Raw genomic sequence first — 72,089 nt, 5'->3', positions numbered from 1 at the left:
TAACATTCCTTGACTCTTTAGAACCAAATTAGTGTAGCTGAAAAACAATCCACTTACAAAACAGTAGATAATGTTCACTGGTTGAACAGTATAGCCTTTACAGAACAGGATTTATCTGTGGAATTCAGTGGAATTTTCTTACTGGACTAAGCAGGGATAAATCCTTTTTTGAAAACTGAGTAGGCTTCCAGTGAAACCTTATTTCGGCTTTTCTAAAACTTTTCCTAAGCATGGAAATTAAAAATGATTACTGTCTGTCTGCTGGTACATTCCATTCATTCAAGCAGAATATTTGGGAGTACTTCCTAAACTGCCTTTTGTTATTTGCCTTGCCTGGTCTGTGTGAAGTGGTAGTTATTTCCCCTACTGGTGTGAAATAGTGGTTAAATGTTTCCGTATTAAACTCCTGTCATAGAAAGATCTCTCACTGCCTGCTGAGGGCTCTCAGTTCGCATTTATCAACTATAAAATAAAACATTAATTCACGTGGGATATCAACAGAAGCAGCTGTCACTGACTTCTCACTTTGCATCTTTTAATGACTAAGCTGATTCCTTTTCGGATGTCACCTTTCATGTATATAAAGCCCTGAAATCTCCAGTTTTTAAGTAGTCCTAGAGTTGAATAGCAAAGAATGTAATAGCTATGAACTGTCTGGGGCAGAGAGTTAAGGCGTTGTCCCCAGTTCTGTGAGGACTTTCTCTGCAGCCCAACTCTAGTTGGACAGTCCAGAGGGAGCTGGTGCAGAGTTTATTGCCTAGCTCTAGCATGTAGTTGGCAAAAATTCCCGTAAGAAAAGCAAACTCTCCAAGTTCCCAAAGTAATTTTCGGTAGAGAAGTTAAAAGCTGAATGAAAACGTATAATACATTTTTAGATGATTTTTTTTTTCCTGATTAATTACTGAAGCATGCTGTTGAGGTGACAAAGGGCAGATAGCAAGTAGGTATCTGGCACTTTGAAGCTACTGGTGTATGGATCTTGCACCTTTCAAAGCGCTCAAACTAACTGTGTAATGAATAGATGTGTTTCCAAAACGATGCAATTATAAATGAACTTGATGAGATTATCTCTAGGAGTGTTTCTGATAGAACCTGCAAGGAGAATGTTTGATAGTGAAGGGGTTATCCAGAGCTGTCAGGTATTTGTATATGTATATGCAACATGTGTGCTTGTGTATATATGCATCATTGCTCCAAAATACTTTTTACCTTTTTCTGGAGCCACAGTTCTCTAACACGTTCTGTATTTCAGTGTGTGTGTTAGCCCTTAAAACATCATTGGTTCCTACACGTGTTCATTGTTACTCTAACAATTAAGTTGCCACTGGCAATATTTTTGTGCACATTATTGAAGCTGCTCAAATTAAATAGCGTAGTTCAGTATAGTAGATGTGGCCAGTGTTACAGACGCACTGTAAAAGCGGCAGTCTTTAGCAGCAGCATCTTTATTGTTCTTGATGCATTGTATCTCCCTAACTGACACATCCAGTGTTCATTGATCCTTGGAATGGAGAAGCAAACACAACAGCTGTTAGATTTCCCATTTAAGTTGTTTCAGAAGGAAGTGGTTTATTTATAATGTAATTATTTAAGGCTTTTTTCTTCTGGCAGGGCTCTCGTGTTGTCAGAGGACTGCAGAAAGCTTTGTTCACAGGAACCTGCCCATTAGGCTGTCCTGAGCTGAACTGCAACTTTAGTGGGAAGAGAAAAGTGCATAGCTCTATATGTAGCCTTGTGGTTCGACATCTGTGCCTTAGGGCCATCAAAGAGCTACTGTAAACTGCTGCTGGGTGGCTGAAAAAAAATGTTTAGTTTCTCAGTGCTTATTAATGCTTTCAATATCCAAGATACAACAGTTCATTATTATTCAGCAGCGAAAATAACCTGTCTCACTTCTGTCTCCCAGATGAATTCTGTGTAATTTTCAAATTCAGAAATAGAATTTGTTGTCATATATGATCCAAATTATTCAGACTGTTTGGCAAAGAACCATTTCAGTATATGGTAAAGCTTTAATTATATAGTACCTTCCTATTTTTGAACCAATGTTTAACATGGCATTTTCTAGAAAATACATTTTTATGTAGAGACAGGCAGTTTCCTTTATTATCTCCAAGGCTTGAAGTGACACTTTTGGTCTACTATAGAAGCAGTTCAGCTGTTCTGCTGGTCAGTGGCCCAGAAATGTTAATATTGGACATTCGAGATGGAAATTGCATATGTGTTAGTTCTTTTTTTTTTTTTAATAGTCAAATTTGAAGAGACTTTTTTTCTGCTTTGTGGAAATTCCTTTGGAGTCTTCTCTCGTATTTCAAATATTGAAGTGGAATTTAACTTTGAAATAGCTGTTTGTTTTGAGGGAAAAATGTATTGGTTGAGCAAGTATGAGAAAACAACTTAGTAGCCCAATAGAAAGTGTACTGCTTTCTGTTTGAAGTTAGAGAATCCCATATGGTTAACCCATTTTTTTTGGTTGGAAAGGTTCCTAACTGCATATGTTTGTGTTGAATCTTGTCTAATGAGTCAGCTCCCTCTTGCAGAGAATGTCTTATACAGTGAAAGTTAGATTAGGCAGGCTATAAAAATTTTATATTAACAGTAATAAATATCAGAGCCAGTGCTGTGCTCAGTTTATTATATTAGAACTTTTAACGATATTGTATTTATTACTGCACTTCAGGAAGTATTACAAAGCTAATATAATCAATTGCCTATAAATGCTTTTACAGTACAGGAGAATATTAAAAACTAACAGATTTTCATGTTGCTTTTAAACATTTGAAGTTTGGGAGTTCTGTACAGCTTCCAGATTCCTTGTACACACATCTTGGCCTAGATCTATCTTTAGACATGCAGAATATGAATACCAGGATGTGAATTAAACATCTACGTTTTGAGCTAATCCTCATCAATGAACAAAAAGAGGCATTTCCTGAAGGCTGTTTATTTGACCAAAATGGGATGCATCAGAGCCCTGATGGGGTTTCCTCCTGTCACTTCCGAATAAATTTGCTGTTCTGAATAAAATTGCTGTTTAATACAAGTGGTTTATTTTGTATCCTCTAAGAAAGATTAAGTGGATGAGCACCAAAATCGAAGGCACCTTTCTACCTTTTCTTGGCTTTTATGTGCTGGGTTTTGAAGTCTGTGTGTGTGTCTGGGAAGATGGAGTATACATGCTGAAAGGAATCTTGCAGCTTGACTGGCAGATGCCTGAAACAAGCAAGGAGGGTGTGTGCAGTTGAGAACAGGACCCAAATCCAAGTCTGGGGAGAAGGGAAGTGTCCTTTCTAAGAACCAGAGCTCTTGGGTCAGGAAGGAAAAGCTGGAGAGAGAACCATATAGGTGCTTTGCCTCAACTTGGAATGGTTTAACAGGTTGATGGTTTCAAAAGAAAATCTGCTGCAGGAGGGCTGCACTGGAACCACACGTTGTGTTAAATGTGGTCTTTTGTTCAGTTCTGCCTTTCCCCTGAGCACAGGGGTTTTACTTCAGTTTCTTCTTGCGTTTCCTCAAAGTGTTGTACCAATGGGGGGTTTCCAGACACTTGTGGAGTGTGGTGGGTTTTTTGTTTTGTTTTCCTCCAGTATGGAACTACTTCAGCCTCAGGTTTGTGTTGGTTTGTGGTTTTCTTCCCTTCCCTAGGAAAAGAGATCTTGACTGGGTTAGTTCTTGGCCTTCAGCATATTATAGCAAACACACAAAATACCCACAGTTTTTTTTTTTCTGTTGAGCAGTAATTAACTCTTTTCCCCAGTATTTTTGTTAAAGATATCTATCTTCTATGTTAAGAATGAAGCAGAATACTTGAAATGGTCGTCTTTGATGTACAAATAGGTAGTTTCTAGTTCTGCACAATTTACATCTTATTTTCTAGTTTGCCTTTCCAACAGATAAGTTGTTTAAGCTGTGCAAAGCATGTAATCTATATTAGGTAACAAGCCATGCAACAACTCCGGAAGGTTATATGTAAGGATCATTTAATTTACTATTTCATTAGGCTGAGGTCATCCTGTCACCATATGAAATACATCTTAAAGGTTAATTTTCATTGAAGAACTCAAGATGCTACTGTTAAAGGTCTTGAAGATACTAGCCCTCCTCTCAACTCCAAACAGCGGGGAGTCTCTGATCTCGGCACTGAATGTGGATTCCTGTCTATCCAATTTTTCCTGTTCTTTGGAGGACAAATGAGTGTCTCTTTACTGAGAAGAACAACTTGATACCTGGCTCAATTTATGTTACAAATTTGGCCACCTGAGTCTTACACATGTGATTTCTTGAGGGCACAGAACAGCAGCATTATTCAAAGTCAGCTGCAGCTGACTTTTTCAGCCATTCTTCATATAACAGATCTGTCAGCTGGAAGCTCAGGAGCAGGGTTAACTGGAATAGTTAAAAGTTGATGTAGACAGCAGTGAACAGCTCCATCATCCTACCAAGTCCAGCATTGTATTTTTCTCCAAGCAGTAAATGAATAAAGTATACACCTGAAAACTGGCAGGATCTGTGAATGAAAAAAATAAAAAAGCCTGAACTGACTTCTCAGAATTTGAATGTTATATTTATATTAAAAACTAAGTTTAAGCCATTTAATTCAGGTGCCTGTGAAAGTTGTTGTAATGATCCAAGTGGAAATTCAGTTCTTCGGCATATGTTGTCCCTTGACTGACTATTCTCTTGGAGAAACTGTATTTTTGATAGTGATAATAATTGAATCTCTCTTCTGATTCAAAAGCTTTGTTTCTGATTAATGAGTCTTGTCAATAGTTTTATGATGCTACACCTATCGGTTGGGAGAGTTGTAGAAAAGCTCCTTATGGACTGTTCTTTTTCAAATATTTTATTTTTGCCAAAAAACACCTGTTTTGTGTGGGATTTTTTCTTGTTGTTTGTTAAACCAAGATGTATTCAGTTTTTAAATCACAATGTGAGATAAATGGTAGAAAGTATGGAGAACATTGCCTATGGAGTAGGCTGTTCTGAAACATTTTCATGTAGAATCAAAGAATTTAGTTTGAAAAGGACCTGTAGAAATCATCTGGTCCAGCTTTTTCCACTTAGATTTCCTGTGTTTATGAAATGTAAATGGTTGTACGGATATGAAATGGTTTCCTATACGTGAATTGTTGCGGCATTAATTTCTTGAGTCCATTCATTCTAACTATGTCAAAAACCTCCTTCTGATCTTCCGTGTCTCCAGTTAGCATGTCCTTCCCCAGTTGCAGTGGATAATACAGCCTTCTCAGCTCATGGACTAATACCCAGCTTGTCTCCTGGCTTCAGACTCGCTTTCTTCTGTTCTATTTCTCTAAAACAAATTTTCAGTGTGTACAGCATCTAGGATAAACGTCTTGACTTGACCCAGTGTCTTTTCTGTGTTGCAGTCATACAAATAAGGTACAGATTGTTTGCAGAGGTTATCTTGATCATGAATAAATGATCTGCAAGTATTCTGAATCTTCCTGAAACGTCATTTTTAAGATATATGTACTTCTATATTTGTTTTTTGTAACAGTTTGACTTGGGTGACAAATGTCATCTCTTTTGGCTTCTACTTACTCAGCAGATTGATCATGCAATTAGTAGCTTGCTAATAATCATACAAAATGGTACAGATAATCTTCGATGAGGGTATTTTTTCTTGTTCTCTGAAAGTAACCAGTGACCTCTCAAATATCAATACTGCAGCTGTTTCTACCTGCAGAAGAGACACAGGCTTGACTCCATGTCTGCAGGAACACCACTGGGAATTTCCATCTAACAAATTGGCAACAAAAGCATTGATGTAGAGTCCCAAATAGTTCCCAAGATGGTTGTTCTTGTAACAAAAAGAAAAAAAAAATTTTTTTTTTTTTTTTGCTCCCCTTCCCGTTACCATAGGGTTTTAAAATGCAAACAATTTTCCTTTGCTGTCAGCTTAGAGGTCCTAGAAAAGAAAATGGGAAAAAACTTTTTTCTTGTAAAAAAAATCTGTTTGCTTTCTTTGTTTTTATCCATATTTATAGCCATATGGAAATAGGAAAAAAATCAAATTTCTAAGTTAATTCAAGCATGAAATATGAAATATTTAAGGACTTGAAACACTTTGATCTTTTCCAGTGAAAATATCTATTTCATTATATAGAACTGATTGCTTATTTTCTGGCAATGTATTTTTTGTTTTAAAATACAGACTTGGAAAAGATGCATTTTGTCAAAAATTGACTATTTTTGACACAAGTCAAACTGTTTATTGGATTTAGGATAGATTGTAGCCTGAGAGACGAAGAAATGCTGGCATGCTCTGCAACTTTGATAATAACTTTCCCTTTTTGAGGTTAAAATGGGACACAGTCCTGGTGTTACGTCATCTGGAATATGCTTTTTTTCTTTCATTCTTGGTTACTCTAATGTTTTTATTTTTTTCTAAATGCAAACATGTATTAGTATAGAGATTCAAACCTTTATATCACAAATTCATGCATTTTGTGATGCCATCCCGGAAAGTCAAGTGAAAGTGAGCTGGGGAAGTCTGTTTTGTTTAAAGACAAAGGGAATGTTTTGTCTTTACCTCAGCGAGAAAAGGGAATCCCCTTTAAAATCTGTTTTGTTGGGGGAGATTCAGAGGTTCACGTTGTTTCACGTGTTTCACGTTGAGGTTTCAGATACAGTCTGAAAGTTGTTATACTTGAAGAATAATTCAGGAAATGCTGCATGGAAGAAAAAAAAAAAGGTGCATAAATCTCAAGAAGAACACACGGCTGCTGAAAGTAATTTTAGGTTTCTTAATTGAGAAAGACATTTAGTGTTACCTGTTGAAGATCTGGGTTAACATAACAAATAATGGTGCTTGAACATGAGGTGATGAATGGGCTATATCTGGAGTGGGCAGGGGGATGGCGCACAGTCTTTCTTTGGCTAGAGCTGACGAGTTGCTAAGATGGTCGTGATGGGGTGTGAAGACAGACTGTCTGTGTTTGCACACCAAGGCAACAGCCTAGCTCTGCTGCCTCAAGCTCTGCTGCTGGTTCCTTCCTAGCTCCATAGGTGTGTTAGCACCTGGCATTTAGAATGACCTTGTCTGTCATATTAGAACTGAGATCTCATGCCTAAATTGTTTCTTCGGTTGTATGATCAAGCTAAGCATAACTGCTTTCCTATGCAGTGACGCAACAAGAAATGGATCAGTAAGTAAGTAAGATTATCTGGGTAGCGTGAAGTTCACACTTGCTGGTGCAGGTACTGTAGAAGACGCAAACGTTGTTAGAGATGGATGAGTAAAATAAAATACAGGCCTGATGTGGCATACTAACGTGACTATTTTTTTTCTTTCTTTTTTCCACAGGGAGCGAAATACCTCCAGGGAATATTATAAACTCTTCTGGTCAAGGTCCCTGTCTTTATGGTGAGTGGTACGACATGATTTAAATAAAGGTGAATGAGTAGAAGAGACACCTGGTGGTCTCCCCAGAACACTTCAGTTTATCACTTAAGATTATTTCTTCACTTCCACTCATAAATAAAATATTTAAGAAATCCCAGCAACTTAGAATGGATATTGAACATATTATACTCTTAATTAAAAGAATTACAAGGAATACTACTGAAAACAAAAAACATTAATTGGAAAAAAGCACTGCATAGGAAAGTGTTCATATTTCAATATTGCTGTGTGGTAAGTGTGGACTAAGCAAAGATCCTCCTACTTAGGGAGGAGATGATAACAGATTCTTTAGGATTTTTAAATAAATCTTAGAAATGATATGGGTGGTCCCATTTGACATGGACTTGTCAGTATCATCCTTAAGGACTCCCCAGACAGAGCAGTATTGTATTTTTCATTGATAATTTTAAACGAACAAGATGACATAGTAAATGGATGTCAGAAAAAAAAAGGTTTTGAATTTAATGTTTATGATTAGAAAACTGGATTTTGTTAGTTACCTATTTTTCCAATTTCATGCATATGGCTACATGCCTTAGAGCTAGTGTGTAGGCACGGCAGCACTCAGTTTTCAGGCTCAAGGCTTCTACAATATTATGTCGGGTGGCTTGCTGCAATGTGTAGGGGAAGTGGATTTTTTAAGAAATACGTTGCTGAGGGGGAAAAAAAGTCAACTGGCATCCTCGTTTAAAGTATCAGTAACTTACCGCAGTTACATAAACTATTCAGATCAGGAGTCATGTCTACATATGGCTTAACATACTTGATGGTTCAGAAATGATTGTGGTAGAAGTACTCAGAATTCTCCCCCTTGAGTAGTCTTCCCCCTAAAACCTAAAATGTCTTGTAACCTTCCAAAAATACGTTCAGATCAATGAAAAAATCTTCAGACTTAAAGCAGAAACCTCGGTATAGCAGGCAGCGGTGGGGTTCCTCTTTTTGTCCTTCAGGCCAAAGCAGGCAAATTGTGATGCTTGGAAACATTGGTCTTTGGGTCAAGTCCTGGCATCACTGTGCAACACTATTTGGTCGTTATGTTCTGACAGACTGTAGTAATGGGTCATTGTAACATGTTCCTTTTTTTCTTTTTTTTAATTATCAGACATCATGAACTTTTCATACTAGAAAGTTTCTTGGTTGTAAAGGCAGGATCATACTGAGCATTGCTGTAAAAATATAATCTTAAATACAGAGGCTTAGTGCATGTGACTGTAACTGGTATGATAGACCCAGAATTCAGTTACACCCAGTGAAAATTGTGATATAAGATAGCATGAAATCTTCACTTGTACACATGAAAATCTGAAGACCCTAGTTAAATTGTTTTTCTCTATTACTCATCACTCAGAATAAAGTGCTCTTCAACTAAACAATTTCATTTAAGTGCACCTTTGTTTAAATACTGATTTGCAAAATTCTTTTTTCCTTCTGATATGCATAATATTTTCATGTTTGAACAAATAGTAGAATCATAGAATGATACCATAGGCTGGAAAAGACCTTCAGAGCCGTTAAGTCCAACCACCAACGTGACTTACCAAGTCCCACCACTAAACATCCTTCAATGCCACGTTCCAGTCATTCCTTAAACAGCTCTGGGGTGGGGACTCGACCATTTCTCCTGGTAGCCTGTTGCAATGCCTAACCACCCCTGCCATGAAGAAATTCTTCCTAACATCGAGTCTGAACCTTCACTGGCACAACTTGAGGATGTTTCCTCAAGTTTCTCTGGGCAACCTGTTCCAGTGCCTCACCACCACCTGAGTGAAGAAATATAAATCTTTTTCCATATAAAAAGATTTGCATTTCCTTTCAAAGAAAAGTGTGAATTCTTACTCTTGCCATCACGTTTTAATATTTTTAAAGTACCTTGATACTTACTTTTCCAAAGAGACCCAGGAGATGGGTTGGCTAGTTGAGCAATATTTATTACTGTATCGTGATCGGTGAGAGTTGAAAGGCTATCTATATATGCTAGTGAAGTAACTGCTCTGTCCCTTGTCCTTTGTAGCTTTTTTAGGGATCTGAAGAACCTCTTTTTCTTGCTACCTTGGAAATTCTGTTTTTAATGGTGGCTTATATCTGCCTCACAGTTTTGAAGTAAATGTATTGTGGCAGCCGACAAGCAGCCCTGACTGTTAAACAGGGGAGTGAGGTTTTGAAGAAGCACTCCTTGGCTAATGCTTCCTGCAGGGAAACTCCATTTTCTCTTCATAGGAAGGCTGCTGTCCCTCCACATTGGGACAGAGTGAAACTTGGTGGCTAGCCAGCTTTTAAGAGCAGGGTCAGTTTGGGACTACTGTGCAGTGCTTGTAAGGGAGCAAAAATAACCGCATGAGAGATTGGTAGCAGCATTTTGTAATGCTGGTTAGAGCTTAAATATAGAAAGGTAAGGCAGCCTTCATGAGAACGTGGGATGAGGTCAATAAGCAGGTCACAAAGAAGTCGAAGTTTCGAACATTCATTTATCCTGATGTCCAAAGGAGAAGCCTACACTCGTGCAAGCATTTTGAAGTAGAATTAAGAAATCTCACAGGACATCCATATTCTTTTCAGTTGGATAATTGTTTGGTGTGAGCTTTCTTTTATAAACTTAAAATGCAAGTCTTAACATTGGAGATTTTAACTTCAAAAAAAATCCATTTCTATATTTGATAGAATGGTTGTCTGTTTTTTACTACTTGTGAAAACAAAAGTAGAATTAATGCTCTCCAATACCTATAGGACTGTGTAGGTGTAGCATTGTGTAGTGATGATAATATCCAGAATTAGGGACTAGTATGCAGTATTTCTTATTCCTGTTAGAAAAATAGGAACATCTTGGGTTTTTGAGGTTCAACCAGCTCCTTAATCTAAATTTTTCCTTTCCAAGTAGAAGGGGTGATTGAAAAACTTTGTCAGAAGTGAGAGTTTCACACGTTTTTCTGGTACTCATGTCCTTTCAAGCCCTTTTTTCAAAATCATACAAATACTATTACCCTGTCAGCTCACAGACTATAATTCTGTGAAAAAAAATAAACTCCAAACATATGGAGGCTACAGAATGACAAAATGTTTACCTCTTGAAGAATGTGAATTAATAATATGTAAACTTTACAGAAACACCTAAAAATCACACTCTGGATCACACGGTTGCTAGTCTGAAGTATTAAAAATCATTACTGGCTTGAAGTGATGTGGGTTTTCTTTTTTAAACTAGCATCTGTTTTGTTTGCCATCTCTAGTTAGCCTTTAGAGTTCCTTCATCAAGTTTTACTTTATATAGCCTTGTTGAGTGGAAATTTCGCTACAGTGTCTATGCTACTTTTCAGTATTGATCACATGAATGAGGAATGGGAATTTCAAAAGAAAAGAAAATGAAATAGTGTGCAGTTGTGTGGTTATTGGCAGTGCCAAGATAACTGAAAGTCAAGAATGTAACATGCACAAGACAGAAGAGAGAACCTCAAGTGCATGTGCTGCTCTTTTGCGAAATATGGTGTTATTTCTGTAGCGAGGTATCACAGGATCCTGATCTCTGTATCGTTGCATCTTGCAAATAAAGTATTGTTTTTTTCATACAATGAAATGTCAATATCTGAATTCAGATTTACTGTGCAGCTTCACACTGCAGTTACTAAAGGACATAGGCTCAAGACAGTGAGAAAATTAGCTTGCGAAAGCTCAGTGTAAATTCATTTTTTTCAGTATCCTTGGAATAAATACTGCACAGAAAACACAAATGTATGTTTCCAGACATGACCTTACTTTTGTTTGCTTGGTTCTTGAAAGGAACCATTTTTGCCTCTGGTGAGACGAGCAGCAGTGGGATCCAGCCCCGTGTACTGGAGCCTTGGTATTTTAAGGGTGCTAAGAGGCATAGTTACCATAGATTCAAATCTGCTTTGAGGTGAATCTTTCCATGATAAATCCTGTGACTATGATTCTGTCCTCTCTTGAAAGTTTTAGTATCTCAGTGACATACACATTTTTAAACATACCTATTTGTTACTTCTTTAGATTGAGTAAGCATATTGTTGAATCCTGACTTGAGGAAATGTGATTTTTAAACATTGTTTTTATAATGACCTATTTTCATACCTTTATAATGACTCGCTATTTCTTTCCCACATGGCATCTTTTCTTTCAGAGCCAGGGATATTTTCAGTGTGGTGTACTGACATTTCTTCACAGTCCAAAAGAATTGCTTTGAGAGGCATTTTGATAAGATTCTTAAGTGAATGAAAAGATAGAACACAAGCAAAGAAATGTATTAAGCTCCTTACTTTAATCCTTACTAAGTCATTTAAATGTATGTATATTTGCATGTGAAAGCTGCTGTATTATCATTCCAGTAGAACTGTTGATATAAATAATGCCAGTCACTGTCTTAACTTCTATTTTATTTTTAGATGGAGAAGCCTCTCTGGAGAAACATCAATTCCTATTTAATTGCCTTAGAATTTTACGGATAGAGATGAACCCATTAATGAATCATGCATTGCTGTGAACTGATAGGATTGCTGAAATGCCATATCGTCTAAAATTGCCATCTTTGAAAACAAAAGATTAAAAAAAAACAAACTTGTCTGTCTTGAAGAAGCACCGCTATATATATGTAATACAAAACCTTGGTTGTTAATGTTGAAAAGCTTTATTTGTTGGGAATAACATTGACACTTCTGTGTTATTGTGTCTGTACGTGTGGTTACGTACCTTAGTAGAGCTTTTGGCAGTTACAGGGTGGAATGACAGAAAAGCTGATAATGTTTTCAGCTATGTTAAAGAAACAGTAGGACAGGCTTGCATAGGGAGATGAAGAGCTGCAGTTTCCCCACTTGGAGCAAAACTGGGGCATCCAAATGTTCTCAAGCAGGTATTAAGGACACACAGTGAAACTTCAGCTTCATCATAAGGGTTGGAGGTCTACGAAGGACAGATGCATGAGTTGTTCCCAGACATACCGTAGCTGAATGAGTTCTTAGAGATAGGTAGTAAGGGAGGGGCACGGGAACTGCGCCTGGCTGGAAGGGGAATGAGAAACAGTCTTTAAAGAACTATTTAAGGAAGGAGAAGTTGGGAAGAGAGAATTGAAAACTTGAGAGTATCCTATTCCCAAGTACAGGAAATTTAACCTCATCTTTCAGTTCTTGATTTATTTCTCCATTTGTGATGTGAAGACTAGAAAATCATAATCTCCTGTGTAACAGTTGTACTCTGCCTATCAGTCAGAAGATGTACAGAAGTATTACTCCTTTTGTACTGTTACAACTTCCAAAAATTAACAATGATAAGGAACTGGTTATAGTTACTTATCTCTTTTGTAATCCATCTTGATTTCTTAATTTGGACATGTTACTGAAGATAGAATTTACCACCTCAAGGTTAGATGGAACTGTAGATTTAGTGGCTTTTCTTTTTTTCCAAGAAAATGTCAAGAAGAGGACAGGAATTTGTAGGTAATCATAAAGTAGAACTAGGCCTTTAGTCAGTGTGCTCTCTTCACAGACACTAATGCCTTGAAAGCATCTCAGACTTCTATGCTGATGCCCTTAAGTACATCACAGAGGAGGAAATCAATGAGGCGGTGATTTTTGAGGAACTCACAGATGGAAATCTTACCCAGGTGGCCTGGTTGCCTCTTCAGAAGTGTCTCTAGAGCAGAGAAATCCATCAAAGACCTAACAGTAGGGAGGGGCAGCTGTACAGTGCAGGCTGTTCTACTGAGCATGCTACGTTTGATCTAAGCTTTTTGGAGTGAAGAGGGAAAGTCAAAGGGAGGGAGGGGAAATCTTTGGAACTGTTGTTCTGAAGCAGCTCTCCAAGAACATGGGGGAATGCTACTTGAAGACAAATAGTTTGGTTATCTTTGTGCTGAGCATTAATAGGGGGAGCCTTGGGTAAAGTTACTCATCTTATTTTCCTTTCCAAATGGAAAGTCCAAAATCGTTACAGTTAGCAGCTGCTCCCTTTAAAAGCAAAGGACTAAGAAAAACAGTTTCACCCAAACAGAAACAGAGTACATAGCAAGTGACAAAAAAGGAGTAAATAAGGTGTAAAATGAAAATATAACATTCCTTGTTTTGATTATATTAAATGATAGAGGGAGAAAGAAGGATTTTCCTTTGTCCAGGAAGAAATCATGGAGTGCTTTAACACAGAAGAGGCCTCTTAGCATGTTTGCTACCACCTTGAACTGACAAGGACAGAAAATCTTTGACTTTCACAGGTTATGAAAACCACAATTACTGTTTGATCTTTCTTAGTTGTTCTGTTTAGGCATAGCCAAGATGAGATTTCCCTGTCCTGATTTGCTATCACATCAGGTTACAGGAGAGAGTCTGTGCTGTAAAGAACAGCCTTTGGATAGAACCCCCATTTGGTTGGAGTTTGGTTGAAACTCCCAGGTTGCATTAATTCTGGACTTTGAAGGTTTTGTAATCAATGTAATGTATTGAGAGAGAAGGGCCACAGATATGATCTTGCAAGGTTTTACTGAAAGCATGTCCTCCCCTGCCCCCACCCCCCTCCAAGTATTCCTTATAAACAGATGAGTTTGTCCTGTATTATCTACTAGATGCTCAGACGTGCTCGAGAACTGAATTGCATTTCACGGAGGCTGAAATTTCTAGTGTTACAGTGATCTCTGAAAGCCTAGTAAAAGGCAAATGTTGCAAGTGTGTTAACTAGGCAATTAGATGTGGAGATATAATCCCTGAAAATACGACTCTGGTTCTAATGATAGATATACTTGAGACAAAACAGATGTTTTGTTTTGAGGATTTTTATCCACAGATACCTTACATTGAAGAAAGGATTTAAGACTCTACAGATGGTAAAGCTACGTCTTAAATGAACGTGGGCTACTTAAGGATATATTTATTTTTTGATTTGAATGAGTAAACCTTAGAACAGGTATTGAGAATAAAATACTACATTCATTTCCAGACTGTATGTATATGCTTAGATTCCTTCTTTTCTATTTCGTTATCTTTGGCTGTACGGGCTTTGGGCATTTCCTTTTTCATCTTGGAAGTTTTCTTTCGATCTTTTTGTATCTATCAAGGAAGTACATGGTAGCTACTGGTAAAGAAACCTTATTTAGAATGATGCTAGCATGCCAGCAAATACTTTTTAGTAGAAATCAGTACGAGGCCAAGAAGCCTCAAAACTGCACAAATAAATTATCATTTCTCTCACAAGTGTCTTACTTTCCTACTTTTAGTCAGTTCTAATGTGCTTTTAGAAAAAAATCAATATTCTTTTAATGTCCTATTTTGACTTGAAAACAAAGGGGTTTGTTTTTATAGTCTAAAATTGCTGTTTTAGGTCACGAACCATTTATGAAGGGAATTACTCTAATATATGATGTTTTTAATATCTTCATTTGCCTACTGATTGAAGGATTATTGCACATCCTTTCCATAGTTCTAAAATTATTTGCTGATTGTATGCCAGTTTCATCAGAGTAGTGTAAATGTAAAGAAAACTGCATGCTGATCAACAGATCTGCCTTGTACCTATTTCACTAATTCAGTCATTCAGAAACTCAGTGTGATGATGGCCAGTTATTGATGTCTTGAAATTTGTCTATTTTACCTAAAATATGTGGATACAATGTTGAGAGAATACTAATACGACTTGGCAAAAGAACTCTCAAACCATAAAGTACTGTGAGTTGTTACAGTAGTGCCCCATGGCACATCACTGTGATTTAATGCTGTTTTTCATTCTTTCAGGCCCACTTGTATTCAGTGAGGTTAAAGAAGTTCCGAGATCACACCCAAGAAAACGGTATGTTTTTCTTTTTTGTTTTTATAATCTTGATTTTTTTTTTCTTGGCTATTTGTGTTTTTCTAGATTGGGTGTTACCTAATGGTCTGCAGAGGGACTTGATTCTGTGCTTTAGCCATATGAATTTCAGTCAATACTATTAATTTAGCTGTGCAAGTTTTAATACTTTCTGCAATGAGAATGTGTCCGAGCCCACTGTAAGTTGTACATAAATTTTCCTGAAGTTAGTGCTGTGTTTTCTAGATCAGTCTTTCTAGATGGAACTAAATGATGGGGAACTTGAAGCACTTATGAATATTTGTAACCTAAGCATAATTTTTATTCCGATCTGTGTATGTCCCTCATTTCTTTGGTGATGGCTGAATTAATTTAGTAATTACTTCCCTCTCTATTGACTACTTGAGTAATTACTAGAATAATCATTAAAGTAATTACTTCTTTGTTGACCAAGAGCAGTCTTGTTGGTAAAAATCCATACATGTTAGCAAATCAAAATTTGAAAGCTTTTCTGGTACACAACTGGTTCACCAGAGAAAATTTAAGGAGTTACATGATGAAGTGCATCCAAGTGGGGAGTACACTTTCTCTGGTCCCCTGCACAGGCACTGTGCCCCTGCTTTCTTTTCTTCTCAGACTACTGCGTGTCTCAGGTCAGTTGGAAAGAAAAGGCAAATTCCCTGAGCTGGGTAGCATAGTAATTCACAATGATTAGAAGCTCTCACACCATAGGTATTGGATTGTTCTTTAGAATAAGACAGCCTGAGTGCTGAAAATGTTGATTTTGTGTGGACTGTCTCATGCAGAGTTAGCCCAATGGCCTTTTGTGAGAAAACTACTAATAAATTAGTAAATGAGAACTTGTAACAGTCAATACTTACACACTTGATTCAGTAGAGCTCTTCAGTAGAAACTGAAGTGATTCAGTGAATTGGGACTTCAGTTCTCCACAAAAGGCACACTGTGTTTTTAGTGGAGCAGGGCTTTCCCAATGACATGATGGTACCTTTTTGACCAAATACTTAGAATCATAGAATATCCCGAGTTGGAAGGGACCCATAAGGATCATCAAGTCCAACTCCTGGCACCGTACAGGTCTGCCCAAAAGTTTAGACCATGTGACTAAGTGCACAGTCCAATCGCTTCTTAAATTCAGACAGGCTTGGTGCAGTGACTACTTCACTGGGGAGCCCGTTCCAGTGTGCAACCACCCTCTCGGTGAAGAACCTCTTCCTGATGTCCAGCCTAAACTTCCCCTGCCTCAGCTTAACACCGTTCCCACGGGTCCTGTCACTGGTGATAACAGAGAGTAGGTCCCCTGCCTCTCCACTCCCCCTCGCGAGGAAGTTGTAGACTGCAATGAGGTCCCCCCTCAGCCTCCTCTTCTCCAGGCTGAACAGGCCCAGTGACCTCAGCCGCTCCTCATATGTCTTCCCCTCTAGGCCCTTCACCATCTTCCTCGCCCTCCTCTGGACACTCTCCAACAGTTTAATGTCCTTCTTGTACTGTGGTGCCCAGAACTGCACACAGTACTCGAGGTGAGGCCGCACCAGCACAGAGTAGAGCGGGACAATCACTGTCCTTGACCGTCTAGCGATGCCGTGCTTGATGCATCCCAGGATACGGTTGGCCCTCCTGGCTGCCAGGGCACACTGCTGGCTCGTATTCAACTTGCTGTCAACCACAACCCCCAGATCCCTCTCTGCGGGGCTGCTCTCCAGCGTCTCGTCGCCCAGTCTGTACGTATAGCCAGGGTTGCCCCATCCCAGGTGCAGGACCCGGCAGTTGCTTTTGTTAAACTTCATGTGGTTGGTGATCGCCCAGCTCTCCAATCTGTCCAGATCTCTCTGCAAGGCCTTTCCACCCTCATCCGAGTCCACAACTCCTCCGAGTTTGGTGTTGTTGGCAACTTTGCTCAGAACACGTTCTAGTCCTACATCCAAATCATTTATAAAAACATTGAAGAGGACTGGCCCTAAAACGGAGCCTTGAGGGACCCCACTAGTGACCATCCGCCAGCCAGATGTGGCCCCATTTACCACAACCCTTTGAAGCCTGCCCGTCAGCCAATTGCTCACCCATCGTACGATGTTTTTGTTAAGTTGTATGCTGGACATTTTGTCCAGTAGGATCCTATGGGAAACCATGTCAAAAGCTTTGCTGAAGTCCAAAAAGATCACATCAGCTGGTTTCCCTTGATCGGCTAGATGGGTGATCTTGTCATAAAAAGAAATCAAATTTGTTAGGCAGGACCTACCCCTCATGAATCCATGTTGGCTGGGACCAATGACTGCATTGTCCCCCAGGTGCGCTTCAATAACTTCAAGGATCATCCTCTCCATAATTTTACCAGGCACTGACGTGAGACTGACAGGCCTGTAATTGCTAGGTTCTTCTTTCTTGCCCTTCTTGAAAATTGGCACAACATTTGCCAGCTTCCAGTCCAATGGGACCTCTCCAGATTCCCAAGATCGTTGAAAAATAATTGAGAGAGGTCCTGCGATGATGTCAGCCATCTCTTTAAGCACCCTGGGATGAATTCCATCTGGACCCATGGGCGTGTATGGATCCAGGTGGAGCAGCAAATCCCGCACACGTTCAGGGTCGGTTGGGAGTTTGTCATTCCCACCGTCATGGTCCTCCAGCTCAGGGTACCCTGGGTCCTGAAGCCCATCACCAGTGTTGAAGACAGAGGCGAAGAAGGCATTAAAAGTCTCTGCTTTGCCTATGTCATTGTCTGTGAGGAGACCCTCCCCATCTAGTAGCGGACCTATGTTTTCTTTAGTTCTCCTTTTTCTGTTCACATATCTAAAAAAACCCTTTTTATTGTCTCCCACAGACATGGCCAGCTTCAACTCTAGTTGGGCTTTGGCCACACGAATTTTCTCCCTACAAACACGAACAGCATCCCTGTATTCCTTCCTCATCGCCTGACCCTCCTTCCAGCAGCCGTACACTTTCTTTGTTCGCCTAAGCTCCAGTAGAAGTTCCCTGGTCAGCCAGGCCGGCCTTCTGCCCCGCTTGCCTGACTTCCGATATTTTGGAATTGCCTGATCTTGTACTTTTAGGAGGCAGTGCTTAAAGATGGACGCCAATGTCTTCAAAAGCAGTTTCCCAGGGGACCTTGCTGACTAGTTCCCTGAGCAGCCTGAAGTCTGCTTTCCCCATATCCAGGGCTGAAGTTTTGGTGGCAGTTTTCCTTCTGTCACCATAAATTCTAAATTCAACCACTTCATGGTCACTATGACTGAGATGGCCGCCAATTGCCACGTCTCCCACAAGAAACTCTCTGTTCTCCAGCAACAGATCTAGGAGGGCACCTTTCCTAGTTGGCTCTCTTAGCACCTGCACCAAGAGGGTGAATGGTGATACTTGAATGGTGATAGTAGGAAAATCAAAGTCCTCCTTCTGCCTTTAAGTGAACCTGCAAAGCAGCAAAATTTAGCTACTAATGTGTTTTCTTCTTTTTTAAGCTTAATGTTTTAAATCAAATAAAGCTGTCCTTTGTTCATGATCTGAATGAGGACATGGTCCTCATTATTACACAGCAGCATATCTTTGCGAAGCCTTCAGCTTGGCATGTTAGTATATATGCTGTCTCTAGGTTTCCCTGCAGCTTTGAAGAAAACTTGAACTTACTCCACTAAACATTAGTGAAGTATCAGCCAACTTGCCATTTTAGGCATCCTGCCTAAGAAATTTGAAAGTGCAGTCATGGGTGGGCATTGAAAATGCTCTGGCTGACAGAGAGATCCTCGTGTCTCACATGACAGAGAGCATCACAGTAGCATAGTTGTGGTATTCTGAGGGGAATTTCCCAGCACTTAAATGTTTCTTTTGGGTAAAGGATTGGAAAGAGATCTCACCTAGTAAATGTTCCGTTGTGTTTAACTTTGAAAATCTGAGTCCTGACAGTCTTTCTGTTGACTCTGTCTTCCATTAGCTTATTCTTAGCTATAGAGTCCTCCAAGTTTATTTTTCAAAGAGGTAGTATATGTAAATAACACGTCATTCACAAGCACATATGTTTTGAGATTGCCATATATAATAAGGAGGACTACAACTTCTCTGATAATGATTTACACAGGAAATATAACCATTTTATCTTAGCAACTGACACACTCTGCTGTAAAGCATGCAGAAATCCTCCCAGATGATGGCTGGAGTTCTTTTTCTAGCTGTCAAAGACTTGTCAAGCGTTTGCATTTACAGTAAGGCTGGTTAATAAGATACTGTATCTGACTTACCTGTGGGTTGCCGATTAGTTTGGTGTTTATGTAAAGGCATTTGGAAAGGATTGTAGTGCTACAGAGGTTGTCTAATAAATGAATGTGGAAAAATCAGGTTACAGCAGTCAAAAGCCAATATCGCAAACTGTACTGGGCCGTTTTCAACCCTTTCAGGTTTCTGGAAAAAAAATAACTCCTCCGTTTCATTTCAGTGTTTTCCCTGAGTACAGCACTACTCTTATTTCAGTTTTACGGTTATCTGCAGTGCTTGGAGGTCAGCCAGTTTGACCAGAGAGGTACAGCCAGGCCATTTTGTAATCCTGAGGTACTTAGCACTGAAGATTCCCTGCAAAGATTACAGTACTGGATTGAAATTACTCTCCATATGTCAAAAATATGTTAAATGCCTTGTGCTTGAAAGGGGCAGCTGGTAGGGCAGAAAGTATTTTATCTACATTGAGTTAAGATTGGTCTAATTGTCCACATTAGCAGTCAGGGAAGGCATCATAGGAAAATGGAGAGTGAAGGAAATGGAAATAAAAATCCATCAGGAGTGTTGATTTCGAGGCTCCTAGCAGCTAGCCTTTCGAGGCAGCTGGCCTTACCTTTGAATTAGGGAAGGGGAGTGTCCTTTGTGGGTTTAGGAGGGAGGGAGAAAGGGGATCCGGTAACCAAAATACTATAACAATAGTTGGCTGTATAATTTTACAGGAGTATCATAGAATATTTGAATAAAAGGCTCACGATGATAGCTTAGCATTAAATTTGTAATGAAGTGTGGTCTTTAGTTGTAGCCCTTTCATAATATGAAGCTACTAAATACTACAGTTGTTGTTGACTTGATTTTCATTTTTAGAGAATACAGAAGCAATAAAAACCTTTAGTGGCTTTCTTTCTTTTTAATAAAGCTTTTCTGAATAAAGTGCATTTTTAATCTCCTATAGCAAATAAGATTGTATAATTCTTACGAGTTTCAAAATGCCCTAAAAGTTAGTTTCATAGGTGTTCCATCACTTTTCTCTAGCTGGTTACCTATATTGTAGCTTTTTATTGTAACTTTTGTTAGGTCAGTGTTTAAAAACAGTAATGACTTAGAAATGGCTTTAAAGATTAATAACCCCATTTGGGTGATGTACAGTGATTTATAATAATCGTGCTCTAATCACAGCACTTACTGATTTTTTGTGTTTGTGATGAACACATGTACAATTACAATAACAAAAAAGACAGGTTTTTAGTCTGAAATAAAGTTATATATATAAACTTAATTTCCTAAGGTCTATTACTACTGTCATGATAAAAGGGCCCCCACCCACAATATCAATTTTCTTCCTAACGTAATATTTTTTTTCTTGAACTTTGTGTTGGCCTAACAGAGAGCTAGTAGTAGTGCAGTAATTTGAACTGGGTTACCTTCTTGCCAGTGGCCGTAAGTGGTTATCTAGAAAAACCTAATAAAGTTGGTGATAACAGGGATATAGACAATAAAAATCCTAGTAAACCTTTCTTCTTTAAAATATGCCTTTCAGGAGGCATGGAAGCTGTGTAGAAAATGGCAGTTTAGTAACATGCAGCGGAGTGTATTCTACGAACTGATGTCATCTAGGGAGAGAGAGAAGGTAGATGTCTATGTGTGCCAGCCGTAACAGGCTGTTCTTGTTGACTTAAAAGTTCTTCCACTTACTTCATTGTGCACCAATTTCTAGAATAAAGGCAATACTAGCCCTCTGGAAATGAAACAAAATAAGGAAATGGGATTTCTGCGGGTTGCTGCATTCTGAGGTCAATTTTAATGCTTTCTGGGGTCTCAAATTACTGTTCTGATGCAGTCAGACTCAACTTACCTGTTATCTCTTATTCAGGACATCCAAGCTATCTTTTATTCACTACATACTGCATCAAAAATAAACTTGCTTCCGTTTGAGAAACAAATACTGTGTTCAAGGAAAAAATAATCTGTATCTGGTAAGCATGAAGTTTATTCATGGAATTTGAACAAACCTTTTCTTCTGGTCCCCGTTCTGCATTGAGTCAAGACATCAGCTAATTTCCTTAGGCTCTGTTGGGGAGGCCATTCTTTAATGTTTGAGCCTTTTCCTGTTCTCCCTATGCCTGTGGTAAGGTTGGCAGCCATTTGTTACTGTATCTTAGATATTTGTGGAAGTAACACTCCTAAACCATTCAACCAGGAAAATAAGCATGAAGTACATGTGAAAGTTTCTTAGGATACAGAAAATGAAGAGAAATGGGGAGATTGGTGGGAAAACTAGGTGTTTGATCAGAGCAGAGGCAAGATTGGCAACATTTGGTTTCTGGTTTGTTACATAGGCGCTGGAGTTAAGATAAACTCCAAATAATAAAACTGTAGAGGCTATAGAGCATGACCTGTTTGTATGTTCTTACAGGCCCTGTCAGCAACTACATGCTGCAGTCAATTCAAGACATACCATTAGAGGGTAGATTCAGATTAGATGTTAGGAAGAAATTATTCACTCAGAGGGTGCTGAGGCACTGGCACAGGCTGCCCGAAGAAGCTGTGGCTTCCCAATCCCTGGGGGTGTTCAAGGCCAGGCTGGATGGGGCTTTGGGCAGCCTGGGCTGGTGGGAGGTCTCCCTGCCCAAGGTAGGGGTTGGAACTGGATGAACTTTACAGACTCTTCCAACCCAAACTGTTCTATTAGTCCCATTCCAACATCAAAGGTTTTAAGAGTGAAGAAGTCTGCTTTGACTGTGCCTTCACATAGTCAGTTAAGCACAACAACAAGAAGCCATCTGATGGGATACAGTGATCACAGTGGCATAGAAAAATCAGAGAGAAATACATTGCTTATACTATTTGTCTACTTACGCTCTGATATCATTGTGTTCTCAAAATCTAGTTTTCTCAAACAAAAGAGATTCAAAAGTAAATCACTTACCATAGAATCATTCTATAAATCACTTTAAAAAATATGTTTTTTTAATACTCTAATACATTTATTTCAGATTATCCAAAGATGATGTGTCTTTGCTCAGATTTCATACCGCCATGGATGAGTGCTGTCTGTAACAGGTACCAGTCAGTCTGAGAGTCACTTTATTTGTTGCAGTGGAGTTGAAAATAATTCTAACCTTTTCAGGTCAAATTTTTATTCCAAAAGTTGGCGGAAGGATATTACTTGCATAGATAATTCAAAACAACCTGTTTGCATTTTCTTCACTTGAGACTTTGTGTAAGGAAAAAAGAAAAATATTAAAAAAATCCAAGTGAAAAAAATGCAAATAAATGTAGTTTTCAATTTGCTATTCAGTTTGTAATCCTAATTCAAATAAAGTCAGAATTTGCCTTTAGCAAATTTGGATTTAGCAGAGATGGAAACCTTCTTTAATGCTGCGCTGGGAAAGAAGAATGTATCTTGTTTAATATGATATATACGGCATCGCTATCTATCTATCTATCTATATATATACGGCATTGCTAGTCGGTCGAGGGAAGTGATTGTTCCGCTCTACTCTGCGCTGGTGCGGCCTCACCTCGAGTACTGTGTGCAGTTCTGGGCACCACAGTACAAAAAGGACATTAAACTGTTGGAGAGTGTCCAGAGGAGGGCGACGAAGATGGTGAAGGGCCTAGAGGGGAAGACATATGAGGAGCGGCTGAGGTCACTGGGCCTGTTCAGCCTGGAGAAGAGGAGGCTGAGGGGGGACCTCATTGCAGTCTACAACTTCCTCGCGAGGGGGAGTGGAGAGGCAGGGGACCTACTCTCTGTTATCACCAGTGACAGGACCCGTGGGAACGGTGTTAAGCTGAGGCAGGGGAAGTTTAGGCTGGACATCAGGAAGAGGTTCTTCACCGAGAGGGTGGTTGCACACTGGAACGGGCTCCCCAGTGAAGTAGTCACTGCACCAAGCCTGTCTGAATTTAAGAAGCAATTGGACTGTGCGCTTAGTCACATGGTCTAAACTTTTGGGCAGACCTGTGCGGTGCCAGGAGTTGGACTTGATGATCCTTATGGGTCCCTTCCAACTCGGGATATTCTATGATTCTATGATAGGACTTACCACTACAAGTAATGTTCTCTAATTAAGCTTTAGTACAGTGCAAATAAACTCAGATCTGACATGGTAGAACACATTATTTCAGGGAATAATTTGTGCTTTAATGCTACATGTAACGTTTTGTGGTGTTTTCTAAATGTGACCCTGAATTAAAGGGTTGGATTTAAGCTTTACCAGCCTTTGGAGATACATGTTATTTTGTATCTCTTAATTTCATGTCAATATTTTCTGGCTCAGGTTTATTTATCTTGAAAATATTTGTTAAATTTTGTTTTACCTGTTATATTTTTGTTTTACCTGTTTTACCTATTTGTTATATTTGTTTTACTATAATAGAAGTAATGTAGAAGATAAGCATGTCACACCTGAATTCCTTGTGTTCAATGGACTCTGCCTAATACAACCAGAGTTCTGACTGATCTGATGGCATTGCTACTGATAGTATAGCAGAGAGGGGTCACTTTCTGCTTTGAGTAGGGTTCAACATAATGTTTGAACTCAACCATTAAATTTGAGCTCAGTTTTATTGTGTGGCTTGCTGGTGATGGGTAGACTCTTACTTATTTTTTGCACAGCTCTGCAGAATCATGAAGGTGAGTAGGAGTATGAAACTGTATTGTATTATCTAACAGTTCACAGAAATCAAAGCCCAGGAATGATAGCTTTTTTAAGGCACCTATGTTATATGGGGCATTTCTGAAACTTCTATAGCCATATCACATATGTTGAGAGGAGCCAAATGAGTTTTGTGATAACGTTTGAATTCTGCAGACCTGTTCTCCCCACCCCTCTTCACCTGTCATTATTTGTTTTTCTAGTCTTGAGTTTGACCAGCTAGATGTTTTTTGTTTTTTATCCTCTGATAGTGCTGGAAAATTAACAAACTTCTACAGAGTTATTAGTCTACTGGAAAGGCTTTTAGTGATCTTTCTTGACATCATTCAGGCAGTAATTCAGTCCTCAAATTTAATGGAGTATAAGGTAACAAGCCTTCTGATGTAAGTAATGAGCTCCATATCCAACTTTTGTTTAGCTGTTCAGAAAAGGATTCATCTGTGCTTTACTAGGCAGACAGAGCCCTTGCGAAAATTGTCTACTGAAACATTTTCTGTAAGTTAAACAAAACTGTCAAAATATCAAAAATCTATTTTTGGGGGGTTGGGTATGGGAGGTGTCTGCTTTGTTTGTAGTTTTTTTGGTGTTTTTTTTTTAAACATTTCTTATGTTTATGTAATAAATAGCCTCTACCATGTGCCTGTTTACACTTACTAACAATTCCTAAATGTAATTGTTTGAAAGAAGTGTAGCAAGTTTTCCATTGTTAAAATCATAGCTAACCAAAGGAAGACAGCAGCCCTTGGAATAGTAGCATCTCTCTACTGGGGCATGCTGAAGTTCACGAACAGTAGTTACGAAAGTAGCCTCTTCCCCAGCACTGTGCATGAAACTTTAACTTACTGCTCTTCACACTTTGTGTGGCCCAAAGAGAACAGGAACAGAAGGATTGTGGGCAGAATAATAAAGAAAAAAAAAAACCACAATGAAGTATGCAGATTTTTTGCATCTTTTTATTTGCAAGGGAGCTTTTTTGTAGTTTTAAAATGCAGAGCTTTTACAGAAGTCTGTGTTACGTGTGTAGAAGCTTGTGACACTGTTTCACAATATTCAGGAGTGACAGCAAAGTTGCATTCTGAGCAGAACTGATCTTATGGGAGATTTCCCTTGTGAGCATTCAGCTGAGTCAACACAAGTCTCCATACATTCACCATGGTGACATGCTGTGTACTTACAAACTGCAGTCGGCATTCAGTTATCCACGTGTACATGATCTGGGTTTTGCACTTTCTGTGCTACAGGTACAGAATTCATCTAGCTCCATGCAGTGCTAAGTCACTTGTTGCAGGTAAGATGTGCTGCCACAGAAAAAGGGCTACCCTGCTCTCTGGTTGTCTCAAATACAAAACCAATTAACTTACGTTTGCATGTATTGCAGCGTTGAGCCTGCTCTTACAAATCTGTTAGAATTAAGTGAACTTCTGCAGAGTTAGCCAGTGTCACATGTCAGGAACTGGAAACATAAAGAACTATACCATGTTAATTAAATGTGTTTACCATTTCAGCTAAAGTCCAGGTGGGTTTGTTAGCTCTAGCTTAGCGTTGCTTCCATGGGAGGTTTAGGTATTTTTGCAGAGCTGCATGTGCCTTGGCACTAGGTCACCTTGTCCTCTGAGTGCTGGAGGTGTTGTGTGAGTGGGTGAAGGTACACCAATTTCTCATGGTAAACCTGACATAAAAATGCATACATAGTACAGGGTTTCCAAATATTTTGGAGTGAATCATATTTGTACTTGCTGACATCGGCACTCCCTATCCAGACCTGTGCTCTGCAGAATGCTCTGTAATTCTGTACCTCCAGGGTTCTGCTGTTTAAGCTATGCTTGTCCATACCGTCAATTAATGGAGCACTGACCGTATATGGAAATCAAGCATCTGGGACAAGCAGTTCCTCTTCTCACTAGAGTCAGGAGTAACTAGGAATGAGCAGGGCATGAAACAGAAACTGAAACGCTACTTCAGAGTCCTCTATGGAACAAACATACGGTCTGAGAACATGCTGTATCTCATCCAGCAAGCCTTTGGTTTGCAATGCTGCGTACCTCCATCAAGCTCTGAAAATCACTCTAAATTTGTTTGTTGGATGTGTTGCTGCACTGTGGTCAACCATCACATATGGTTATGTCTACTTGTATCCAAATACATCATCACATTCATCCCAAGGTACTGCCAATTGCCATATGGTAATCAGTTTTGTAATTTACATTCACCTGTTGGAATTAATCTCCTCATGTAGATAGGCCTAACCATTTTAATGATAGGCCACTAATGCATTCAAACACTGGTCAAGATAAAAAAAAATAGCCGTAAATGTAACTGATTCCTACAATGACTTGTGAAAATATGTCTATTTTATTGAAGGTTGACACTTCACCAAAACCATTTTTTTCTGGGAAAGGAGAGTAACCAGATCATCTACAGGATGAGTACATGTTTATAGATTCATCACACTGATGTTTGTTGCTAAGTGTTACTGGTTTTGTTTGTTTGCTTCCAGGGAGAAGAAAACTGTTGCGTCTAAGTAGAGAAAGAATGCTTAGGGTGAGAGATGTGCCTCTGGAGAGGTGCAGAGAAATGCAGCAGCAGACAGGGAGGGAGAGAGAGAACTGCAGCACAAGATAGGCCCTGCCTTGCACCTGTCATTACTGTCTGTCTGCTCCCAGCGTGCCTGAATTAACTGTCATAGGTAAGAAGTAATTTCTTCTCTCTATGATTCTCAGGTCCTCAGTTGAGTATTTTACTTTTTAATCTTAAGTCCAGCTGCATTAGTCAACTGAAATTCAGCCTTTTCCATAATCCAAGGTAAGTGTATCTACATGTAATTTTGCTATTGTAAATTGCTTTCAGGTGATGCAACATATTTTTAAAATATTTTCATATACCATTAGTTTTATGTATTTCTCTAGATCTGTACATGTGAGCTGAATAAACAAAATGGTCTGTATAACACAAAATAAAGGGTATTGAAAACTGTCAGTGGGAGTATAAAGATCATTGTGGGATGGTGCTAAATTATGTGATGTTTTAGAAAAGTCTCCCAGAATATTCATACAATGACATATCAATCACATACTGGTCTTAGCAAAAAAGAGGTAGTTGCTTCCTCATTTTAACCCTGCCACAGCCACCAGGCAGATTTACACACTTCAAGTTGGCAAATTCAGTGTAATTGTAGCTATCTAATACTCTGTAACATTTTTAGCAAAATGCGTAAACATGAACCTGGAGATTTTGTGATGTTAATAACACATGAAGAAACATGCTAGTGTTTGAAAAGCTATGAATTTTAAAAACAACTCACTAAACATAATAAATGGTAAGTTTCATAGACATTCTAAAGAAAAAGTCTTGAAATGCAGTCATTTCTTCAATTTCTGTGCTTTTTGTTTTGCTCTCTCTCCTAACTTTCCTTTTAGCTGTTCTGTAAAATAGAAGAAAAATCTCAACTTCTTCAAATGCAGAATAAACTGACAAAACATTTTTAACCTCTCTCTTTATGTAGTACTGCATGGTCGTTTAAATGTTTGGTGTTATGCCCTATGTTTAGAATTCATATTTTAGAAAGTTTTAATATTTGATAGATTTTAAATACTGTTTTGAGCATTTCCCTGTTCTCAACCTTTGTTTAGGGCTGCAGATTTTGGCCTTGTAGGTGTGTCTTGAGAGGCATCTATCCACTTCTCCGGAGATGGCTTCTGGCAACCCTCTGTGGAGTGGCGGTTGTATTTATTTTAAATGGGCATTCAAAGAATTAAGAAAAAGTTGAAGACTCAATATGCTTCATCCACTAAATAGCTGTATCAGAGGCTGAATACTGGTGACTTGACCATAGGAACATTCGTGCCAGGAGCTGGATTTTTGTGGCTTAAGATGCCCTAAAGAAAAGACTGACAAGATAAATGCAATTGTTTTGAATCTTCCTGTTTGGGGATTTCACTATAATCTAGTGGAAACTTCTGATAAAGATAAAATTCTGAATTGGCACCTCCTAGTCTGTACAGCAGTCTTCCTTATTAGGAAGGGAAGAATTTCAGTTCACTGATATGTTTTCAGTTAGTTGGAAAGTTTTCTCCTTTTGACAGAACAGCCAGAAGCAGAGGAGGGTTTGGCTGGTGTTCGTACTGTCAGGCAGCAATGTAGTTATGCCAGACTTGTTATGCTTGCCAGAACAAATGTTGTTTTGTATATCACTTTCCTCTTAGTGTACTCAGAGCTGTTTCTCCAGTCATTCTCTGGAAAAAGATGAATGGGCTGCCCTATTGTTGTGTTTTTCACAGAACATTGAGGTTGGAAGGAACCTCTGGAAATCTAGTCCACCCGTCCTGTTTAAGTCAGTATCAGCTGTACTTCAGGCTGTTGTTGCATTAAATATATCTAAGCATGGAGACTCTTCAGCCCTCTTTGGGCAACCTGTTGTAGCATTCAATCAACCTTGGATTAAACAGCTTTTTCCTATGTTTAAATGAAAATCTAAATAGAAGTTACTTCTTGACCTGTTGTTGCACACCACTGAGAAGAATCTAGTTTCTTTTCTCCCCCATCAGTCCTTTGCTGGACTCTCTGCAGTGTGTCCTTGTTTCTACAGAGCTGTTTTCTGGCCATTCAGACCCCAACCTGTAGTGGTGTAGGCGGTTACTCCTCCCCAGATGCAGGGCTTGGCCTTTCCATTTGAACTCACTGACGTTCCTGTTGTCCCGCTTCTCCAGCCTGTGTTTATGCAAGGCAGCACAACCAGCTGTTCCTCCCAGTTCTGTATCATCTGCAGGTTTGCTGAGGGTGTCCTTTGTCCCATCATCCACAGCACTGATGAAGATGTTAAACTGTATTGCTCTAGTGACTTACCTCCATCTGGACTTTCTGCTGCTGATCACAACCCTTTGGGCCTGGCTGTTCAGCCAGGCCTCAGTCCACCTCACCCTCCACTTATGTAGTCTGTACTTTAGCAATTTGTCGATGAGGATGTTACAGGAGACAGTGTTAAAAACCTTACTAACATAAAAATGAGCAACATTTGCTTTTCCTCATCTACTGAGCCACTGTTCTTCATCATTGAAGGTCACCATGTTCTTCCAACATGATTTCATCTTTGGAAACCCATGCTGACTACTCACAGTTGTGTTCTTGTCCTTCCTGTGTTTGGAAATGGCTTCCAGGTGTGTTTGTTCTATCACCTTCTCTGCAAGTGAGGTGAGAATAAACAGTCCATAGTTTCCTGGATCTTCGTCCTTGCCCTTCTTGAAGAAAGGTGTAACATCTGCTTTCTTCCAATCCTCTCAAAGTCACCGTGACCTTTCAAAAGTAATTGAAAGTAGCCTTGCAGTGAAATGATACTAGCTAGCTCCCTCAGCAATATTGAGCAAGAAAACAGAGGAAATGGTGGAAAAGCAAATGGTCTGGGTTTTCTCACAACAGCAGGGTAAATAAGTGTTCTGTGAATGAATTTAGTTTTTCAAGTACAGTAAATAGAATCTTACACGTGAAGATGTTCAAGGAAACAACCTGGTATCCAACTGGATGGATAAGAATTCCAATCTTTAGAGTATATGTAGCAAAAATATGTGTTTCTATATAATTTTTCTTCACAAAGAGAAGGGTTGAACATGTGCAAACTCATTAAGATGGATTATTCTTAAGGTTAATTGAGGTATATCAGTCTGCATTAGCACTCCATTTCACAGTTTTGTCTGATTACAAGTACAGCATTGACAAATACATTCACCTTTATTCAGTGCAGTTTCTCTGAAGAAACTAGGCTGAGATCACTAAGAGAACCCTGTAGAACAAGCTATTTGTAGGCTTATGGAAATCTAACTGTGGAGGGTCATTCACCATTGCTTTCTGAAGTCCTCATGCCTTGAATTATCCTTGGTATTCAGGTACTTCTGATGTTGGTTACTCCATTTACAAAACCCCAGTTTTTCTTTTGGAAGGATCTGGAATGTAAAGGCAGGAAAGTTAAGTTCGCAGTCTGAACTGTAGATTGCTTCCATCTGTGGCATCATGGTTTGGTCTTAGTAAAACAAATAATTATTTTTCCTGAGATTCATCCTGCAGCTGTTAGTTCTTAACATACTAACTACAGAAGGTTACTCTGCACATGGGAGCTGCATTTCAGTATTTACTAGGTTCTGTTTGTAAATTATCTAATTTCCGGATTAAGGGCTTGAACTTGATGAGCTAATCATCTTGTTCTCAATAAAAGTGTGTATCACACTTGAAATCAGTGGGAGTTTTGTTTTCATGGCAGCTTCAGACTTGATTGTTGCATATTTGGTGTGGACAAGAAACACTGGAGAGCATTAAAAAATATTTAAGGACCTTCTCAAAGAAGTGTGCCTGAGATTGGATATGTAACTATATTTATCATTCATTCAAAACCAATTTCAGATGACACACCTTAACTGCACTCTTTGCATTTGTACAGTTGACCCTAAAGGTTTCTGTGCTCTGTCTGTACTCTCATGGGGTTAACAGAATGGAAGATTTTCAAGTGAGTAGCAGATAACGACCAGTACATTTTTAGTACCAAATTACAATTTATTTGAACTTGCAGAAAGATCGGAGTTGGTATATTTCTACTGATCTGTGATAGAAATATTTACAAACAATTAGTATTAGGATTTTTATATATGACCATGGACCAAACTTGGCATTTTAGGTATGGAAATGTGACTGAATTATGGATAGTTGTTTGTTCAACCAGTTCTGTCAGTGAAGCAGAATGATGAAAAAACACATGGTAGTCTGGCAGAGAGACTCTGCTAGTAAATGAATGCTGAATTGAGCAATTAGGCAGGAAATCAGAATGAGGATTCACTCTAAGGCAACACATGGCAGATGATAACAGAGCAGGACTAGAGACAACTGTTGAAACTGGCAGAACATTGTCAGCACCTGGTAGTGTGATCTATGGCCAGTACAGCCAGCATCCTGAATCTGAGGACTTAAGCATGGCGTGAGCATTTTTCTTGTCTTTCCTGAAACATTTTGAGTGCACAAGCTTGTTCAGAAGAAGCAAAAAAGAAAAACAGTTCCTGCTGAGTGAAAGGAAAAGAGAGAGGTTTAGTTCCTTTGAGCTCAGTGTAGAAAAATGTTCCCTTTTGTTTCATTAAGTCTGCGTTATGGGAAATAATTGCTGTGTAGTGAATGAAATATCTGAAAATGAAATATTTTATTTGAAATTCTTTCATAAATATTATGGTGTTACAGGTCAGGGTAGTAAAACTTAGCACTGCAGTTATGAGCCCAATCGAGTTGGTGGATTCAGTAATAATCACAACCTGATATTTGTGACTTATTAAGTTTTACGTTTCTTAGTATTGGAAGGAAATGGAACACATGTATGCATACAATAAACTTCCAACCATTTTACTGCATAATCCTAAATCTGTTATTCTGTCCAAGCCCTACAGAGGCCTACCACTACTTCTGTTATGGGTGCTCTCTGCTCACTCTCATCCAGCTGATCCTTGCTTTGGCTTCACAGTAGAAATTCAGTGGCACAAGGAGCCTTGCTCCAGTCTTCCACAGTGTAATTTCCACAGATTGTCACTGTATAATTCCAAAGCCTAAAAAGCTCCTGCTTGCACTGTGTCATTAATACTCATCTAAAGTAGCAACATTCATTCAGATAACTTTTAAAAACATTAAAAAAAATCAGATCTCTCTGCTAGGATAAAGAATGACTTAAATCTTCCTTAAAGACTTTTCTGTATTATTTTGCAAATATTTTCTATGTCAGAAAAATCTATGTAGTAACTTCGAGTCAAAATTTAACTATCTTGAAAATGGCGTATTACAATTCCACACCAAATGACTGAATTTGATTATTTATAGCATGTGTAGTGAGGCGTGAACACCAGCATGCGTGGTAGGGGTGAAGCTAAGCTCGTACGGTATCCCAGTAAGACCTGAATGTGTGTTCTCTGTGAAACACAAGATAGCTCTGCTGTAAGCATGCTGTTGCTTCAGCTGTAGCCCAGATAGTTCTTGGGAGGTAGATGTGTATGGCTTAGTGTGAAAAGCAGAGTCTTAGCCTCCAGTTTCAGTGTTCCTTGATATTTCTTGAATTAGATGCATGCCCTGAGAGAGGGTGTTAAAAGCTGTCATTTTAGTGAAAAATAGCTTTCTGTATAATGTCATCAGTGTCACAGAATACGGAAAGTTCTAGAAATCCATAGTGGATAAATCCTCTTTATCCTTTCATATCATCTGCTTTCACTTCTCCTTTCTAGTACTCCAGTGCTGGGAAAAGCAAACTCCTTCCTTCAGGAGAACCCAGTCACAGCCTCATGGAAATTAAGTGTAGAGTGTTTACTGTGGGCTGTGAGAGTCGAGTGTTTTCTCACTTATGGTTGATCTAGCTTTCATAATCAAAATGAAGATTAAAAAGCATTTTCATGAAAATATATTCTGGCAGTGATTTGCATAGTATCTACTACTATACTGTTTGAATATAGAATGCTAAAGTGTGGCAAACTAGGTCAAATTCTCATTTGATAATCAAGCTCAGCTGTGCTGTCTGGTGAGCTGCTGGGTACCTAGTAACTGTTCTCATGCAGTTCAGCTGCAATTGGAGATGCTACCTAATCCTGTCACGGGAATGAGGTGGGGACTTAAACTGCAGTAAGCAGTTACATTCAGGGGAAAGGTTGATTTTTTTTTTCTTTGCTTTCCTCCCCATCTGCTTATTAAATAAAGTGCTAGAGAGGATTGCAAACGACCAGTACTGCCTAACAGATAGGAGAAAACAAATACCATTCAGAACATCATCATTCAGTGATTATTACCAGCTAATACTGCTTGAGCATCCCCATTGTTGAACATAACCTATTCACAGAATGTAAGTCAATAAATCTATGAAGTCACAGGCTGCATCTCAAAATGAATTAAGTGCCCTGTTATCAAAGCATGTGCTTTTACAGGGTAGGTTAATTAGCGTTAACTTCCTTTGTTCACATGTATAAGGGAAATTTTCATAAAAAGAATGAAGTTGTAATGTTTTAGATCAGCAGGAATAAATAGAAAACATAACCTGCATTAGCAGAACATAGCAAAGATTTTAACTACTACAAGATTGATCTCAGGTGTCTAAGTGGGAAGAGTTGTCCGTGCATTTTTCAGATTAACCAGGGTATCCAATTTCTGAAGGAGCTGATAAGAATCAGAGGTCTCAGCAAGCCAAAATGTCATTAAATCTCTAAAAATGTACGCTACCTCTTAGCTTTCAGTCTTGACTTCAGAAGGGAACAAACACTTCCCAAAAATACACTGATAGAGTTACTTCATGCAACCTGTAGGAAAGGTTCCCTGTCTCATTGCTTCCCAAATTAAGAAAACCCTTTTTTGGTCATCCCATCTACCTTCCAGTAGTGCCTCACCTTGGGATTCATTGCTTGCTTCTAAAGATGCTTCACCTCTTTGTCACTGCTATTGCAAGAAAATAAAGCTTATGTAGTGCCCTGTATCTCGTAGTTGCTTAAGCGCATGCTGTGTAGCTTAGTGTAGTTTGCAACATGTTCATGATGAGCTTTATAAATAATACTTTAGTATTTCATATTGATGACAAACTAAATTAGGATACAGTTTGTATAAGACAGTAATAATGACACCCTCCTAAATAAAGGGCAGAGCAGCTGAAAACAAATGGAGGCTTTAACTAGCACAGCCTAAACTAGTGCAATCAAAACTGAAAATTTCAGGAGGAGGTTTTCAGATAACAGCAAACCAACAGCAACCTCAAGAATACTTGTGTGAATGATCATTTACATTGTCCTCTTGGGTGTGGATTTGGGCTCATTTAAGAGGATCAAAGTCCAAGCCCCACAGTTTTTTCTCCACAAGTTGTACATTTCAGTGGCTAAAAGAATGACAGTTTTATTCAGTTACTTCATTTCTTTATTTTTCACATCTTTGAGGGTCATTTTACATATGATTAAAAAAAAAAAAGTGAAATTTTCTTGACCTTCCTCCCCTCCCCCTTTTTTTTTTAATGGTGCCAGGCTTTCTTATTATATTCTAGGCTCAATTATTCTACTAATATTAAGAGTATTCACTTGACTGTTCTTGACCTTCTTGCTGACATGGTCTCTGCTTTGTTATCTAAAGAAAGGAACCTGAAGAACATTCGGGAAAAAAATGACCTTTAAATGCCTGCTCATCTCAAATAAGGAATAATAAGGGTTCACTGGCTCCCAACAGATGGTAGGCTTTCCTTAGATGTCAGCACAGATGTGTTTAAATAAAAGAAGAGAAATGCCTACAAGGTATTTGTGCAGAATCCTGAACTTGGTAGCTAGATAGATACTGACTCAAATGACATCTCTTCAGTGGGTAGTAGTTGAAGCTACCTGCAGTCACATAAAAGGGTGATTTCAAAGGCACAGCTGGCTAAGCCTGGTTTAAATGCTCCAGATAAACTGTCATATCCTTCAGCCTTGTCTTATTTTTGAACATAAAATAGATGTAATTTATGAAAAGCTTGATATAGACTAGATTAAAAAGGATAGCATTGCTCAGTTCACATAAAAACAGTTGATTCAAGGGCTGATGAAAACCCATGAAGGTTATCAAGTGTCTTCCCTTCGATATTAATGTTCCTTATTTCAGTTCATCTGGCCTACAGGTGTCAGAACTTGCTGTAGACACAAGCAATTTGTTGGCACATTCCTCATTTATAGGCAGAGGATGAAAGTTCGATTGGAAATAGAATGGATCAAAGTATTTGTATGTTCAGTGTTTACGGTCCCTGCCAACCAACCAACCCGAAAAATGTACTATCTGGATAGCTTTTAGATAGATAAAGAAATTAATTAAAATTAAGCTAGATTAAAATCTTACAAACCACACAATCTGCAAACACTGATAAGATACGTTTTGCTCTTGCTCTTTATACAATAGCTTCAAGTCTTTCAGGGGTTTTGTGCTTGCCAGCCGGAACAAGTAGTAAAACTTTTCCTTGATTGACAAAGCATCTCAATGCCAGGAAAAACCAATGCAGCTGTTTTCTCAGTTTCAGAGACCAAACAAATCAAAGTCCAATGATGCATTGGTCATGTCTGACTGAAGGTGATAGTAGTTTTCCATATTTGTCCAACTTGGTGTGCCTGTCTTTGCCCAAGAGTATTGTGCAAAAGTGTGTCATGCCACTGCAGCACTTGTGGCAAGTGTGGTTTGTTCCTGCTTGATGCTTAAGATCAAGGAAACTGTATCAATACGTGATTCATCATTGATGACACAATATGCTTCTCCTTCAGAAAAGGCACGCTGCCAGAGGTTTTTTTAATTGCTTCCCACTTGGAAAAAAATAGCGTAGGAGGGCAATAAAGGTCAGTATCGACCTCCCAGGTTGCCTTGGGGTCACAGGAAGAATCGTTTGTTTTTCAGTTTGAAACCAATGCAAAGAATCATTCCATTTTTCTAGTGGAAACGAAAAAAAAAAAAGCAAGGCTCTAACTTCAAACTGTGTCTTAGCTTCTTACAGCAAAGTGTGAGGCTCTTTCTGAACAGGTGGTAGTAAAGGAGAATTCAGTGATGAAAGGCAGAGTCTGACGAAAGAGATTCTCATGATTGGCAAGGAGGGTGGCTTGGGGAGAAAAGTTGGCATCTAGGGGTAAGGTGTGCTGAGAAAGAATTAAAGTTACCTTTAAAGTGTCTGTCTTCCTTGTGACTGGCTTTGAATTTGCCTGGGTATAAATTAAATCCTATGATGCTGTGAAGATCATAATTTTTCTCCTATGCTTGTTTGAGAGAAAAAGTTGATGGCTCTTTGCAGCCTGTTTGAAATTTCCTTGTGTTAGCAACTGGGGTAATCCAGATGGATATGGAAAGAAGTGCCATTTAGGGAGGGAGCCAGAAGGAAATACCTGTGATCTTGAGCAAGGTTTTGTTTTAGGACACCTGGGTGATTGTGGCAGTCAGTTCAGAGCAATCAGGCTGACGCTGATGACAGGAATGGATACAATGGTAGCCTGTAAAGCATAGGAAGAATCAAGACACAGATGGTAGAAAAGTCTGCGGAAGACTTCAGTTTTCCACAACTTGAATGATTTCCCATAACTTGAGTTCTTTTGCTCCAAGCGTATGTTTTAATGCCGCTACTCTGCTTTGTCCATGCTTATATCCAAGGAGACTTGCTGTTGCTACAGTTTGGGTTCTTTTATTTCAGAGCCTGAAGGGGTTTTCCGCAAAGGTGGGGTTTCTTGTAACCTGAAACTAGAGGGAAAAAGCTGCCATTTAATTTTGATGAGACACCCTTGAAGCCAAGTTGTCAGTAGCTGAATGACCCATGCCGTGTCTGTAGAGACAACTGTAGCTTAAGTTCATAAAAGCTAGCAGAAGAAATGGAGGGCTCATTGCTCCTTCTACTCTGGTTTCTCATGTAGTAGTTTTCTGCAGTCTGCCTCAATTATGGCTTTGCCATCAATTCTCAGAACTGCTCCATGAGCACTGAGGATCGGCATGGAGCTTAGTCTCAGCAGCAAGTAACGAGAAGACTTGAACATTCATTTGCTGCTTGGAACTAGGAAACAGAAATAAGGTTTGATCTGAAGTCCCCAAAGAGTGTGCTGGCTTCCATTGCCTGCTAATGAGCTGTACTTCTGTTTCCAAGAAGGAAATGTTTATTTGCTCTTACTGTGTTTTGAAAGTTTTACTGTGGAAATGAGAGATTACAAAAAGGAGAGGGTAAATGCAGATAGCTTGTCACTGAACTGTGAATGGGCAGACAACGCTGTTTTCTAGTGGCTTGTTGGATTGTTATTAGCAGTGAGAACATAGCCACCTCTGGGTTATTCCTTTTAGTGTTTAACAGTAACAGTAGAAGCCTCCAGAAGACAAGGAAGTGGGCTGTTCATCCCTTTTGCACAAACGTATTAATGAAAGCAGCTGTGAAGTTGCTATGCAGATCAAATCTTTATTTCTCTTAATTTTCTTCTCCATCGGACAATGAAGGTAACTAGAAGCAGGTCCAAACTTGAAATTCTGCAGTCAAATTTGTATTCTTCTAAAACTATTTACTCTCAGGTCTTTACTTCTCTAAGGTGTGAGGAGTGACAGGGTAGAATCCTGGCTGTTTTCTATACCATGACAAAGACTTAATAGGCATGCAGGGATTTTCCTTTCACGGTTCCCCTGTAATAAATAAAAAAAAAATTCCATCAACTGTGCTTCATCTAACAGCCTGGTTGCTTTCTCAGGATTTCAGATTTTCAGAGGATATGTGTTACAAAAGTATTATTTTAGTGAACTAGAACATCTCCAAAATACCAGCTGCTTATCAAAGCCATAGGGTCCTTTGTTCAGTTTTTGCCCACAGTCAAACCTGTACAAGACAATTAATGACCAGTTTTCTCTAAGGGCAAAGTTGTCCTGCCTGACAGTACTTCTAAGTAGATGCTTGTGTGTAATCACCACTTAGTGTTTGAGCTAAAATAAAAACTGGGCTTCTCTCAAAAGGCAAGGTAATTTATAACATTCTGAAAGGACCTGCTGCAACGATTTTAAAATGTGTGATTGTGTTTGGGCAGTTCTGCCTTGCTCCGTATTAGCCAAAAGAAGAATAAACCAAACCAACAGATCTTAGGGATGAATGAGGTTTAGAAAGAAGGCTGTGCCTTGCTATGATTAGATGTGGGATGAAAAGGACTGAGGGAAACAACCCAAAAATCCATTTGCCTATCAGTAAAGACCAGGATTTCTAATTAATTTTCACTTACCATGTTGCTAACTGCTAAATATATCATGTTCACTGTAGTGAAGAAAGGAGTAATTTGATTGGCAGCTACTTCACATTATACATTACTCTTCATTGGGCTAAATGTTACTTTTAATTGGGCATAAGCATGTTACATATATGTATGCTTGTGTATCTTTATCAGAACTTTGTGTTTCATTTATGACTGCAGGACTTAATATGGATAAGCCCCATTTTTGAGAAATTTGAAGCTGAAACACAAAAACACAATTCATTTGTTTTAAATGTGTCTTTGCAAGATCGTTTTCTTCACTTAGTTTTGCAGGTGGAAGAGTTAAGATTTAGTCTAAATCTACAGTAGATTTATGATCGTTGCCGCAGGCAAAAATTAGCTTAGCAGCTTTGTTAGCAACTCCATGTTTTTCTTTCTGAACTCCACTTTAATCTAGCAGAACTGTAAATTGCGTCTCAACAGAGCAGGTAAACTGAAGGTCAAGGAGAAATTTAAAGTGCTGAATCACGTGACTTTGTTTTCATGAAGGTAAGAAGATTTCTGGAAGAGCAGGTCATAAGCTGAAAACTGTGGGGGTCAAAATGCTGTTGAAAAAGTAAATAACTTTTTCCGGGGGCCATTTTTATGGGGTGGTGGTGGTCCTTTTTTTTTTTTTTTTCTCTTTAGAAAAGTATTAGGCAAGAATAATATAATATCCTTAGTCAACCATGTGCCTTGCTGCAGCCAAATAACTACTTACAAAAACAGAGTTGTTGCCTAGTGTAGATTTTATCCACAGTGCATGTTTGTGGAACAGGCCTGGATGTTACCTTTGCCTTCATATAGGTACTGCTCTGAGGTCAATTTGAAAATGATAATTTCTGTTGTGCTACACAGAGATGTCTGTTCTTCAATTCTACATTGAGGGCTGTTGCAGTAAAAATATCAGTAAGGCTTGGACTTGGTGGCACTTGATAATGACGGTAACCTACACTGTGAATGTTGTTACGTGTCAACTGCTTCTGCAGTCCACAGTCACGGTGAGGAGGTCGCAAATGCTGCAGTACAAAATACCCTGGTGCTGGCCAGCCCTGGCTAGATTTCACTTCTTAACTCTTCACAGATACACATGCAAAGGGTTTAAAAGCTTGTACGTTAGATGGACAGTTAGTAATACAAGGCAAACGTGGGAGGACTAAAGACTTTAGGATCAGATTTATGTCTTCAGCTTTGCCATCTGCTCTGTCAGTGACCAGGAGCAGGACACTCAGTACCCCTCTCATTTGTCACAGGCTATTGCTAGTTTTGTATTCAAAGCAAATTTCTCAGTTTGTGCTTTCCAAGTCTGTTCTCTCCTGTCTGATGTGAAACAAACCTCTCCTTAAAAAAATTCCTTTCCTATTTGTGGGACTGTGGATGGATTAGGAAAAAAGAAAAAAAAAGTTGAGGCTCAATATTACTTATATATTCATAACTATGCACATATGTGTAGTTACCATGTAGAAGTGGTGGAATTACATAATTGAGAAAAGGTTGAAATGGCACTTGAGTTAACTTGTTCCTGTTGAACCCACACCAAAGAACAATGATATAAATCATTCCACTTTAGCATTCCTGAGAAAAAGCTCAAATATGAACGTAGCCAGCTCAGGTCCTGGGAGATAATCCAGTCACAGTTGTTGTTATATGTAAGTTTCTGAGACTTGTGGTGAAAAATGTGGGAGTGAAAAACTGCAGATGACCTGATGGAGAGTTCAGGGCTTATGGCAACATGTAGATTTGGGTGAAACAAAAGGTAAAACATTTGGGAACAGCTACAGACTTGTGTTAAGGACTGAGAGACTGAGTCTAAACTAGATGAATTACAGGAGAGCAGCTCTGAGAGGAAGAAACAGATGCTTGGCAGTTGCCTGAGGTGGATCTGCCAGCTGCATTCTGGATCAGGGCATAGGATGGTCTCTGCATCTCTAACCATGTTTGTTGTATTCTAGCAGCAGCAGAGAGACTCTTGCTTTGCTTGTGGTAGGAGAAATAGCTGCGAAAATTCTACTCAATTTGACAAAAACAGTAGCTTCATCTTTAAAAACAGAAATATTTTTGATTGTTTATATGTAGCACTTTAAAGATAGCCTTTCTTATGTAGCCATAAGACTCCTGTCTGGACTGTCATCATTTCATATCTTTGAGATGAATACACTTACCTGTAGCTTGTCAATTTGACTATGTAATATCTTTTTTTTACCCTTTCAACTTAATACCCCTTCTGAATTGCCTCACTCTCTGTCTTGGTCTTTCACAGTCTGTCTTGACACGTTTTGTCATTTCTTATCCACTATGGATGTGATACCCACTGCTTAACTGCTCATCACGGCACCTTGTCCTTCCATTTACTAGTTTTTCAAAACGTTGTTGTATTTCTTCCAGCATCACTCATACCAATGTGACCAGGTAGAGTTCCAAAAATCATCTCTAAAGCTTCCCTGTGTTCTTCCCGTCATTAGTGACAATGCTTCTCTGCCACGATGTGTATATACAGCTTGAGGGAAGTTAGGTGGCCATCATCACAATATTGCTGGTTTTCACTGTGATCTATAATGCACTCCCTCATCTGTCTGTCTTTATCTAGGACCTCTTCCTTTGTATTTAAGTTGCTGTCTTTTCAGGAGTAAGGCAAAGCTGAGTGAGTGCTTCTTTTCTGTTTTTACAGCGGTCGCAGGATCTATGTAACCTGTTTGTGCAGGTGCTGAAAGACTTGGGCAGCTGGTGGCAATGATAAAACTGGGGTGTTTTTTTGTAGGCATTCTGGGCTCTTTCAGCTTCAGAACAAGGCATGTAAATTTTGTCTCTAATTCAGATGTTTGTGGTTTTCTGTGCTATCAGAGGCTCACCATTGGTGTACCAGTTCTACTTTATTTGTACAGCATCATAGCAGAGGTTATGGGACTAGGACCATAGGTGGCTGTGAGAAAGCCACCAGATAATGCCAGGAATGCCAGCTGTTAGCATGATATCATTACTGGTGGGGCTTACTTCTCTGCAGTACCGTGCTGCTTGCTCTTCCTAGACGCGTAGACTCTGCCTAGTGCTAGGTGTGGGGATGGCTTGATGGTGGGCAAGGCACACGGCGCAGCGTCCCTCTTCTGCTGAAGGTGTGCTGGGGGCATGGCCATGTGTCTGGTGATGCTGGGGCCATCATCCAGTGGTTCCAGATCAGTCAGTTGTGTTTTGTCACCCTGTGAGTAAAATAACTGTACAGTTTGGGGTAGTTTTCTAGCTCAGGGTGGAACGTTGTCCATTTTAACCCTGTCAATTTCACTGTGTTCTGGCAAGGAGGGGAAAAAAAAAAAAAAAGAAAAGGTAATGTTGATTTTTCACTGGACCTGAAACAGTCTTTAACCTGGGCATGCAAAGTCTTGTTTGATGGAAGTGCTTTGTATATTCCGTTACTAAATTGAGGGGATTTATTTTGATGTGTTGAATGAGACGGCAAATATTAGCACTGCTCTTTGAATAGGTGTTTTCTTTGAGTGCCTCAGTATTTTGGATTTAGTTTAAAATTGAATTTTTGGTCGTTATGCCTTTCTCTCAGTCGGGCTACTTCATCATTTGCTGCTTACTCAGAGTGAAGTAGCATGATTGCTCGCTGATTTGAGCGCTGTTGTCAGTAGGAGCCTTGCAATTGATATTAGTGGGTTTTAGAAAGGGAGCATTATTCATAATCTAAATTCCTCGTGTTGGCTGCCTGTGAAACAGCTGATTGATTTAAATATCTTCACTGACTTTTAAGGGCCTTAATATTGTTGTTTCTGTTATTTAAATCCGATGTCTTGAACCTTGTTTTGATTAGTATTTGAACTCAAGTATTCAATTCTGTCAATAACCTATTCATTAAAAAAAAAGGTTGTCTCCGTAAAAATGCTATTAAAAGCACATTCTATTTGTTCTTAATCTCTGTATCTTGAAAAGGATTCTTAGAATACATGATGCTTATCAATTTTAATATTTTTTCTGACTGAAAGTTGACCCATTTCCTCCTGTTTTGTGAAGACAAAACATTTTCCAGGTTTTGTGTTGTTCTGTAATACCTAAGAATATTTGTAAGAGGAGAACTTTTTACTCATAATTTTCTAAACTTTGATTTATATTTTAAATAACACTGTGATCTACTGTATTGAAGTGCTCAAAGTATTTTTTGTAATGACTCTTCCTTACCTCTACTAAAATTATTTTACTGAAAGCTTGAACAGATAGTGTAATAAACATTTCATAGTAACGTGGATAGAATGGGAAATAGCATGTATTCCCATTAAAATTTGTGATTATTGTTGGAGTTTTTATTGAAATTAGAGGAAGATCATTTCACATTTTCCTGCAGCCTGTTTTATTTAGTAAAGTAGAGTTCTGGAGACTAAATGCAACCTTAGTCATTTTGCAGGCTTCCAGGAAGAAAGCTTGCTTTTGTCCATTAAATTTAATATGACTCAAATTACTGTATAAGTAATCAAAGTAAAATAGAATAAAGCGTAAAGTATTTCAACGCAAATTATGAAAATTCAGGGGAAAAAAATCTTAAATACTGTTGTTTCAGTAGTCCCTGTATAGTTTTAAAGCAGAGTCATAAATGTCCACTCACTGTTTGATAATAATATGAAATCTCTCCTTGGCCTGTATTGTGGTAGTCAGTTCTCCCCCTGGGTCAGTCAGTCCCTTTCCCTGTGTGCTGTTTCTCATGGAGATGTTAGAGGAGGTTTAGAGATTACAGGGGGCCTTTGGTTAGAGCTGTGGTTTATGACTGTCAGTTAGGTCAGGTAATGGCGGATAGTAGCGTTTTGCAGGAAATGGGGCTGGAAATGTTTTGGGGATAGAAGATGGGTTAAATTTCTCTGTAAGATGCTTCCGCTGAAGTTCAGGGAGGACTAGACTAACATTAGTTAGTTTGTTTATTTAATCAGCCACAGGATATTTCAGGGGAGAAGAAAAACAAATATGAACAGCAAAAAATACAAACACACCCATACAATGTTACAACCTCTTTTAATGTTTTGATTCTGTTGTATTGAAGTTGTATGTCATGTGCAGTTGTGTTAATGTGGTGTAGAATATTTATCTGCATATTTTAGTAAGCATTTTTGCTACCTTCTATTAATTTTGTTTTCTTCAGAATTAATCACTTTTGTGCTATTTATGCTCAGTTTAATGATTATTATAAGTATTCAAAAATTAATTTTATTTTCTATTTAAATGACAAATGGATTAAGAATCTTAGTTATGAAAAATAGTTGTCCAATTATCATCTGGTCATTAATGTTTGTAAATAATGGGACGCTAAGGAAGACATATTCCATTCCCAGCAGCTGCATCATCTTTCGGACTTCTTAAGTGGAAGTCTAGAAGTTCTCCCACAGAAAAAACTAATTTCTCATAATAGATTGCACTGATGTAGTGCATTTCATGTAAAAGCCTCATTGCTTTTATAAACATCATTATTATTCTTTGTCGATGTTACAGTAACATCTAGAATCCCCAGCTGAGATCATTTCCCTTCGGTGCTAAGCCCTGTGTGAAATACAGAGTGAGGCATGTTCTACCCAAACATGCTAATGTTGGAGCTTGCTTTGTGCGTGTGTGCTCTGTGCAGAGGAATTACACTGAACATGAAGCTCCCTGCTCCCAGCTGATGGGACAGGCTGGACAAAGAGCTGCCCTGTCCTGCGGGAGAGGTGTGCCTCCAGGGAGCATGGAACAGAAGGAGAAAGTGTAAGTTCTGAGTGTGGTTGCCATTCAGCAAGACGCTTCAAAAATACGGGTTTAGTATTTCTGGTACGTGCTCCAGGTAATTCCGAGTGAACCCTTATAGACAGACTTACTAAACTGAATTATCCTCATAAAAAAGCAAAATGTTTTGAAATAGAATATTTTAGTTAATTATTTTCCAAGTAAAATACCTGAAATTAATTAATACTTCACGTTACCTGAATCTACGGATACAGTATAATATACACCTAAGTATGTCAAGTTCAGTGAATTAAGGAAGGGATCCCATCATATCCCTTCCTGGATAAATCCTTAATATTCTTTCAGTAAAACCAAGGAATACTTTAATAACTAGATAAAGAAAGTAAGTCAATCTCCAAGCGCTGTTCTAGAGTCAGTGTTTTTGGTGAAAACATTTTCACCTACTTAATAAGGACTAGGAAGCATGCCTTCTCTGTGTTCGTGCATTTCATGCTTGCAGTGCCTGTTCCCCATCATCCCAGAGCAAAAAAAAAGCCCTGGACTCATTCTCTTCTTTGGCAGCCACTGAAGGGTTTCATTGTGGACATGCTGAAAGCTTTTTGAGGCCCTTAATTTATAATAAGGAGATCAGAGGCACTTCTTTTTTTCAATTCATGAAAGCTTTGTTTGGATAATTGTGGAAGTAGTGAGAATATGATTTTTGTGTCTCTAAACAGGCAGAATGGACACAAGCAGCCCTCAGCAGAGAAGACCAAAAATAACAAAACTCTCTTTGTATCTTCCTGAGCTACAGCTCTTTGGCCCAGGTGAACTAAAAAGCTGGAATCTGTCTGTAGGCTTTTTGTGTGCAGGAAAATTTGCCTGCGTTAGAGTACTGATATAATTATCTCTTTGCAACTTCCAGGAGAACACTATAAATGTCTCTTCTTTCCTGTTTACTGTAAGTCACTCTGGAAATGACCGAGAGGCTATTTTGCTTCAGAATGAAAGCTTTTGCCTAGTGAGTTATAATAGTATAATGATATCATTATAGACAAGCTGCAGGTTATGCCAGGATCTGTTCTCTGCCAGATGGCTGCAGAGCTGCTAGCATCTCTGCTAGTGCTGCTCTGTCCCCAGCACAGCTCCCTCTCAAGGCCTTTCTTTGAGGCTTCCAGAGGTTCTCTGAAGGGTCCTGGGTGAGGGCAATGGACATATCCTCTCATAAATTCTGAGGCAGATTTTATACCTTGACTCCCATTGACAAAGGAGAGGTTTCAGCTCCTGCTGGTGGGGTTTTACACAAGTAGGGAGATGTTGTCATACCCTCACAGCCTTTGGCCCTGTATCTGTGTGAAGCAGGCCCAAAGTGTTCAGGTCTATGCTGAAGCAGCAGGCCAAGGGATTTTAGAAAAAATTGCTCATGACAATTTTTAAATAAATGATGTAATTTTTTTAAAAAATCACAGCAGTGAAATACTAGTTTTTAAGTGTTGATTTGTCACTCTATTTTGCTGTAAGTTTTGTAAATGGTATTTTTAAAGTTTAGCTTTTATTTGCATTCTCCCAAGACTAATTCATAAAGTTTTCTCCCATTTTCCCATTAGTGAGACCAAAAGAAGAAGGAATATAAGTTGAACTACAAGGGAGAAAAAACATCAGAAATGACTTTGAGTGTAATGCTGTTCAGCTGATCGGTTGTGAGGGTGGGTGTGAATGGGGAAACATCTGACCTCTTTCATTTGGGGACTGGGTGATGTTGTAGTTCCCCATGTCAAAGGTGGCTCTAGTATCTCAGCTTTACTTCTCCAAGGTTTGCTCTTTCTCTCTACTAGAACTGTGTTGGTGATTGTAGAGATTACATGGGTCAGTGTACTCAGTCTTGGTAAGACATTCTTTTCCTGCTGCAAGCATAAGGTGCATAGCCGTACCCAGCCTTGTCTTGAGCAAGCCAGCTCAAGTACTGCTGGCTGTGTAGCTATGACAGCCCGTACCTTGTGGTGGCTTCTTGGTCTCAGGCTCCTGGTGTCTTTCTCTTACTAAGAGTATTGCCTTGTTTTCTTGAACAGGTTTTATGCTTTGTGGTTAACTTAGGTAACAGCGTCCAAGCTGATTACTTTGAAGCGAGCTTGACTTTCCTTGCAGGTGCTGAGTAGCTTATTGATACTTCTACAGCGGTCAGAATGTTGTTCTTGCTAGATGTTGGTAGCGAGTGGCTGGAATGTTTGAGCATTGAATACAATATATGATTGATTTTCCTCATGTTTTTGAAGCAGATGCACTCTTTATTCAAATATTTGAAGAAAGTGACAAGCAGAGAGAGAACCATCTGTGTTGTTTTCCTTAAGGTATCTATGTGAGTTCTAAAATTATTAACTAGAATATTAACATTATATGTTCATAATGTGGTTTCTCTGTTGTACATTGACTACTGAAATGACTACTTCACACACTTACCAAACGTTAGTGATGGGCATACTGGAAAGAGACCTTCTATGTCCTAAGGAACTTCAGTTAGTTTCTTAGCTGTAGGGCAAACGTAAAATAGAGTTGAGCCAGACTGATATGAGTGAGGTGTTTAAAGGAGACATCCACCTCCAACTCCTTTGAAAATTTTCTCCTGCTTCCTCCCACACACACAGTCATTCACCAAATGTATCCTTTGGTGAAGCTGGCTGTGCATTTCTTCCTTTACCCTTTGTGCTGGCCACAACCCTTACTTGACTCCTTCACTGAGCCAATTCAGCCTGGCAAGAGAAAATGTGAATAGATTTCTGTGAACTTAGCAGGCAGAATTGGCTCAGTGCAGGCTTCAGCAAGCATCACTGAAATGCTAGGATGCAAGAAGAGATTGTGTGCATGGGAGCAGGGCCCAGGGGAACTTCCCTGCTGCTGGCAGGTGGCCTCCAGATCACTGCAAGATGTAATGGGTGGCTTGGGCGGCCAAGCCTTGGGGCTTGCGGTATTGTCTGTGGCACAAAGCAGATGAAGGGCTGAAATGTGGCTCTGGTGGTACTGCAGAAAGCAGACAAAGCAGACCAAAGTCAGCAGTGTTGGTGCATCAATTCCTTTCTTGAAATGACTTCTGTTTCTTCTTAAAACTTGGTACTATACAGTTTTTGCTCTGCAGCTGAACAGAAAAAGATAATAACAGTGGAAAGGAGAAAACAGGAAAAGGTAGCATTGTAGCACCACAAACTTATTTTCAGCATTTATCATCTAACATGTGCAGCTGATTTTGCTAACACTGTAAGCAAGATACTGCTTTTCATATTTTTCTATAGTATGTTTGGGCATCGAGTATCTCATTTTATTATAGAAGTTAAGATCTGTTATAAGCAATGATGTCCTTGTTTTCTTATATAAGTCAGATGCATATATGGTGATTACGGCCAGTTAGTTGTTGGTTTTCTTGAGACAGGAGGTTTACAAGGAAAATATCCTCTATACTCCAGGTTTTTTGCCCTAAGGACTTGGCTTTCCTTGGCTTTTGTACCTTCACAGTATGAACCCCATCACCATGTTTCCTGAGTTTTTCCAAATACTGCATTCTCAGATTCTTATTTTTCAACCTGTAGGTTTGTTATTTTTCCTTAAAAAAAATAAAAAAATAAAACATTGCTCGATTTACGTAGAGTTTTGCTTCTTTATGTTGTTGAGGGTGTGCATCTGAGACAATTACTGAGGGTTGTTAAAAAATCACAGTTATTTTGATCAAAGAGTAGAGCAGCTCTCATCTGTTAAAAGATTGCCATGACTGTAGTTTAATGAACTTTTTAAACAGATCCTAAAATAAGAAAAAGGGTGGTTGAAAATTATTCAGACTGTGGGTTACAAATATGAAATCTCTCTGATTATGGTTCTGCTGACACTCAAAACAGTAATTTTTTATGGTAGCTTTTTATTTCTAGCATGGTATTAAGAGATGTTAACGGTTATGTGGAAGCAGCTCTTGACACAATGAGAACTAAACTTAAACAGGTACTCACAGAAACAAAAGGCTTATTTTTTAATCCTGTTTTATTTGATAGCAGTGACTTTGCCATTGCAAATCCCAGTGTGGAGTCCTAAACATGTATCTAGAAAATACAACAGCAGTGACTTCTCAAACAGGTAGTAATAGTGGTGATACTGATAATGATACCTGGGTCTGAGGTGGGCACATGCAGTTTAGAACAGAGTGCTGTTGAGAAACATGGCTTAAAGGATGGTTTTGGTCCTGCCACTCTGGTGGACTCTCCTGCATGTGATTGAAGTTTGGTAAAGACAGAATCTGTGACTTGGTTCCCGGCGTACTAAACAGGGCTCTAACACTTCCTTCTGCCTGGTCTATGTGTGTTCTATTTGTAAAGCAAGCTGCCAAAGGCAGGGGGTGTCTTGCATCTTACTCTATGCTTATCAAATATCAAGCATGATGAGACTTCATATCAGATGGCTCAAATGGATGCTACTGTAATAAATAATAAAGTCCTGTCTAGTTTCATGAAATCTGCTTCTCATACCTGCTTCTGGAATATGAGAGCTTTAAAATCATTCACCTCAAGAAATAGAACATAGTGCTAATCACATCAAAACAGTCGGAAATCCAGTGTTGCTTTCATTATCCTAAAGTCAGCAATATGCCATCCTCATTGCGCTTTTGTCTAATGGAATTTATTGAGGCTCTTTATCCTTCACACACACTGCGAAGGTACGCTTTGTAAAGCTGAGAAAGCTATAGAGGTAATAGTGTAATAACTCAGCAAGAAAAACTGATTTGCAAGTGACCCATGTCTCAGACTGTCAATGGTCCTTAAAGGTAGTGCATAAATTCTTGACAAAGAATGGTGTGGGCTTGGGGTCCACCCCTTTTCATAAATAAAACGGCCTTGTAAGAGTCGGTCACAGAGCTTAATGCAGAATGTTATTTTGCATGTTAAAACCAGAATTTGTTGAGATGGAAGTTATCTATAAGTGCTTATGTTGCAGTGCAGTCTCTAGGCTTTTACTCTAAAGTAGGTTATGCTGTAGTGCTCGGCTTCCTGGATGAGAAATAAAGATTTTATTCTTATCAGCCAGTCTTTGAGTGGGAAAAGGATTGTTCTGCCTTCTTGCCTATGCTTCTTGAAGGGTTTGGCAACAACTGCTTATGTTCCCCTGATTGTGCAGGCTTTGAGCATGTCTTTTGTGTGTGCCGAGGAGGTCCGAAATGACACTGCTCTGCTGTCATGGCGCGGCTCTGCCATGCTCGGGACAGAAACCAACTGCTTGTTGTTACACAGAAATGAATCTTGCTAAAAACTTAAGGTATTGCTTACCCTGAAAGGATGAAGAACATTAATTTTGCACCAGCTGTATATGTGCAGCCAGGAGCATCTTATTAAAAGCAATTCTTGCTGTTTCTCTAGTAATTTACGGCACGGAGAGGTTCAAACATAGAAGGATTATTTGACAAAACCATGTTTCTAGGGGGTTTATACTCCTCTTACATATAGAATGGACACAGCTCAGTTGCTGGAGCTACTGATAACTCTGGTAGTCCACTACTGCAGAATGTCCTGTCAGTCAATGTCAATCAGTGATTTCAGACAAAAAATACATTTACAGGTTTCTGCAGTTTTGCAGATGCAAAACGTGTAGATGGAAGCTTTTTTATTAATAATTTAGAGGTTGATTTCTATATAATGAAAATACGAATAGGTTATCTGCACTCAAGCAATTTATTCAGATTACTCAACTGAATTCGTGTGGAGCATTGAATGATTACAAAATATATTTCAGACTGCTTCATACTAGGCTTATTATAGAAATGAGCTAATGATCCGGGTATAAGTGTATGGATTAGACCTAGGAGGCATCCCCAGGAAAACTATTGATGGACTTGGTGAAGAAAGTTTCACTTCATAACACACCCAGTTCAATCCCATCAGATGTCAACTGCAGTCAAACAGGAGTCCAGGAAATTGATTCTTCTTTTAAAGGATTTTTATAGTTGTCCTTTGAAAATGAGTATAATGACTGTACATAAAATGTCTATTTAAAACAAACAGAAGGCAAGAGAAGAGCTCTTGTTTTACCATCTATTATCTCCTCATGCTCCATGCATTGGGAAGTTCAGATTCAAAAGCAATGATCCACAGGGTGATCTCTAGTTTACAGTACAATATTAGCCACCAAAGCTGCCCTCTGGGTACTTTGAAGGGTGTCAGTTCAGCACTGTGCCGTGTTTAAAAGGTGACATTAAAGCACTGAAACAGCCAAGCTCATTAAGTAGTGTAACAGAAAGTGGTTGTGGCTGTTTGATGTATTTGAGAAGCAGCTGAAATTTGTATTAACCCCGTTAATAAATGTTAAAATTCTGTTTCACTTTGTTTTTTCACTAGGCATATAAGGAAGAAAGACCTTTATTCTCACTACTGACCTTCTAAGTTGCTGAAAAAAATAATAGGGATTCGGTGAATATTAAAGTTTATTGTATTAATGGGAAGTCAGAATAATAGGTCTTTTTCAAGTAAATTTACTTTAAAGCATGGAATATCTTTTGTCTTTATAAAAAGTTGAATAGAAGTTGAATATAGATCACAAGTTAAAGAAGAAAGCAATCATTAATGGGGTTACATTTATAGTATCTGTACCTCAGATTACAAGTGTTATTCTTCAGTAGTTCTCATTCAGTTTAGACCTTCAGTAAATCCGGGAGCAATTTATTAAGTTGAGGGGCAGATGGGGAAGTTATTGTTCTTGACATTTAGAGAAGTCAAATTACAGCACATGAAGTTTTGCTCAGCAAAATATGCCTGCAAGGGAAAAAGGAATGTAATTTCCTTGATTTGTTAAAGGGCGTTTTCTGCAGGGTGTAGTGTTAACATGCGTGTGATCTTGTATTTCCCAGTGCAGACACACTCTTCCTCTTAGTGGAAAAATTAATCTGTGCATATATATAAAAGCACATCAAACAACCAGTAGTTCTTCCATTTCTGTATTTGGTGACCTGCTGGTCTTCACTTGTTGTTCTTTAGAAGAGAGTTCTGTAATGCTGAAGGAAATTAACTAAAATGAGATTGAGTTACTGATTTAACTTCATTGTTAGACCAGTGGTCTCCAAAACTATTTATGATTGCATACAGCTATTAGAGAGGAGGGGAGGGGGGGAAACAAGCTTGAGCAAGCAACCCCAATATATGTCTTTCTAAATAATTATATACACATGTGCTACTGTACATGGGTATTATGTACATTATAAACCATGCACATACAGAAATTGGAAGGATGAGATAATATGGAAAGAAATGTTTGCTTTGTCTGTGTTTTATGTATTAATAATCCTAAAAATAATCCTTCCCCACACCCCAGTGGATTGTCTTGTGCCCCCCACCAGGGTGTGCGCCCCCAGAATTGGAGACCACAGAGATGAGGCCCTGTCCAGAGAATCCTGCTCCCAACTCCATGGGCTTCCTTCCCACTGTGTCCTTAAAAACCCCTGCGTCTTCCTATCTTTGGAATTAGCCATGCATCTTTTGTGATCACCTAGTAATGAAGGAAGGGCAGACCAGGAAACATTTGAGGATCTCTTTCCTAATAGATGTACAGGGAATTACTATTTTTACATTTTTGATTATAAGACTAAAATGCATAATTTTACACTCCAAAATATATATTTACTGTTTATTTAGTTGGGGCTTTCCCCCAAAAGAAATGTTTTTCCATTTTAAAGTATCCATTTCGAAAGTGATGAAAATCTATTGGAAGTTGTTTGAAAGATTTCGTAATCCTCAAACTAAGTGAAAGAACATGTTGCAGGCCAACTTACCTACTCTGTATGGAAATATATGTTATGTTTTGCTTAGAAAATTAGTGAAATACTTTTCCAGTTGAAATGAAATACTCTGTGGGTTATAGAGCAGTTTAACAATTGAGTTGAAAAACTACTTCTTAACAGCCCCACAAAACTAGAATGCTTTTTGATAGTAACCTTGAGCAAAATGATTTTCCAAGAGAAGATCGCAAAAAGGAGCGTGGCTCATTCGGCAGGGAGCAGGTGGGCAGGAGAGCTGTGAGCTGAGTGAGGCTGGCCCTGCCTGCGGCACTGGCTTGGTCTGTTGGCAGGTGCTCCACAAGCAGGGAGGCTGCGGGATTGGCGCTGCTCTTGTTCCCTTTTCTTCGTATCTGGGGTTCTGAGATGGATGGTTGTATAGAAACATGTTTTTCCATTAGCATTATTGTAAATGGATTTTAGTGTTTCTTGTGAGAGCAAGAAGAAAGCAGCACCAAAGCTTGGGGCTTTGATGAAGGGCTTCTGTCACATTGCTCCTCCTGGCACAGGACCCTGCTGATACTTATGGGGGGGAGAAGGGGCTTGTCCCTCCTGCATGGGGGAGATGTCTTTACTGTCTTGTTTTGCATGTATGTTTTGAAATATATGGCTACGTGGGTGCTAGTATATAAACATACATACATGTATATCTGTATATTTCTGTGTGTGAGCTCCATTACACCTTGTAGATTTACTTGGCTGTGGAGTGTGACCTTTGTGGCACAGCTGAGCTCCGTGTGGACAGCTTACTGTCTCGCTAAATGCTTGCCTGAGCATCTTGGGATCGCCTCTTGGCTTGTTTGATGGTTTCCTGCCCATCCCAAGGACCTGGTTTGTAGGAGAGGTCCATGCTTTTCTGCAGCCACCCCTGGGCAAACAGAGGCTGGGTCTCCACCGTGCAAGGAGGCTGACCCTGGCAGCAGGCTGGTAGTGCTGTGCGCGGCACCAGGGGCTGGTGGGAGAGGGGGCAGAGGCATGGAGAGATTTGGTCTGAACTGCTGGCTCCATGCTGGTTATCGTATTTGAGATAAGACTCATCTGACTTGCACGTTGCCTTCTTTGTGAAGACGTGATCTTTTCTATCGTTTGCTCCCCAGTTGCTATGTGCCTGCTGTGCTGCACAGGTCGGGGTTAACCAGGAAGCTTAGAGCACCCACCTGGAGGGGAATGTGCTGGGGAAGTGGAAGGAAAGGAAAGCTGAGAGGATGTCATGGTATCTAAAATGGGCATCAGTGCTGTAGTAAGATTAAAGTTACAGTATCTTGTGAATTGTAGCCTTATGGCCTATGCAATTCTAACAGAGTTGTGGGGCATACTCAGCAAACGCCAGCTAAAATCAACACCATGGAAGATGTCAAATGAGTTATTGCAGGGATGCGGGCCACAAGCCTGGAGCTGCGTCTGCTTACACCACTGAAGTCAATAGAGTCCATACCAGGCACTTCTCTGGGCAAATGCAGTATCAGAGTAAAGGTTTCCAAGAGGTTGGGAGTTCTGTTGTTGCTTGTTTTGAGAGGTAGTGTCATGTTGTAACACCCACAAATACAGAATTAATCGGAGAAGTTCCCTTTCTTTCCCTAGAAACATTACCAACAGAAATACATATCTAAGGGGCAAAGAATGCATTTCTACAAAAGGAAATTATGTATAATAAAACAGTTTGCTGTTTGGCTGAATGAAACAAAACACACAGTTTGTGAGCTTTGAGACGATTCATACTGCTGCCTCAAAGTAAAATCCCTGAATGAAATTAAATTGCATTTGGTTTGCTGGTTGGTACTCTCTAATTTCTTTAAAAATATAATTGATTAAGAATGATTGAATGGAAAAGCAGTGACTTGGGTGGAATTCTTTCTCAAGCTGGGTGAATAATGGATATTTTATTTCATTGAAAACCTAAATGTTTGGTGGGGGGGGGAGAGATTGAGAATGAGGAAAGAGGTATGACTGAAATAAAGTCAACATACCATAATAGTTCTGCTGCTAGAATAGGACAAAGAGGAGTGTTAATTTGGTGTCACTTTGTAGTAAGTTCTGCTTTTTTTCAAACTCTTTTCTCACAACAAAACAGGTTAGCACTTCTGAAAGTAACATTTACTTTCTATACGATCAAAATGTTCTCACTATTCCACATTTCTTTTCTCCTCATTTCTGATGTACCCAAATACCTACTTGATTTAGCAAACAATAGGGTTGGAAACTAATTTTTATTGAAAAAAAAAAAAGGAATTTCATTCAGAACTAGTCCTTGTGCCTACTCCAGCCTCACTGTAGCCTTTAAAATACGTGGAGCTCTGTGTGGAGGCACTAAAAGGACTCCATAATCTTCCCAAGGACGACTTCCTGTGGTTTGGTGCCATTGCAGGTGATAACAGAGCATTTCCTAAGGAGCTTTGTGCAGGTCCCAGGAACGGTGATATGGTGAAGGCAGTCCAGGTGCCCCAACACAAGGGTACGAGGCAGGGAATGGCAGGCATTTGCCATAAGCTCGATGTGCTGCACCTGGCTTTTTGCATTTCCCATATCGTGCTGTACTGGGGGGGAACAGAGGCACCATTATTCACATTGCTCCTGGGTGGGGCTATGAACTTGTACGCTGTGCATTTTCCAAGTGCAGCACAGAAAAATCCATGGTGTTAGCTGCAAACCATTCAGCAGCTGTAGTCATAGTTGCATTGAAAGCCTTCCTTGATGGTGTGGAACATATTGAAATACGTAAAAGAGATGAGGAACAAGGGAAATCATATAATACTGTGAAATTTTTGCATAAAAGTTGGTCACAGTAGTTAAATGAAAAATTCTGTCTGCAGCCATTATTTAATCAGCAGCTCAAACCATTTAAAGACAAACATCATTGCTTGCACCAGAGATAATTTTATTTATCTGCCTCTCGAGTTGCTAGGGATTTTTCCATTTACTCAGCTGGGAGCTGTTACAAAAGCCTGTAATGTGGAGTCTGCATGAGAAGAAAGCATGCGAGTTCTTCATAATGCTATAGTATAAGGAAATGTGTATACGAACCAGCTACCTACTGATGAAGGTTGTGCAATGCATGTTGGATGCTATTCTTTACCAAAAAAAAATCATAATAATTTGCAAATAGGGTATGGATGATACATGCTCAAGTCCTTACTCACCAAGGCAGTTATCATGAAACTGAGATTTTAATGCAGGCATTAATAGGGGCATTGCCACAGCCCGCACCCAAATACGATAAAAACTGACTTAAAATGTTACAGCTTCTTATAAAAACTAGGCATCAATATCCCAAAGTACTAGAGGTTTCTCTTATATTCATTTCAGGGATTTACTCCATTCCTCTATCTATTGAGAACAGTATTGCTTGAGATGAGACAAATTCTAAGCTGACCAGAGAATACAGCCACCCTCCAAGAAAAGAGTTACTTTTTCAATAACACATTGACTTGAAAATTGACTACAAATTTAGAAGAAATTACATAGTTATGAACTTGAGTTAAAGCAGATGCAGTGTAGTTTGGCTTTAAATGTGTGGCAGTTTGTATCCATTACTCTGTTCAATATGCTAATGGAAAACAAGGTCAGAATAGTAAAGCATCAAATGAAATTAAAAAAAAAAGCACAAAAAAACACAAGAAACAGAATCTGATCTATGTTTAGCTTTTGTAATTATGGGATAGCAGTAGCGAAACACAGGCTGTAACCAGATAATATTTCTTTTAATAGAAAACTGAGAACTGGAACACCTGTAGCGCTAGAAATTTATGCCACAGTTCTGCAGAAGAAAAAAGAAAAGGCTGTATAAAAGAAAACACTGCATGTGAGACTTAAGGTAACACAAATTATGTTGTCCACCTATATTGGTAACATGATGCTCCAAAATGCAAAAAAAGCCCCATAGACTGCACTGCAGTTTTGCAAGGTTGACTTAGCAGACGAACAGGCAGTAATGAAGAGTAATGATAGGACCGTTTTCCAAAAGGGAGGGAGAACAGAGGTGTAGTGTGTGGTGTTCTACCAGGAAAATCACAGAAGTGACTGCAGTGGATTGAGACAGACAAACCCCCATAACGTGAAGCTGGGGGAATGAGCTGATGCACGATGTATGTTGTCTTGTGTAGGCACCGTGTGGGTGCCTCCGAGAAAATACCTATCAACGGTAGTTCGGGGAAAATCTAAAGAAGGTCAGCCTAGCCGAGTGTTGATACAAGAGGATATTAGAAAGAAATAAGGCAATATCCTTCAAAAAATTCAAAGTAACGGTAAATAAAAAAAAAGGAAAGGAGGATGATAAATTAACGTAACTTAGGCCCTGCTTTGAGAGAGCATTGAACGGGGTGATCTGCAGCGGTCCCTTGCAATGTAGGTCTTTGTTCAATTCTGTGAAATACAAGTATGGTGTAGCAGACAAAAACAAAAAATGAGAAATGAGGCTGTGGTTTTTTAATGCATCGGGAATATAATCCCTAAAGCAGAGAAAATTGTTTTACTTATCCTGTGCTGATACTTCTTGGGATCATGTCAGTTTGTAGTCCTCAAACCTAAATTTGCTCAGGGTGATGTACACACAAAAACGGATGGAAAGAGGGGAATACCCTGTTCAGTATTTTGGCAAAATGTTGTTCTAGGCTGAGGGGAGGTAGAGAAGAAGTATTAGAAGTGAGAGAGTAGTAGCGATAGAGTGATTGGATGAATGAAAAATTTTCCAGATTTCTGTGACCAATTTCTTACCTTGTTGTAAATGATCAGCAGAATGTGTGTCACATCTGTATGCCTGGAGCACTTGCAAAATGTACTCATCTTTAGAAAAGAGTAAAAGATGAAATGAGTTTCCCTTGGATTCTCAGAGTTAGTCCTTCCTGATTGCTCCTGCCACCTCGTGTGAGCACTACAGGGTGCCAGGTAACTGTATGGGTTTAAGGAAGTGGCAGCCTGGGGCAGTTGTGCGTGTTCTTTTCAAAATAAACAGGTTCAGGAATTATAATTACAGGGTTCTGAAGATATATTAAATTTGATTTCCATGAGCAAAGCCTCATCTGTTTCCCCAAGAGTATCTGTGATTGCATGCACTGTGACATTCCTGCAAAATCAATCTTGTTCTGAAATCCATGTAGTGGAGAGAGGCAGATTTTCTTTCTGGAGCATGAGCATCATTGCCTCTCTGATTCTGCTACTTGCTTTCTTAGTGGAAGGAAAGATTCAATCCAGTACCAGCTGAGCTAGGTCAGTTGTGCTGTACTTTCCTGTGCCTGTTATGGCTGCAATGGAGCTTAGGGACAAAAAATACTAATTTCCCTATCTTGGCGCAAAGGTTACTTTTCTTGCTCAATGGTGGTGCAAGCCTGCTTTCCCTTCTCACTTAAAACAAGCAGTGACCTTGTTGTGCTTTGGGGTGCGGTGAGTACTGCTTGTGTTGTTTGATACCTCCTTGAGTAGGAGCGGTGAAGAACATGGCTGCAGCTGAGATGTGCCGAACCCATGAGTCTGGGATCCCATCACGGGAAGGAAACTGTTGTTGTTCTTTGTGTCCTTGAACCAAAGCACAATTTTAGGACACAAATGATAGCTGTGCAGTGTATATAGACACAGAGGTTTTGCAGCTGAACTCCCACTACTGTAGGGGAAAGGATTTCTTAAGCTTTCTGTAAGTCTGTAACAAATCGGGGGTTGTCCAGCACTCAGGCGGGAGACTGCTGCTTAACTCAGTTTTCTGTTGCAGTGTTTGGTTGAGACACATCTCTTGGTGTTTTCACTGTGTTGGTTACATTTTTAGCCTAATTAATATGGTACCAATCTCCTGTATGCAAAATGATGATTCCTAGATGAGATGAACCCTGTATGCCAACCCCTGCCTCCATGTTGTCTTTGTCCATTCAGCCCTGCTACTCCTCACTGTCAGGAGGAGCTCCTGATGCTGCCCTCCTTGATGATGGCCATAAAGCAACTTGACCATGCTGATGCTGCTGAAGCTCTGGGTGTGCTGTCTGCAGTGCTGAGCAGCAGTACAGTGATGTGTTGTACTTCTGTTTGACTTTCTCTTTGTTGCCTCATGCCATCTAAGCTTTCCAGAGCAAATACAGTGCTTTAAAGGGAGTTTGAGTCTTGGCTTTTATAGCACCTAGTGCTACAGTGCAGAGTGCTAATGAAAATGCTACTGGAATGGTAGAAGTACGGCCTAAATCCACTGGGCTTCACTGGCAATATTGCCTGGAGATGTAGCCTTGTAACTGATAGGGCTTTCCTAGATTTTCCTACTGTGTTTGGTTAAATGTAACTTGTTAAGTGAGGTAATTTGGTAAGTGAGTAATGAGGTAAATGCTTAAATGAGATTGAAATGAGTAATAAACTGTCCTTGGGAATAAACTTGAAAAGGCTTGAGGACAAATGGCCCTTCAGGCAGTGTGCAAGACTGCATCAGGCAGTCTGACATACAGTAAGCACCAACATTGATCCGTTTCTGAATATGAATGCCCCCGCAAGCATCTAATAGCAAATAGTGACGTGACATGCAAGTGAAGCATAGTTACACTGGGAAGCTTTTTGGATCAGGAATGTTTATTTCTTGCCATGTATGTCATTGTATAAAAAAGGCATCTGCCACTGGGCAAACTGTAGCTGTAGTTTTTTGGCTACTGAGATGCTGTGAAAATGCCATCTGGGAAGCGTGAAATAGAAGTCTTTGCCAAGTTATTATTAGAGTAACGGTACTAAAAAATAGTTTAATTTTTTGCCTGTTGGTGCTGTTTACATTGAACTGGCCTCATTACCTGAATAAATCATGTTAAACTTCTGTCAAGAGCACAGAAAATGCCAGAATGTTTGGGTATGGTCTATATTATTTATCAAGACATTTATTTTTAAAATCTGGTGTTCGGTATAATGATCCAGGGTATATTCTGATTCAGGCCCACGTCAGTCTGGACATCCTTCTAAGGTTTTCAGTTGCCCATTGCCAGTTCTGCAGTGAGCTAGAAAGGTTTGTTTTCAAAATTGTTGAATGGCAGGAATAATTGTGAAAGGAAAACCAAGCCAATTGCTATTTTTTTTTTTTATAAAATCAACTAGATTTAATTCTCTAAGTTGTTAATCAACTAGTTAATTCAGAGAAATAAGTATCTCAAATTTCAATACATTTTAAAACAAAAATTCATTTAGATTTAGAAATTCAAAATATTAAATTATTATAGAGAATTATAGAACTTGTCCAGAGGAGTGTTGTGGCTGTCACTGCTGTGCATGTAGGAGGTTACGGCATCAAAACTTAGAAATAAAGTTTTTATTAGTAGTAAATAAGGACTGTATTTATTAGTACTAAACAAGGGATGAAATATGTTAATATTTAAAAGAACATTGCATTGATGCGCCAGGGCTTATAAAACTGTAACATGGTTAGATTAAATACGTTGATGGGACATGTATCATGGTAGATTTCCCACGGTGAATAAAAACCAAGATCAGCAATTTAAAATTCTAGGAAGTACAAGAGTGATTGTGTTGAACTGAAGTAGGTTAATAATTAAGATCATTAACAACATCTAGTAATCATATTTAGGGAAACAGTGTTGTGTAATAATAATGCAAATTCAGTGTAAATAGCTTGCTTACTAACATTACAATTCAACTTTATGTGGAGATTATGAAGAAAATAATCACAGTAAAAACTAGTAACAAATATAGATGTTATACTCAAAATTAGTTAAATGCTATTAAGAAAAAAACACGTCCTCAAAGTTCCTTTTCATAATACTTGATAGAAACAGAGATAGACATTTGTGTCAAAAGCTATTTCAAGATTAAATGATAGTTAAAGGTCCAGTGCCTAGCTGAGGGTTGTTGCACAAACTACACGAACAAAAATGGAGGTTACAGTAATCACATTAGGATTTTCAAAATACCATTGTGTAATCTGATTTGATAGAAAACAGTTTATCAGAGTAGTGCATATGATTTTTAGACTGAAAGAACTTCACAGAAACAGTCAGAACTTCACTGAAAGAAGCTTCATTAGGGAATGCTGAAGCATTTATGTTATTTATTGAATTAATGTCTGTCTCTGTGGATAATTTTAATTTCCATTCTGGTTAAACTGAAGGTTACCCTCAGGCAAGCTGATATAGGAGAGGAACAATCCTTTCCTCTTTTTATAGCAACACTTAACTGATACTGAAGTTATTCATATCTTGTGAAACCAAGCACTTACACAGATTGCTCTGTTTACTGCTTGACCTATCTTTTAGGGATTGTCTGGAGGAATGCGGGAGGTAGAAAAATATGTATTGCAAGAAGAGTCCTAGGGTGTGGGGTGAGAGGACATAAGATGGGAAGAGTAGATTTTTTTTTCCCAACTGTAAGTTCAGCATGTTTCCATGCTTAGATTGACCTTTGAATCCTCTCTGAAAGGATTTGCAGGGGGATGGTTGGCCTTCTGGGGCTTGAAGTTGACTTCAGAGCTAACCATCTTTTTATCACTCCAGATGAAGATCACGGAAGGGGTTGTCAGTGGTAAATTGCATGTAACAATCTGTTTTTAATGATCTGGGCAAAGAAAACATCCAAGCAAATAAAATGCCCTTAGCACAGTTTTAGGACTAATAATCATTTTTACTAGTTTACTATGACTTTTGCTAAGTTACCACTCTAAAGTAAAAAAATAAAAATAAAATAAGTGTGGTACTTGAAAGTATGTGTCATTAACTCATAGTTGGTATATTTCTCTAAGTAAAAATACACAGCATATTCAAAGTTAGAGAGGCAATGCATTTTGAAATTTATGGGAAACATATATAGAACAGGAAAGAACAAATCAATGCAAGGAATTACTATGCATTTCAATGCTCGTCTGTGAGTGGAGAACATGTTCATAAAAGTCTTGAAGTGTCTTTTCCCTTCCCTGAGATGAACACAAATACTCAGAAGTATATGCTGATACAGTTGGTATTTGTAGCTTTAATACACTGTGCTCAGCAAGACAGTTATGATCTCTGTTAATTTTTGTTCAGACCAAATGCAATATAAAGTATTCATTATTCAGCAGTGGGCCTCTTGGTGGATGCCTAAATTAGCTGGTGTCTGCAAAGCTAACTGGAGTCTAGGGTAGTGAGTCATGAAGGCAGCCCTCACAGTCACCTGGGGATGTTGGTTTCTTCCAAGAAGAGCACGATCCCCCTAAATGACAACTGAGAAAAGCATGGGTAGGTTTCCAGGTACTGCAGATGCCATTAAAATTGCTGCCTTGTGAATGATGGCCTAGAGCCAGGCTCTTATTGCCACAGAAAGCACCACGTCGACCGCTAATCTGCCCGACGAGTTCTACCATTCAGTATGTGTTTGGGGAAGAATTTTAAAAATCGGAAGGCTGTTTTGTGTGGCCAACTCCTACATTAATGAACCCTGATATTACTAGGAATTGGCATCTCAGTGATATTTGCAACAGGTTAAGTTCACCAGTTTGTCTATTTCCAATGATTAAATGCTGTTGGCACAGAAGTTTGAATTTATATGACAAGATCTTAATTTTCTCAGTGTTTCAGCAAACCCACATCTTCAAGACCAAATTAAGAAACATTTTAAGTAGGAAAATTTTCTGTGGAATAATTCAGTACTGATTTTTTCCTTTTCACTAGGTGCTGGTTTGGATTTAATAACAAGTGTCTTTTCCAGCAGGTGGTTGCAGGCACTCATTTCTTGCTTTTGTTGACGTATTCTTGCTCTCTTTGAGGTGTAACTTCTGCATTAGCTTTCCTAAATTGTCGTAGAGTTGGTACTCTATCCTGAAGGTTTCACATTAAGAATTTTTTGTCTATAAAAGGCTCTGAGTTGGAGTAATTCTCTTAGAAGATGACTGATGAAATAACTCACTTCTAAGAAGTAAGTAGGCATATCTGAATCAATGAAGAAAGACAAATGTGTTCATTAGCTGCTAATATTTCGATGAAACCCGAAATCTAGATGTACCACAGATCTGAGCAAGTAGGGAATTTCTTACCATCTTTAACAGTTCAATCTTTAGGCCCAGGTGTTCCTTATAGTACATTATTTTTACAGGGAACTGCACCAATGAGGTACTCCAGTCCCAGAAGTAATCAATATCTTTACAGACCCTTTTATTGGGCAATGCAGTCTGTGACTGCTGCTGATGACTTTAATAATTGCATGATTCATTTGTCTCTGCCCATTTTCTGCCTGTCAGGTAAGCTGCATTCACCTTTAGAGAGGTTTCCGTTTTCTCTCATGTAATCCTTGCTCTTTATTGCAGTTGGTTCAATAAGACAGATAAGAAGAGGTGTCAAAATAGGAACTTGTAAGTAGCAAAAAAGGAGAGGAAGAGATTAATTTCTTATCATCATAAAACAATAAGAATTTTATAGGGCAACAGGAAGATCGCTCCTTGTTCTTCTTCCAAATAGCACATAGTTTTGGTTTTTTTTTTTGAAAGTAATAAAGATGATTCATATAGTTGATAAAAATCTGTCGCTCGGTGCAGGAAAACTTTTACTAAATTTGGATTATAACATTCAGAGCACACTTCATTTGAGATCACCGTTAAATTACAAAAAGTGTATGTAACTTAAGTATTTTAAAATACCTAATTATATTATCTGTATTCAAATACTCATGTCTAGCAAATGAAATTTTAAATATAGTAAAGTGAGGTGCAGTAGTGAGACTTTAATAAAGAAGTTCTATTTCAAAACAAATACCGCTGTGTTCCGTATCCATCTTGGAACAAAACAGTTTGAATTCTTCCCATCTCTGGTATTTTGTGCTTTTCTAGACATCCTGTGTCTACCTGCCCCCTTGTCTTCAGCTCATTCATAGTTGCTTGATGTAATTTTCCAGCAAAGGAATTCCAAGTGAAAGAAAAATAATACTTTTGCCTGTATTATGATATAGGCTGACCTCACTCAGTACTCTCTAGTCTAGCTTTACTTTTGAAAAAGGTACAGACAGGTTTATCATTAGGTTACAAGCCTGTTGAACACCTACACAACTGATTGAAGTTTTGTTAATTTTTTGACTAATTTTGTACTTGCATTTTAGAAAAATGAAATTAGAGAAACTAAGGCTGCATGTTTTTGACGTTAGGCTAAATGTCCTGGAAGGGTGCTAAAGGGATGTTGTCAAAAATTGTCATCAGTTTTTTCAGGTCAGACTTACAGGTTTTTGTTTAAATCCACAAAATCTGATGCAGTAATAAATTATTTTTAAATATATATATATATTTATTTATCAAACTCAAGGTTAAGTATATCCTTAAATGGTGTTAATTATTTTTCTGAAACTCTTTGCTGATTTATGATGTATAACATCATTTAGCTACATTTCATATAGGTAAAATAGCTTTAAATTTCTAATTAAAAAAAAGATTGTAAACATTAGGCATAATAAATTTATGTCCTTCTGTTCAGTCTCTGATTTGGCAGAGTTGAGAGTAATATGTTTAAAAAAAAAACAAAACACCACCAAGTGACTAATGATGAGCAGTTATTGACAGATCTTCACTAGAGTAGAAGAAAATTCAAATTAGGACCAAAATGTGTCCATGTGAACACAAAGCTATTGCTGCAATAGGCTCCAGTGCTGTCATTGCTACACAGTCAGAATCTCTCAAGCCATAGTCACTCTTGAGCAAGAAACTGCTTTCCTAACCCTGCAGGAAGCCCTTCAGATAATCATAAAGCTGTAAGTGATAGTAATGGAGTATTTGACCATAATTTGAGTCTTCTGCTTTAAACATTTGAATACCTTGCAATTAAAGACGCATTGTTTAGACCACAGGTTTTATTTCTGGCTGGCTATTGGAAGTGGGATAGAAATCGGAGTTACGGTTTGTCTAGAGTTGGTACAAAGCATTCATGTTGTCTTTTAAGTTTCTCCCCTTTAAAAAATTTAATTTTGATTCTCCTTTTGAACATAAGCGAGCATGATTTTTAGTAGACAGTTTAGCTTGACTACATAAATTCATTATGGGTAGTTATCGCACCCCAATAGGGTGCAGTTGCTTTTCAGCAATTTCCTGATTCAAATGATTATTTATATTTATACAAATCAACACTGACTTTTTTTAACTAAAAATGCTTATTTTCCCTTTTGTAATATTTTCCTCCAGTCATAAATGCTAGAAAATAGATATAAAAGTTAGAAAAAAAATGTCAAGCTTATATCACAGTTTCATAACTTACCAGGAAATTATTGAAGGACTTCAGATGACTGTATTAGTTATTTTAAGATCACGTTGATTGCCATACACTTAAATTTTCCATGACACCTGTTAGATGTGACTGTCAATTTACTGTCTCCTTTCCCACAAGCACTAACAAAGATATGTTAGCAGTACTCTTTATTTGTCAGATGAAAAGGCAGGATTCTATTTTTTCCAGCACCCCAAAAAAAAAACACATAAGAGCTTTTTTTCCCCACCACATCACCACATAAAGTATTTTATGTTTTTATTCTTTTTTTTTCCCCTTCTTTCTTATGTAACTTTGACAAACCCAAAGAGACTTGGACCAAACTTTCAAATAATTTTGCTACACAGGACATGTCAGCCCAGAGAGAGCAAGATTCAGATGTGAAAGCTGTGTGACGTTAAGTCTCTCTTGGCACCCAGTAACATAAAAAAAGAATAGAAGGAAAGAGAGTTTGGTGAGAATAGCTTTCTTCTTGTAAATACTGTAAAAACTTTAAGGAGAGGGAATGATAACAGATGAAGAGTGGAGAATGGAGAGTTGTACAGTATGAAAGGATTAGGTAAAAGAATATTACTGTGGTCTAGGAGAAGGAGTTTCCATTTTATGTGCTGAACTTGCACTGTGTGACTCAGACTTCCTACAGTGGATGTAAATTAAGACACAAGATGGTAACTGGTAGATGACAGACGTTTGTGCAATGGAAAGAAGGTGGTGATGTAGTAATTCAGGTTTAAACAGACTACAGTTTCCAGTTCCATGTAGTTCTCATTTAATTACAGTATTTAGGCTTTGTTTGTTTGCTAGAATAAAGCTCCATTGCGGTATAAAGAATATTCTTCGATTTCTTTGACATGTATGTGCAGGGAAGTTCATTGCTACTCTATATAGCGTTGAGATCAGCATTAAGTTTGTAATTTATACTGCATGGTTTTGATTTGAGGTTCTTTTTCTGCAGCAAACTGCCAATTAGAGACTTCTGCAGAGAACAGTTTCCTGGCTGGCAGACAGATGTGGACATGGACACAAGACAAGTGTCTGGAGCAATGGTTTACCAAATCTAAAACATTTTTCCATGAAGGCAGAAGTGTATTGAGCACTTCTGAGATGTAGAATTACTGTCAGAACTGTAGCCATGCCAGCTCTGCTTGCTGAAAATCCAGCCTGAAGTTTTCTCCCTCATGCCTGTGAAGGCAGCTGAACACATTCTTATTCTTGTAACCTTTGAGTTATTTAATGAAATACTCTTATCCATTTCAGATTTTTTAGTTTGCAAGAGATTGCAGGCAGGATAGGATCACAGCATAGTTCAGGCTGGAAGGGACCTGGGGAGGGTTGTAAGTCCTTCCTCCAGCATAAAGCAGTCAGCTTTTGGTCTGGACTGGGTTGCCTAGGGTTTTACAAGTCAAACCTTAGAACCTCTGAGGATGGAGATAGCACAACCTCTCTGGGCTACCTGCAGCAGTGCTGGGCTGTACTCATGGGGAAAAAAAAATCTCCTTATAGCTATTCTGAACCTTTCTTGCTCCACCTTAATCCTGTTGTGTCTTACCTTCCCACTGTATGCCACTCAGCCCGTCCAGACTCAGCTGTCTTATTATCTTCTCCCAGTCATTGTATTCTCCTTTATGCACCCAGAAATAGGTTTCGAATGGACTGACTCCATGATTTCCCAGTCACTTAGTGAGGTTTTCATTCCCCACATGAACCTTCTGACAATTTTTGCAGGTGTGTTCTCCAGTTGCTGGGCCCACCTCCCTGGTCACCATGCTTTTCCAGAGATGACAGGGTGGCCCTTTGAAGGACCCACTCAGTTTACTCAGCACCGTAAGATGCAACCTGTTAGATCGCATTGGCAGGTAGGGATCTGGCTCTCCTAAGTGTCTTTGATCCTTGTACATTGCTGGTAGTTCATCTTCTCTTTGAACCTTTTGACCAAGCACAGAGCCCTTTCTGGAGAAGACCTAGGCAATGAGAGTATTGTAGCTCAGCCTCTTTTGTGTCTGTTGTCACTAAGTCACCTCCCTCGGTCATCAACAGGCTGACATTTTCCTAGTTCAGCCTTTTGCTGCTCATGTAGCAGTAGAACATGGGTGGCTCAGGGAGGAGGCTGAGAGGCTCTGCCAGAAACATTGCCTGATACATGAAAATTCCAGGGCTTTTTCTTCCAGTATCTAGTCAGCATCAATGGCTGGTGGAGGCTACACAGACTTCTGATTTGATCTAGTCTGTTGTCTTAAGCAGCTGCAGCCTTCTGTTCTTTATAGCTTCCTACAAATGCCCAAACATATCTCTCTTTCCCTTCTCTCTCTTTCCCTTCTCTCTCTTTCCTTTCTTTCCTCATGCAACCAATAAGCTAGCTACCATTGTGTTGTATTAAGGTACGTTTTGGTCTTCTGCATTTCTTTCTAGCCTGAATGGGATTCCCATTCTTTTCAATACTCAGGTGGTGAATATGAATTCAGAAAAGCCCAGCCTGGTTACTGGCCTGCCTCCAAAGGGGATGCCACTCAGTTTCACGTGAACAGGGGAGTTAACTGGAGTTCGAACATTTTCAGTGTGTATTCTGGGTGCAGGCAGTGAACTCGTATCTCATTAAAAATAGATATATAGAGAATTAACCCTCCCAGCTAGTTGAATCCAGATTTGTTGCCTGCATCAGGCTAACTTAAGGTCAACAGTTTTCCGATGTAGGAAAAGCAGTTACATTTTATTTACATACATGAAAATTTGAGCCATCAGTACAAAGAAGGAAAAACCTGAGAGCCTTAGAAATACAAAAAAATGATGCAACTCTAAGGATATAGTATTGGAAAATAATAGATAATTGAGTTAGTTAATAATGAGCTATAACTGAGTTAGCTTGTATGAACTGCGGGACCAGTTAAGCATCTACCTATATCTAGCAAAGCACTGTTAAGAGTGTGGCTGAATTCTGTATGGGTCAGGACAGGGCTTATCTTGCATAACGGATAGGCATTCCTCTGGAAAACACTGGAGAACAGAATTTTTGGCCCTGTAGCAGAAATGATATTGTGGCCCCAGGCATTTTTCTGTGTGAAAACATTTATTTACTGAAGCAATATTAGCATGAATGAGAGTGCTACAGATAAACTCTCTAGGTTGGGTTGGTTAGGATGCTGTACTGGGATATAGAGTATGGTCCTGTGATTGTCATTTCCTTGAGATCACCTTGCCGTCATACACCTGCACATCCAGCCCATGTCCTGAGGCAGTGAACGTGCGTGTCTGAACACCTCTGGGCAGCGAAGGACATGTAAACTCTGTCACACGCATTTTGGGAGAAAGCCGCCAATAGAAGCTCCTGCCAGTGCTACCTCCAGCCAAGGCTAGCCCTTTAATTTCAGTCTCTTTCATAACGATGAGTATATGACTTTGTAGGAGTCAAATAGTTTTTTTTTTTTTTCCTCTCAATATAGTAGATAACAAGGCTTTTTACTTTATTGCAAACGTTTTCTTTTTACAACTTCTTGTTTGGGCAGAAAAATAAAGCATTTATTATTTGTATGGATGTGTTATTTGCATAGTGTGTTCACTGTTGACTTTGTTTCCTGACACTGGATTACTTAGTTTCATAACATCAGCAATTTACTGATACATTTTTTTGGGAGTTTAATAAATAGATCTGTGCCAAGTAGTGTACAAAGTAGAAGAGATATTCCATTCTTTACTCCAGTAACAGTCGTAATATAGTTACATCCATGTTTTAAAATGAATTCTTTATGTAATATATGTATATATTCTCTGTGAAAATAGTTGTTGCTGTTTCTTCTTCATAATTTCTCACTTTTTTTGTAATTCAGTGCAATTATTTCCTAATATAGTTACATCCATGTTTTAAAATGAATTCTTTATGTAATATATGTATATATTCTCTACAAAATAGTTGTTACTGTTTCTTCTTCATATTTTCTCACTTTTTTTATATAATACAGTGCAATTATTTCCTAACATGCTGTGTGCAGTAACAATTACTTTTATGAAATGCCAATATTTACACCTGTGATTTCATGGCTTATAAAAAGTAAAGCATAGCTGTTTGTGTTTGAAGAGGACTAAAGCTTTGCACAGTGAGTCTGGAATAATTTCTTAGGCACTGCATTTTAAAATCTGCACTTAGCATCTTTGGGAGATGACAGTGATATATTCTCTATATTGGAAGACTGTTTTTCCTCTGTTGTAAATGTGTCCCCAAACTGATGTAGTAAAGCACCCTATTCCATCATGCAAGGACATTGTTTTTGAGCCATGCCAGGAGCAAGAAAGGAAGTTTTGATGCATAAAATTCTGAAGTGAATTATGAGCTGCATGATTACAAAAGTTAAGGGAGTTAAATTATTAAAGTTACTCAAAGATCAGCCAGTTACAGAAGCAGTCACTTAATTCATTTGTGAACCTGTCTTGCTAAAGTCAATCTCATACATAATGAACATTTCTGAGGGAATAACCATAAAGCAAAATGAATATCGCTAGGTATCTAAACATAACAGGAACATTGTGAAGTAGTTTTGCCTTGTGTGGGGATTTTAATGTTTGGAATTCTTTTTTCTGCATTTGTTTCTCACTTGAAACAAGTTTTTCTCAGATTTTAAAACAAACAAACAAAACAACAGCAACAACAAGCAACAAAATGCCAAAACTCTGTCCCTACTGCTTTTAGAGTATACTTTGTGTGATGTTTAACTTTGAGTAATTGGGTCTGTACGTATGTGTATAACGTTAAAAGGAAGTTGTGCATACTGATAGAAAATATAAGTAACCTATCCTGTCTGCTCATTTAATTTTTCATAACCATATGTAATTTCAAATAAAACAGTATAGTATTAAGTGAATTCAGTTGATGAGAAACAGAAAATGTATTCTGCATTACCTGAATTCGGGATAAATGAGTAAACAGACAAAATGATACATACCCTGCTAAATTCTGAGCATGCCAACAGCATAAAATATAGATTCTGCTGTGCTGTATCATTCTATAGCTTTTTTTTTTTTTTTTTTTTTAAGCTTCTGGTATAGTCCAACATAGAAATACCAATAATTAAAATGAGTTTGTGGGTCTTGGAGAATTAGCTATGGGTTATTGAGGTTGCCTGTGGAGGAGGAGAAATCCATGAGGAGACAATTAGGAGAAGGTGTTTTAGTTGAGCTGAAATCCACCAATTGGTGAGAAGCAATCCTGAATCCCAACCAGCTCAACGCAACGTTGTTCTGAACAGCAGAGATCAGTCAGACAAAACTGTGATTACTCATTTTTTAAGATGTTCAAACATCCTATAACACAACAATTTCCACATTAAAATAGTTTTATACAAAGTTTTATGTGAAGTTTTATATAAAGTGGTTCATGACCGCTCTACCTTCTAGAATGACATGAAACATCCTGGTTCTGTTCTGTGACCTTTCAGTGATGAATGAAGTATTTTGTGAATATCTTAGGTTCACAAAGCTCACAGTTGCCAAAACACTACGATAAAATGGATGTGAGAGACATTACGTACTTCTCAGGGATACCAGTCATATTCTTGTTCTTTTTCTGTTTTTCATTTTCCCTAATGGAAATCTTTGTCATGCTAATTTCATACCAAGTAAAACTATATTTGTAGGGAACCTGTTAGACTTAACTGCAGTTGTTCTCTTTAGGTATTGATGAGCACTGCGTAGACCTGGGTGTGTGTACTGTAGCATGTGAGACTAGAAATGGCAGAAAAGAAATAGTAAAGCTTAGCACGTAACAAAATTACTGTGGACAAAAAGCTGAAAAAAGATTAAGGTGCATTGCAGGCCTATAAACAGAAGACTTCTATATTCAATGTAGAGCCACAAAGCATTTAAAAAAAATCTTTGTACACCAAATTTAGAATGTTAATGAAAGGAGAATATATTCATTTTTTTCCCCTTTAAATCAAAGTTACCTCTGATTTTAAGTCAGTGAAGTATGTGAGTGTATATGTATTTCTCAAGCATGTTTAAGTTAATGAAAGCCACTTGGAGGTGCTTAGAGTTGTGTACATGCTTTATTGCCTTTCTGAGACAGGCTCAAATGTTTTTAAAATGATCATGCAATTACACTTGGTTAGATATGCATATAGATTATAAAGCCTTTTGGTTTTCCCAGATATTCTTGTGAATACAATGCTTACTAAACCCATAAAAGTTGATAAATATTCAACAAAAAATAACTACCTGAATTTGCTTTTTTTAGTTAGTGTAGTCTTATAGCTCTTAGTTGTTCTTTCACAGCCTGATTTATTACTATGGTAACGAGTATCTGCAAGAACTAATACACATGGTAGGAATGAAAGAATTTTGAAAAGAAACTGCTTAGCTTAAATATAGCAGATCAACTGGGATGGATTAGTTTGAGGAAGCCTTAGCACTTTCGTTGCATATCTGTTCTCTGTGTATAGAGTGGTTGTAATGTATTTTGCATATGTCTTAAGACAGAGTAAGAACGGTACTATATCCAGACCCTTCCCCTATACTTTGCAAAGAATGGAATTCCTTGGTCATATTTTCCCCCATATTCTCCATCTGTGTCATTTCTCTTTCTTCAAAAGAATAACTACATCAGATTTCTACTCTTCTGCACCTTTATGCAATACTTTTTGTCTGATGCTTGATGTAGTTGATAAAATACGTAGGATTTATGTTATCGGATTATGAAAAAGCGTTCTATAATAGGTAAAGGAAAGTTCTCACAACCTTTATTTGGTATGCTTCAGAGTGAAGATTAAGGCAAATATAAACTTTCAGCTTGGTAACACTCTTCGTTCTTTGATAAGATCAATTAGGGATTTCAGACACCTGCCACTGCAGGGTATGACAGTTTGGAGTCACAGGCAAGTGACAAGCTGTTCCTCCGCTGGCTTTCCCACCTCAGAAGGGCTCTTCTTTATATCCAGGAACCAACTCATCTGGAGCCCTGGCGTGTGCCAGTCCTCCTATCGATTGAGTGTGGTGGAAAAAAACACCCAGACTCCCAAGGCCTGTGAGCCTGCCTGAAATGGCACGTATCTAAAGTGCACATGCACATCGTTTTTTGTTGCTTTATTTACATGTGTGCTTTATAGCTTCTCAAAGTCACTTGAGAGCACTCTCAAATTTAAAAACAGATGGGATCCACCAAAGCAAAGTGTTAGTAGGTTCTGAGTACCAAGTTGAAAATATATTAGGAAATAGAAACATAAAGCAAGTTCAGTTTAGCAAGAAATGACTCTTTAGTTACCTTCCCTGTTTTTCGGTGCATGTGGGAAACTGATGATTGTAGTCTTACATTTGCTCAGTTGTTCTGCTTGATAAATCTGATGGATAATAAATTATTAATATAGACAGCAGACTTGGTATTTATAGCATTTTTGCAAGTCACCCTCTTTTGACTCGAGCATCTATTTCAAATGTTCATCTTGTCTTACAGGATGCTGTCTTGAATGGATGGGCATACCCCGAGGATTTGAAACCTGTCACCTTTGTGTGGTCTTTGTTCCTTCTGCCAAATGGCAAGGCTTTCAGCAGGTATTAAAAAACAAAAACAAAGAAGTAACACTCTGTGGTTCAGTTGAAATTGGTGGAATTGCAGGCCTCATTAGTTGTAGTTTTGGCCCCAAACACAGGCATAGTGTGTGCTTGCTTGTCTGTCTGCTTCAAAGATGCTGAAGCCTGAAGCTGTTACTGTAAAAGATTTCTGTGGATCTAAAGTTTTTTTCTGTTTCTATAGTGTTTTTTTTTTTAACTTCTTTTATCATGTTCTGAATTCTCAGAGCAACATCTTTTGATGGCCCCAAATAGTTTCAGTCATGAGACTAAGATTTTACTTGCAAGATACTCTGCCAGCGTATCAGGAAGATGGGAAAAGCCTCAGGGACCTTGCAAAATTAGATGGCTACTCTGCAACTCACTTGGTGCCAAATGTTGTTCTTTATGGCACTGCTTTATTTGTGGATTTAATATTTTTCTAATCATGAGAATCTTCCTTTCCTTTTTGCTTCCCCTAAGCATTTTTTTCCACTTTTGTTTCACCAGGTTCTGTGTGAAAAACTGGCATTGGCAGGGTTTTGTGATCCAGGACTTTAATTAGAGTCATGAACATCAGCTGCCATGTGCTATGGAGCTTTCTGAGCCTTTGTCACAGATTGCGCTGAGAAGGAAGATACTTGGCAAATTTGTCTCTGGCACAAAACCTCCTGTCCCCATTTGTAAATGGCAACTATCTGTAATGCATATTTTTCAATCTCTCTCTTTTTATGTACGCAAAACAAGTAAACAAGAATGAAGTGCAGGAAATAAACACCAGCATTCATGAAAAACACAACTGGTAACCTTGGAGACAGAAAACCAAGGGTGCAGAGCAGTTAATTTATTTTTGAGCTGAAGTGCTATAACAGTCTATTCATGCTTTCTGTATAATGCAGATTATGAATTTCAAGAACAGTAGAAACAGTAAGACTACATCTTGCATGTATATTTTTAAATACATCTCCTGGAGAGGAGGAGAAACTACATGGAATTGTGAAAGATCCACTAGGTTTCCATGCTCATTGCATCCATCAGGCAGTGATTCAGGCTGTTGGTTTTTCTTTCCCTTTATATGTGGATTTAAATTGAGGAGGCAGACTGGTACACCCATAGTCAAAG

At 38.7% G+C, this 72,089-nt stretch overlaps 1 long non-coding RNA gene across 2 annotated transcripts; it reads left to right on the top strand.

Moving 5' to 3' along the window:
* Positions 1 to 15,143: 15,143 nt before the first annotated feature.
* Positions 15,144 to 70,962, top strand: LOC118246313 (uncharacterized). Of its 2 annotated transcripts, none has more exons than XR_004778136.2 (3): positions 15,144 to 15,199; positions 26,576 to 26,764; positions 70,873 to 70,962. It is a non-coding gene; the product is annotated as an uncharacterized LOC118246313 (long non-coding RNA). The 2 variants fall into 2 exon arrangements; XR_004778137.2 differs by lacking the exon at positions 15,144 to 15,199 and adding an exon at positions 22,417 to 22,477.
* The last annotated feature ends 1,127 nt before the right edge of the window (positions 70,963 to 72,089 follow it).

The sequence above is a fragment of the Cygnus atratus genome, chromosome 7 (assembly GCF_013377495.2).
Source record: "Cygnus atratus isolate AKBS03 ecotype Queensland, Australia chromosome 7, CAtr_DNAZoo_HiC_assembly, whole genome shotgun sequence".
In the NCBI taxonomy this organism is placed as follows: Eukaryota; Metazoa; Chordata; class Aves; order Anseriformes; family Anatidae; genus Cygnus; species Cygnus atratus.
Note: the sequence above shows the minus strand (reverse complement) of the source record. Positions and strands in the feature narration are given on the sequence as shown.